The sequence below is a fragment of the Ranitomeya variabilis genome, chromosome 6 (assembly GCF_051348905.1).
Source record: "Ranitomeya variabilis isolate aRanVar5 chromosome 6, aRanVar5.hap1, whole genome shotgun sequence".
Taxonomy (NCBI): Eukaryota; Metazoa; Chordata; class Amphibia; order Anura; family Dendrobatidae; genus Ranitomeya; species Ranitomeya variabilis.
The window spans coordinates 458,878,695-458,950,783 of record NC_135237.1 but is presented as its reverse complement, the minus strand read 5'-3'; the positions used below and the strand labels follow the sequence as shown (position 1 = coordinate 458,950,783).

The following is a 72,089-nucleotide window of genomic DNA, read 5'->3' as shown; positions in this document are numbered from 1 at the left end:
AGGTATTTCTCTGCCGTTTCATAGTTTTAAGGTTGAAGGTAGAGTTAAAGAAGTTGGACAACTTCTTATCATACCCCTCGCTTGGCCTGCATAAAATAATAAATAATATACTCACCTCCCGTGCTGACACCTTTCACGCGGTTTAGGCACTCGCTCTTCCGGTGCTCTCAGGATGTTGTTGTGATACGTGCGCCGGCACCCAGTCAGCGTCATGAAAAGTAAACAGATCACTAGAAAGATCTCTACTGACCCCTCATATATTTGAACATTATAATAAGATTGCCCCTAAGCCTTCATTGTTCCAAAGAAAAAAAAAACAAGTTTGATATATCTTGGTATTGCAGTCCACTCATTCCCTTAATAACCTTGGTCACCGGAGAACAAAATTGTCCACAGTATTCTAAGTGTGACTGCACTAGTGGCTTGTATAGGGGCAAAACTATGTTCATGACATGAGCATCTATGCCCCTTTTAATGCATCCCATGATTTTATGAACCTTGTCAGCAGCTGCCTGGCACTGGTCACTGAAGTTGAGTTTGCAGACCACCCATACACCCACGTATTTTTAAGTGACAGATTTACCCAGTGATTTATCATTTAGTACATAATTAAACATTTTATTTCCTCTGCCCAAGTGCATAACCTTACACCTTACATTTATCTACATTAAACTTCAGTTGAAATTTCTCAGTCAATCATCAAGCTTATATAAATCCCTGTGCAACATTACATTGTCCTCTGTATTGATTACTCAGCAGAGTTTAGTGTCATCTGCAAATATGGAAATTCTACTCTGCATGCCCCCTACAAGATCATTAATAAATGTTAAAAGAGGACCCAATACTGACCCTTGTGGTACCCCACTGTGAAATGTGACCCAATCCGAGTGCATTCCGTTAATAACCATACTTTGTTTTCTATCACTGAGCCAGTTGTTAACCCAGTTAGAGAGATTTTCCCAAGTTCCATTACACTAATTTTATGTACCAACCTTTTGTATGGCACCATATCAAATGCCTTTGACCCCTTTCTGCCATCGGACAGAATAGTACGTCCGATGGAAGAACCCCCGCTTTGATGCAGGCTCCGGCGGTGAGCCCACATCAAAGCCGGGACATGTCAGCTGTTTTGAACTAGTGAACCTGATTGCTAAATGGTGTAGCGAGAAAAAAAGTCAAAACGACAGAATTAAAATGCAATAACTATTAAAAAGAACATATCTGCACCAAAATGGCATCATGAAAAACATCACCTCGACACGCAAAAAATAAGTTCTCACCCAACCCCAGATCACAGAAAATGGAGACACTACGGGTATCGGAAAATGTAGCTTTTTTTCCGCAAAGTTTGGAATTTTTTTTCATTACTTAGATAAAAAAGAACCTAGACATGTTTGGTGTCTATGAACTCGTAATGACCTGGAGAATCATAATGGAGATCAGTTTTACCATTTAGTGAACCTAGCAAAAAAAGCCAAACAAAAAACCAGTGTGGGATTGCACTGTTTTTGCAATTTTATCGCACTTGGAATTTTTTTCCCCATTTTCTAGTACATGACATGGTAAAACCAATGGTGTTGTTCAAAAGTACAACTTGTCCCGCAAAAAATAAGCCATCACATGGCCATATTGACAGAAAAATAAAAGTTATGGCTCTAGGAAGGAGGGGAGTGAAAAACGAAAATGCAAAAAACAAAATAAGCTCCGGGGGATAAAAAGTCCATATAGACAACAGCCACTGTTTCCATGGTCCAGTCTGGAACTTACCTCCTCATGGAAGCTAGATTAGATTATCTTGACTGGACTGATCCCTCATATACCCATGCTGTTACTGGGTCATGAAGCTATTCTTATTGAGATTAGAGATGAGCTAACTTGCTCGGGTCCCTGCTTATTCGGCAAGCTATAGAGCTTACCCAATAAGCTGTAGAGGAAACCCGACATCCTGGATCTCTCCGGCTGATCAGCTGTTCGGCTCCGCAGCTGCATGTGTTGCGGCTGTGTAACATTCACGGAAAGCCCAACAAACAAACATAAGCAGATTGTCTCCTCAGAGAGGACTGGAACTTGAGTGCCGCCTATTGGAAGTAGAAATTCTAAAAGTCAACGTCGACCCTTCAACGAGTCTTGCCACCTGACTTTTGGCATGAGCCTTGTCATGTGACAAGGCTCGTTAAAGGGTCGACGTTGACTTTTAGGTGGCACTACAGCTCTAATTTTCACCCTCTCTAAAGAGACAATTTGTATAGTTTATTCTTTACACAGGCGGAGTGGCTTGTCCATACAAGCCTGGTAATACAGCTGCAATGATTCAGACAATTTTCATATTTAATTTCCCAGAGAAGAATTACAAGGCTTAAAAGTCTCCTCACCTTAGAATGCCAGGCTTGACATGTTACTCTCTGCAAAGAGAAACGTTCGTTACCCCTTAGATCCCAAGAATAAATTAGACAATCTGCATGTAGAATAGCCCAAGTCCTTCATTGTTATACTCAGTCGGGTTCCCACAGATTGGATCTCACAGATTAAATATTGAAGGTTCATCCTATTATAATGCTAAAAATGAAAATAAACTGCAGAATATTTTAAAACAGGGTTATTTTTAAGCAGCATAGTTTGTGAACAAATATATTACTATGTACAGTACAGACCAAAATTTTGGACACACCTTCTCATTTAAAGATTTTTCTGTATTTTCATGACTATGAAAATTGTACATTCACACTGAAGGCATCAAAACTATGAATTAGCACATGTGGAATTATATACTTAACATAATGTGAAACAACTGAAATTATGCCTTATATTCTAGGTTCTTCAAAGTAGCCACCTTTTGCTTTGATGACTGCTTTGCACACTCTTGGCATTCTCTTGATTTACTTCAAGAGGTAGTCACTGGGAATGGTCTTCCAACAATCTTGAAGGAGTTCCCAGAGATGCTTAGCACTTGTTGGCCCTTTTGCCTTCACTCTGCGGTCCAGTTCACCCCAAACCATCTCAAATGGGTTCAGGTCTGGTGACTGTGGAGGCCAGATCATCTGGCGTAGCACCCCATCACTCTCCTTGGTCAAATAGCCCTTACATAGCCTGGAGGTGTGTTTGGGGTCATTGTCCTGTTGAAAAATAAATGATGGTCCAACTAAACGCAAACTGGATGGAATAGCATGCCGCTGCAAGATGCTGTGGTAGCCATGCTGGTTCAGTATGCCTTGAATTTTGAATAAATCCCCAAACAGTGTCACCAGCAAAGCACCTCCACACCTCCTCCTCCATGCTTCACGGTGGCAACCAGGCATGTAGAGTCCATCCGTTCACCTTTTCTGCATCGCACAAAGACACGGTGGTTGGAACCAAAGATCTCAAATTTGTACTTATCAGACCAAAGCACAGATTTCCACTGGTCTAATGTCCATTCCTTGTGTTCTTTAGCCCAAACAAGTCTCTTCTGCTTGTTGCCTGTCCTTAGCAGTGGTTTCCTAGCAGCTATTTTACCATGAAGTCCTGCTGCACAAAGTCTCCTCTTAACAGTTGTTGTAGAGATGTGTCTGCTGCTAGAACTCTTTGTGGCATTGACCTGGTCTCTAATCTGAGCTGCTGTTAACCTGCGATTTCTGAGGCTGGTGACTTAGATAAACTTATCCTCAGAAGCAGAGGTGACTCTTGGTCTTCCTTTCCTGGGGCGGTTCTCATGTGAGAGTTTCTTTGTAGCGCTTGATGGTTTTTGCCACTGCACTTGGGGACACTTTCAAAGTTTTCCCAATTTTTCGGACTGACTGACCTTCATTTCTTACAGTAATGATGGCCACTCGTTTTTCTTACTTCGCTGCTTTTTTCTTGCCATAATACAAATTCTAACAATCTATTCTGTAGGACTATCAGCTGTGTATCCATCAGACTTCTGCACAACACAACTGATGGTCCCAACACCATCTATAAGGCAAGAAATCCCACTTATTAAACTTGACAGGGCCACCTGTGAAGTGAAAACCATTCCCGGTGACTACCTCTTGAAGCTCATTAAGAGAATGCCAAGAGTGTGCAAAGCCGCAAATCAAAGCAAAAGGTGGCTACTTTGAAGAACCTAGAATATAAGACATAATTTCAGTTGTTTCACACTTTTTTGTTAAGTATATAATTCCACATGTGTTAATTCATAGTTTTGATGCCTTCAGTGTGAATGTACAATTTTCATAGTCATGAAAATACAGAAAAATCTTTAAATGAGAAGGTGTGTCCAAACTTTTGGTCTGTACTGTATGTACAATAGGGAATGCCATAATACAATGATGAATATGCAAAAAGACACATGGACTTGTATTTAGTACAATCCAACAAATAACAAATGTAAAAATCAGACTGCACAATCGTGTCCATGCTAAGCAACTTTAATATAAATCTGTGATTAATATCTAATTATTGTATTATCTATTTATTAAGTGCAACAAGTTCATTTCTTTTTGACAGCACATGTGTATTAATAAAAAAATAAACTAAACAAACATATGCATGAAAATGAGCGCAAAGAAAGAGTCTGTATCTAAATCAACTTACACAATGCTTTATTTTAAAAAATGCTAGCTTTACTCTTACTGGTGCTACAAGGGTATCCTCCATGTTTTGGTTGCACATGTTTTTGTCCATGACAGGTGACGACCATCACAAGGAAAATAGTCTTGAGCATATTTCATGAACGTATTTATAACGTGGTGTGTGCCTTTCATTGAAAGTACACAGTATTTAAAGGGAAACTGTCAGCAGGTTTTTGTTCTGTTATCTGAGAATAGTATGGTGTAGGAGCTGAGACCCTGATTCCGGTGATGTGTCACTTACTGGGCTGTGTCTCTGTTTCATTAAATTCAGTGTTTAAATAAGCAGGAGATTATCAGTATCTGACTAGCTGCCTTGTGCCTGCTGGTCCTACCCTGCCCCCAGCACTGATTAGCATCTCTCAGCTGCCAATCAGTGGGGGTCCTCAACATACCAAACTCTGCTAAATCTGCAGCAGTAAACACTGTGATCCTGTTATAACTGCTAAGTGATACACCGCTGGAATCAGGGTCTCTGTCTCTACATTATTCTGCTGTCAGATTACATAGCAAAATCTGCTGACAGATTCCCTTTAATAATAAAGTGCGTCTTAGGCTACGTTCACATTTGCGTTGTTGGGCGCAGCGTCGTCGACGCATACCGACGCATGCGTCATGCGCCCCTATCTTTAACATGGGGGGCGCATGGACATGCGCCGGTATGCGTTGTACTGCGTTTTACGACGCATGCGTCATATAGACGCACAAGACAGGGCGCAGGGGACGCTTCTTGTAGCGTTTTCCCTGCGCCGAAAGTCCCGATCTGTAGGATCTTATGACAACGCATACGTCGCAAAACACTGCGTTGTGTACATGCGTTGTAGGTTGCGTCGCGTCGCCGACGCTGCGCCCAACAACGCAAATGTGAACGTAGCCTTATAATCAAAGATGAAAACATGTTAATAAGGAGTAGGACCAATCTGGAAATGTAGGAATAACCTCATGACTGAAAAATGTCAGTAGGTGCATGATCCTATCACTGCTGACTGACTGGAGACCTACTGTATCTACTACCATGTGTCATGGTTACACCTAGATGCCACTTTATTCATATATTTCCAGGTAGAATAAGACAGGGATGGCACAATGGAGGGCTCTGAGAAAGTATTTGTTGAGCAATTACGTATGTATTTACAAGGAGCTCATAGGCCTCCTTTACTTCATTTACTATAGTACATTAATATCTAAGGTTAAAACTATCCCAATATGTTGTAAAATTATCGCTTTCCAACTACAACTCCTAGTTTAAACAATATGAAAACTATTCATACGGAGAAGTCATTATGAGCTACAATTAAAATGCAAATAAATCCACAGTTAAGAGCATTTATATGTGTGACAACCAATAATGCTATAGGCAAATGCCATCTCATGCCTGGCTTACAGTGGTCTCACCAGTGCATCTCTATCATCAGTGGTATAAATCTAACATCTAAATCTGTAATTTACAGAAAAATCTTTGGCTTCCTGCTAAAGAAATATCATGGGAGTCTTGGAAGAATAACTGCTTATGTTACAGCTCCAAGCATTGCTGGGCACGGCTTACCTGGATGTTCTTCTCTGCTGTGCATTCAGACACACACACACACACACGGACACACACACAGGCAGACAGACACACAAACAGACACACACACGGACACACCTACAGACACACAGACTGACACACCTACAGACACACAGACGGACACACCTACAGACACAGAAGGACACACCTACAGACACACAGAAACACACACACAGGCAGACAGACACACAGACAGACACACACACACACAGAAACACACACACACACACATGGGCACACACAGAAACACAGACACGGACACACCTACAGACACACAGAAACACACGGACACACACACGCAGATACACACACACACGGACACACCTACAAACACACAGAAACACACAGTCATGGACACACACACACGGACACACAGAAACACACACGGACGCACACAAGCAGGCTCGGACTGGCCCATGGGGTAACAGGCCCCACTGTATGGGCAATACTTGGCATAATCCACTTGATTCACTCTGTACAAAACAAGCAGCATCTGATCATTCATTAACCAAACTACCCAGTTTATTATTATATACTGTAGAGATATAGGTAAATTTGTGAACGAGGGTAGTGTAATATTTGTATGCAGGTGAAAAGTGGGCCCTTGGTACCCCAGTCCGACACTGCACACAAGGACACACGGATACACACACACAGACATACAGAGACACACAGAAACACACACACACGGACACTCCTACAGAAACACACACAAAGACACAGACACACACAGAAACACACACACATGGACACAGAAACACACACACACACACACACACACACACACACACACACATGGACACAGACACAGACATGTGGATCGAAACACGTGAGCACTGCTGTGGTGGTGCACAGGTAGATTCCCAAACCGTATATATGTGATTATAAAGAACCTGGCACTCAACTTGGATTTTGAGATTTTTTATTCTGTAGTACGATCAAAAACGTTTCGGCCTGGTATGGCCACCAGGGCATATCGCCGACAGCGGTGGACACCGCATCAAGACCCGCACTACAACAGCACACAGACGTGCTCATTGCCTGCTTCCTAAAGCATATCCAGATAAACCACAGAACCATCATATTTACTGAGTGGATACTCAGTTACTCCACTGTACGTAACTGACGAAGGCCATACCAGGCCGAAACGTTTTTGATCGTACTACAGAATAAAAAATCTCAAAATCCAAGTTGAGTGCCAGGTTCTTTATAATCACAGACACAGACATGGACACACACACAGGGACACACAGAAACACATACATGGACACACACCTACAGACACACAAACACACACGGATACACAGACACACACAGAAACACACACACAAGATGAGTTCACTGTACCCTTTTGTAGGTGTCTATATTAACATGTAGAAACACTAATTTATGAAGAAAGACCCATCTAGACAGGATGGAAATCACTTTAATGAATGAATAACACGTTTAATCAGATCTCATGATTTTTAAGCCAGCTTAAAAATAATCATTTTTGGCAGTAAATCGCCCTGTGTAAACAGGATAAAAGCAGCTAGTAATGCGATATTCTAAGAGCACAGAACAATCGTATTAACAATTGTTCTGTGTGCATAGAGCACTCCTTGGCAGGTGTAAACTGGCCAGTAAACAGCCGCCAATTGGACTGTATATGGCTAATCCGCGGTAATGTAATAATCGCAGATGGCATGTACTGATAATGTAGTGAAATTGTGTAGTGACAAATGAAATAAACACGTAGAAATATAAAGTTGGGCACATCTGTGCACTACTTAGCAGTAAACATTAAAACACCCATTCCTACCACTGTGTATGCTCCCTTGGTGCCACCAAAACAGGTGTGAGCCTATATCTAGACCTTTCGACTCCTGAATGTTGTGAGGCTTGTAGTCAACACAAAGATCCTCCAACCATTCATTGAAACAATTTTACAATGTGAGAAATATTACCATGCTCAAAGGGGCCAATGCCATTGGGGCATACAGTTACCAGGAAGGGATGTACTTGATCTGTGACAATGTTTAGATAATTTGTACATCATCTCAAAATAATATCCATACACAGCAGGTGAAATAAGTAACGTAACCAATTTTCCAAGTAAATATATTTCTAAAGGTGCTATTGACATGAAATTCCCACCAGATGCTGGTAACAACCCATCCTATCCACACAGGCAAAGAAATCAAACCATACAAGTCCATAAATTAAGTTATGTGTAATAATGAGAAATTACACAGGGAAAAAATATTGAACACTTGTCTTTAATACTTCATACAAAAGCCTTTGTTGGTGATGACAGCTTCAAGATGCCTCCTGTATGGAGAAACTAGTCACCTGCATTGCTCAGGTGAGATTTTGGCCCAATTTTTCACACAAACATTTTTTAAATCCTGAAGGTTCAGAGGGCTCCTTCTATGAACTCTGAGCTTTAGTTCCTTCCATAAATTTTCTATTGGATTCAGGTCCGGTGATTGGCTGGGTCACTCTAGCAGCTTTATTTTTGTTCTCTGAAACCAATTGAGAGTTTCCTTGGCTGTGTGTTTGGGATCATTGTCTTTCTGAAATGTCCATCCTCATCTTCATCACCCTGGTAGATGATAGCAGATTTTCATCAAGAGTGTCTTGGTCCATTCATACTTCCTTCAATTATTTGAAGTTTGTCAGTGTCGTATGCTGAAAAACAGCCCAACAACATGATGTTCCCACCTCCAAACTTCACTGTTGGTATGCTTGTTTGGGAGTGATATGCAGTGCCTTTTGGCCTCCAAACCTGGTGTGTATTAGAGCATCCAAAGAGTCCAATTTTGGTCTCATCTGACCAGATATTATTCTCCCAGTACTTCACAGGCTTGTCTAAATGTTGCTGAGCAAACTTTAAACATGCTTTTTGTTCAGCAATGTAGTTTTTCTTGATGAGTGTGCATACAGGTCATGGAGCATGAGTGCATCACTTCCAGATCTTTCTGTAGCTCTCCACAGAGGGTCCTTGGCTCTTGGATAACTCTACTGATAATTATTTTCACTCTTGTCTGAAATCTTGCGGCGAGCACCTGGTCATGGCTGGTTTATGGTGAAATTATGTTCTTTTCACTTTCGGATTAGTGCCCCAGCAGTGCTCACTGGAGCATTCAGTAGTTTGGATATTCTTCTGCAACCAATGCCATCAGCATGTTTTGCAACAATAAGGTTACAAAGGTCTTGAGACTGGTTTTACCCATCATGAGATGTTTCTTTGGTGGCATCTTGGCAATGACACACATTTTTGTAGGCCATCAATTGAAGCAGCTGATATTTTTTACTAAGTGGCAGGATTGCTTTCTAATTACTGATAGATTTCAGCTGGTGTCTTGACTTTCCATGGCGTTTTGCACTTTTCTTTTTTCATGTGTTCAATACGTTTACCCAGTGTCATTTTTCATTATTACACATAACTTAATTTTATGGACATCTGCAGTGAATTGCCAAAGTATGCACCCCCTTGGCTTTTTACCTATTTTGTTACATTACAACCGGTGTTGAAATATTTTCTAATCCGATTTTGGTGTGATGCACCAGCACTAAATAGTCTAGGTTGGTGAAGTGAATTATGAAAAATAAAGGCATAAATTAAATTTATGGGATCAAATACCTAGAAATTGTCATGCGCATATGTTTTCACCCCATTTGCTATGAAGCCTCTAAAAAATTCTGGTTCAAGCAATTACCTTCATAAGTCACTTGCTTAGTGAAAGGAGTCCACCTGTGTGCAATCTAAGTGTCAAATGGGCTGTCAGTATATACACACTTGTTCTGAAAGGCCACAGAGGCTGCAACATCACATTCATGACCAGAGCTTTTTTCGGTTTCGCATTTTCGTTTTTTGCTCCCCTCCTTCCCAGAGCCATAACTTTTTTATTTTTCCGTCATATGGCCATGTGAGGACTTATTTTTTGCGGGACAAGTTGTACTTTTGAACAACACCATTGGTTTGACCATGTTGTGTACTAGAAAATGGGGAAAAAAATTCCAAGTGCGGTGATATTGCAAAAAAAGTGCAATCCCACATTTGTTTTTTGTTTGACTTTTTTGCTAGGTTCACTAAATTATGATTCTCCAGGTCATTACGAGTTCATAGACACCAAACATGTCTAGGTTCTTTTTTATCTAAGTGGTGAAAAAAAATTCCAAACTTTGCTAAAAATAAAACAAAATTGCGCAATATTCCAATACCCGTAGCGTCAGTCTCCATTTTTCGTGATCTCGGACTGGGTGAGGGCCTATTTTTTGCGTGCTGAGCTGACGTTTTTAATTATACCATTTTGGTGCAGATACGTTCTTTTGATTGCCCGTTATTGCATTTTAATGCAATGTCGCGGTGACCAAAAAATGTAATTCTGTAGTTTTTACTTTTTTTTCTCGTTATGCTGTTTAGCGACCACGTTAATCCTTTTCTATTTGATAGATCAGGCGATTCTGAACGCGGCAATACCAAATATGTGTAGGTTTTTTTTTTATTTTGAATGGGGCAAAAGGGGGGTGATTTAAACACCACATTATATATATACCGTATATATATATATATATATATATATATATATATATATATATATATATATATATATATATATATTATAAAAAAAAATATTTTAACTTTTGCCATGCTTCAATAGTTTCCACAGGAGACTAGAAGCTGGCACGACTTGATCGGCTCAGCTACATAGAGGCGATGCTCAGATCGCCTCTATGTAGCTGAATTGCTGAGTTCCTATGAGAGTCGACCACTGAGTGGCGCTCATAGCAATCCGGCACTGACAACCATAGATTCAAGGAGACCTCTGGTTGTCAGGCTGACGAACCGATGACCGCCGATCATGTGGGGGTCACTGCAGCGCGTATTTCCTACCCGATGGCCGGAAGCGCAATTTAAATGATGCTGTCAGAGTTTGACAGTGGCATTTAACTAGTTAATAGGCATGGGTGGACTGCAATACCACCCGCGCCTATAGCGGGCACATGTCAGCTGTTCAAAACAGCTGACATGTCCCGGAAAAGATGTGGGCACTCGGCCGGAGCCCACATAAAGGGGGGGAGGGATATTGACATTGGCGTACTAATACGTTTGATGTCAGTAAGGGATTAGGCAAGAGGCAAACCAAACAACATCATGAAGACCAAGGAGATCTCCAAACAAGTCAGGGATAAAGTTGTTGAGAAGTACAATTCAGGGTTGGGTTCTAAAAACATATCCCAATCTCTAATGATCCCCTGGAGTACACCAGCAAATCCATTATCATCTATTGTAAAATACATGGTATTACATCAAACCTGCCAAGAGAGGTACGCTCACCAAAACTCTCTGTCCATTTAGGAGGGCATTAATCAGGAAGGCAGCACGGAGACCAAAGGTAAACCTGAAGGAGCAGCAGAGTTCCCAAGCAGAGACTGGAGTATCTGTCCATACGACCACAATAAGCCGTACACTCCATAGAGGTGGCCTTTATGGAAGAGTGGGCAGAAGAAAGCCTTTACTTACACACAAAAATTGTAAGGATCGTTTTTAGTTTTCCAAAAGACATTTGGGAGACTTCCCAAATGTATGGAGTAAGGTGCTGTGGGCAGATAAGACCAAAATGTAACCTTTTGGCCACCAAAGTGAAAGCTACAGTGCCTACAAGTAGTATTCAACCCCCTGCAGATTTAGCAGGTTTAATAAGATGCAAATAAGTTAGAGCCTTCAAACTTCAAACAAGAGCAGGATTTATTAACAGATGCATAAATCTTACAAACCAAAACGTTTTGTTGCTCAGTTAAATTTTTATAAATTTTAAACATAAAAGTGTGGGTCAATTATTATTCAACCCTTAGGTTTAATATTTTGTGGAATAACCTTTGTTTGCAATTACAGCTAATAATCGTCTTTTATAAGACCTGATCAGGCCGGCACAGGTCTCTGGAGTTATCTTGGCCCACTCCTCCATGCAGATCTTCTCCAAGTTATCTAGGTTCTTTGGGTGTCTCATGTGGACTTTAATCTTGAGCTCCTTCCACAAGTTTTCAATTGGGTTAAGGTCAGGAGACTGACTAGGCCACTGCAACACCTTGATTTTTTGCCTCTTGAACCAGGCCTTGGTTTTCTTGGCTGTGTGCTTTGGGTCGTTGTCTTGTTGGAAGATGAAATGATGACCCATCTTAAGATCCTTGATGGAGGAGCGGAGGTTCTTGGCCAAAATCTCCAGGTAGGCCGTGCTATCCATCTTCCCATGGATGCAGACCAGATGGCCAGGCCCCTTGGCTGAGAAACAGCCCCACAGCATGATGCTGCCACCACCATGCTTGACTGTAGGGATGGTATTCTTGGGGTCGTGTGCAGTGCCATCCAGTCTCCAAATGTCACGTGTGTGGTTGGCACCAAAGATCTCGATCTTGGTCTCATCAGACCAGAGAACCTTGAACCAGTCAGTCTCAGAGTCCTCCAAGTGATCATGAGCAAACTGTAGACGAGCCTTGACATGACGCTTTGAAAGTAAAGGTACCTTACGGGCTCGTCTGGAACGGAGACCATTGCGGTGGAGTATGTTACTTATGGTATTGACTGAAACCAATGTCCCCACTGCCATGAGATCTTCCCGGAGCTCCTTCCTTTTTGTCGTTGGGTTAGCCTTGCCTTTTCGGACAAGCCTGGCCTCGGCACGAGAGGAAACTTTCAAAGGCTGTCCAGGCCGTGGAAGGCTAACAGTAGTTCCATAAGCCTTCCACTTCCGGATCATGCTCCCAACAGTGGAGACAGGTAGGCCCAACTCCTTGGAAAGGGTTTTGTACCCCTTGCCAGCCTTGTGACCCTCCACGATCTTGTCTCTGATGGCCTTTGAATGCTCCTTTGTCTTTCTCATGTTGACCATTATGAGTGCTGTTCACAAGTTTGGGGAGGGTCTTAAATAGTCAGAAAAGGCTGGAAAAAGAGATAATTAATTCAAACATGTGAAGCTCATTGTTCTTTGTGCCTGAACTACTTCTTAATACTTTAGGGGAACCAAACAGAATTCTGGTGGGTTGAGGGGTTGAATAATAAATGACCCTCTGAAACAACTTTTCACAATTTTTTAAAAAAATAAGCAAAGAAATAACGTTCTTTTTTGCTGCAGTGCATTTCACACTTCTAGGCTGATCTACAGTCCAAATGTCACAATGCCAAGTTAATTCCAAATGTGTAAACCTGCTAAATCTGCAGGGGGTTGAATACTACTTGTAGGCACTGTATGTATGGCGCCAAACAACAAAGCTCATCACAGCAAGAACACCATCCCAACAGAGAAACATGGTGGTGGCTGCATCATGCTGTGGGGATGTTTTTCGGCAGCAGGGACAGGGAAAATGGTCTGAGTCAAGGGGAAGATGGATGGTGAGAAATACAGGGTTATTCATGAACAAAACCTGTCAGTGATTTGAGACTGGGACAGAAGTTCACCTTCCAACAAGAAAATGACCTAAACATACTGCTAAAGCAACACTCGAGTGGTTTAAGGAGAATCGTGTAAATGTTTTGGAGTGGCCTAGTCAAAGACCAAACCTTAATCCAACTGAGAATTTGTGGTCAGACTTGAAGATTGCTGTTCACCAAAGGAAACGCTGGAGCAGTTTTGCATTGAGGAATGGGCAAAAATTCCAGTGGCAAGATGGGGAAAGCTCATAGAGACTTATCCAAAGCGACTTGCAGCTGTAATGACGTAAAAGGAGGCTCTAAAAAGTACCCACTTTAGGGGGGTGAATAGTTATGCACAGTGAAGTTTTCAGCTATTTTGTCCCTTCTGTGGTTTGCTTCACAATAAAAAGAAAACCAAATGTTCACAGTAGTAGACATGTTCTTTTTACATGAACTGCTGCAAAGCCTAAAAGAAATGTGAAATTCCAGGTTGTGAAGTAGCAAAACACAAAAAATGCCAAGGGGGTGGATACTTTCACAACCCATTGCTTGGTTTGATTGGATGGATTGTTATCGACGTCTGATGAGAATTTCATGTCAATAGCACATTTAGAAATATATTTATTTAGAAAATTGGTGACGTTCAATACTTATTTCACCCGCTGTAAATACCCAGATCCAAGGTTTCACAGCAGAACATTACATTACACTGCCTCTGTTGTCTTTCATTCACACACACACGTGACGTGAAATAATACATGATCCAACAGAAGAGACCTACCCCCTTTCATTGCTTCATGGTCCAATTCAGATGTGCACATACCCCACTGAAGGCACTTTCAGCACTTGATAGGGTTAGCATAGGAGCTCTGTGTTCTGACAGCTTATAATCATAGTAGTCCATGAGCCGGGCCAGATATCGGTACCACCCGGAGTGACTAATTTTCTTTGGTATTTTTAGGTAGATGCATGTCTGTAGTTTATTTTTTGATATGATAGCCCTTACATATACGTAGCTTATTAACCCCTTCAGCCCTAGGCCTATTTGTACCCAAGTGCCTAAGCCAATCTGACCTGTGCCACTTCATGGGCTAATAACTTTGGAACGCTTTCACCTATCCAAGCCATTCTGAGATTGTTTTCTCGTGACATATTGTACTTCACGTCAGTGCTAAATGGGAGTCAATATATTTTACCTTTCTATATAAAAAAATGCTAAATATTCGGAAATTTTGGAAAAATCGGCAATTTTTTAACTTTGAAATTCTCTGCTTTTTACAAAAATACTGATACCCCCCATAATAGTTATTAATTTACACTCCCCACATGTTTACTTCATATTGGCATCATTTTGAAAATGAAACCTTATTGTTTTACGACGTAATAGGGCTTATAGTTTTATGCGCAATTTTTCACATTTACAGCAAAACCCACTTTTCAAAGGACCAAGTCACTTCTGAAGTCACTTTAAGGGGCTTACATAACAGAAACCACCCATAAATTACCCCATTTTGCAAACTACACCCCTCAAGCTGTTCAAAACTCATTTTTAAAAACTGTTAACCCTTTAGGTGTTCCACAGGAATTTTAGCAGAATGAAGGCGAAATTTCAAAATTTCATTTTTTTTCCAGATATTACATTGTAATCCAATTTTACCTGCAACCTAGCAAGGGTTAACGGCAAACCCAAACTTGGTTACCCTAATTCTGCAGTTTATAGAAACACCCCACATGTACTCGTAAACTAAAGTATGGGCACACAGCACAGCTCAACACGGAAGGAGCGCTATGTGGTTTTTGGGTGGCGGATTCACTGGAAGAAATCTAGGGGGCCATGTCACATTTGAAGGCTGCCTGAGGTACCCCCACAGTGGAAACCCCAAAAAGTGACCCTATTTTGGAAACTACACCCCCAAGGAATCTTTTAGGGGGTATAGTGACCACTTTGACCCAACCAGTGTTTCACAGTAGTTGGAAACACTTGGTTGAGAAAATGGAAAAAGTGCATTTTTTACATGAAGGTGTCATTTTAGGCTTCCACACAATCTGTAATCTCCTCTCTATCATAGGGAACAGATTTCAGGATGCAGGCCTTAGAGATCTGTGTGTTGAATCCGGTGTAATCGCTGAAGGATCAGTGTCTGGAGTGATGGACGGCCGGAGGTACAACAGAGCAGTGAGACTACACAAGCTGGTCTATGAAGCACTTATGAGGCTTGCATGGAAAAACTTCCTTCCATGGCTAGAAGAAAACCATGCAAGGGACCTTCACCATCTGGATGAAACACTGAAGAACATCACAAACTTTCGCATCAGTGTGTCGCAGGGATCCTTCGAAAAGCTCTTGGATAATGAATCTTGCACACTTACCCTGAAGCTCTTTCAAGTTTATCTTGAGACCCTCAGAAATGAACAACTCTCAGCATTCTGGATGTCATACTTGGACATGGTCGAGACCATGCTGGCCCTGGTTCGAGCTTCAAGAGAAGGCAACTGGATGCTTCACCTAGGAGCAATCCGACAGATGATACCATGGTGTTTTGCCTATGACAAGGTCAACTATGCCCGATACCTAACCTATTACTATGCCACAATGTCTCGGCTGCCCATAGAACACCCAGAGGTCCATGAATACTTCATGCAAGGTGGCTTTTCGGTCCAGATCGGTAGCAAGAATCCTTTTGGACGAATTCCTGTGGACCAGACCATTGAAGAGACAATCAACAAAGACACCCAGACACCAGGGGGCACAAAAGGCTTCAGCCTCAAAGTTGGAGCTGTTTCCAGGTTCTACCTGACATCAGAGTACCGCAGTATGTACTTGAGGCAGCTGAGGGCCCTGGTAGGCCAACAATATACTGACTTCAGCCATTCAGACCTACAGGTGTCTAGGATTAGAAGAGATGAAGCCGATGTCCAATCTTTCGTTCAACTGCTGGAGACAGGTTGGGTGAACCCCTTCAACAAAGAGCATAATGGTGAACTTATCAGTTTGTCAACAGCGACTGTAGCACCACCAGATGTAGCCAAAGACCTTCAAGGGGCATACAGTATAGGAGAGGATGCATATCAAACATTCAAGGATGAGCGTTTGGGTACCGATAAGCCAACTACATTGTTTCATGACAAGATGACGAAGAACAAACTTAAAACGTTCTCTAACATCCAAATGAAGACACGCAGACAAGGTCTTGGCAAGGAGGTAATTTTGAAGGCTGACAGAAACCTATTTGGCCAGATGATACTTGTAGCTGAGAACAGAAAGCTACAAATGAGTGATGTCTTGACTCATCCCCTGGGTCCATTGCCATGGGCACTTGCCAATGGTGATGGGTCTATCCGCAAGACCAACAAGGCTGCCCTCGCAAGGGAGTTGGAGAGGAATGCTCGTCCTGCAGAAGTGATCCCCGAGCCCTCTGCAACCATCATTGATGGGATGAGCCTGGTTCAGAAACTGAAGGGAAACAATGCAACATTTGGCCAGCTAGCAGGCACAGCAATGAGTCGCGCTATCCATGAGGGTGCTAAGAGCAAGCGCATTGATATTGTCTTTGACGTCTACAAGGAGACATCCATCAAAGATACAGAAAGAGTCAACAGATATGAAGGCACAGGGATCCATTTCAAGAACATTCAACATGGGCACAACATCCAGCAGTGGAAAAAGCTTCTAAGTAGTTCCTCCAACAAGGCAAGTCTCATAAAGTTTCTGGTAGAAGAATGGAAGGCGAAACACCACAGGGAGAAGCTTGAGGAGAAGGAGCTGTATGTCACATGTGAGCAGCTCTGCTTTAAGATCACCAAAGAACAGTGGGAAGAGGCTGCTGACCTTAAGTCAAATCAAGAAGAAGCAGACACACGCCTCCTTCTCCATGCTCTTCATGCAGCAGAATCTGGTTACAAGTCGGTCATCATCACTTCGGAGGATACTGATGTCATGGTCCTGTGTCTGGGCATGTGCCACAAAATCCCATCCCACCTGTTCCAGAAATGCGGTACACAGAACCGGACAAGATTCCTGGATATCACCACTCTGAGCCGAACATTGGGAGGCAGCGTATGTGATTCATTGATTGGTATGCATGCATTTACAGGCTGTGACACCGTCAGTGCATTCGCTGGCCGTGGGAAGATGACGACACTCAAGCAGTTGAAGATGAACAAGACATACCAGGATGCCTTTCAGGAAGTTGGTCGTTCATGGGAAGTGTCTACCGAACTTTTTGAGAAGTTACAGGAAATCACCTGCCACATGTACCTGCCAACTACCCAAACAACTGAGGTAAACAGGCTCCGTTATCAGCTGTTCTGTGCCAGACGTGGAGTGGTAGAGTCAAGTCAACTCCCTCCTTGCCAGGACTGCCTTTTCATGCATGCACTGCGTGCAAACTACCAGGCTGCGATCTGGAGGAGAAGTCTGCAGAGCCAGCCATGGGTTGCAAACCCAACAGACTGCGGTTGGATGATAGATAACGACGGAAAGCTTGTTGTCAAGTGGATGCAAGGGGCACCAGCACCAGAAGCTATTATACAGCTACTGTCCTGCAAGTGTGTGCGGTCATGTGAACTTCCTCAGTGTACTTGCCTCAGCAATGGCCTGAAGTGCACAGACATGTGCAGATTACAGACATGCCAGAACAAGGGTACTGAAGACGAGCCAGTAGAACAACAGTCAGATTCAGAGTCCGATGTTGAAGATATTATGGAGTAACATATATATATATATATATATATATATATATATATATATATATATATATATATGCACATGACATGTTCAGTGTGTATTTACATAACTTGGATTAAATTTTGTTACAAATACTACATCTAGTCACTCCGGGTGGTACCGATATCGTCATATTTGGTTCTTGGCTCATGCTAAAATTCCTGTGGAACACCTAAAGGGTTAACAGTTTTTAAAAATGAGTTTTGAACAGCTTGAGGGGTGTAGTTTGCAAAATGGGGTAATTTATGGGTGGTTTCTGTTATGTAAGCCCCTTAAAGTGACTTCAGAAGTGACTTGGTCCTTTGAAAAGTGGGTTTTGCTGTAAATGTGAAAAATTGCGCATAAAACTATAAGCCCTATTACGTCGTAAAACAATAAGGTTTCATTTTCAAAATGATGCCAATATGAAGTAAACATGTGGGGAGTGTAAATTAATAACTATTATGGGGGGTATCAGTATTTTTGTAAAAAGCAGAGAATTTCAAAGTTAAAAAATTGCCGATTTTTCCAAAATTTCCGAATATTTAGCATTTTTTTATATAGAAAGGTAAAATATATTGACTCCCATTTAGCACTGACGTGAAGTACAATATGTCACGAGAAAACAATCTCAGAATGGCTTGGATAGGTGAAAGCGTTCCAAAGTTATTAGCCCATGAAGTGGCACAGGTCAGATTGGCTTAGGCACTTGGGTACAAATAGGCCTAGGGCTGAAGGGGTTAATAAGCTACGTATATGTAAGGGCTATCATATCAAAAAATAAACTACAGACATGCATCTACCTAAAAATACCAAAGAGAATTAGTCACTCCGCTTGGTACCGATATCGTCAAATTTGGTTCTTGGCTCATGGACTATAGCCAGAGTTACATTTTCTAGTAACTTGTGTTACAGTTATCTTGGGCACCCTTGACCCTATCACTTTTTTTAACCCCCTGCCTATGTAGGACGTACATGCATGCCCTATGCAAGATGCAGGTTCCTGAGCATGCTCCATACAGGGCATCCACCGAGGCTATCTCCAATTGCTGCTGTTTAGCCATTTAGATGCATTTGTCAAACTCAGAGGGAGACAGAGGAATTTAAATAGTTTTGATATGCTTGCACACCATTGTGAGGGGCCAACAGGAGGCCATGGTAGCCGGGGCCTACTGAAGACCCTGTTGCTGCCATGTCTGTATTCTCTTGAAACCTGCCTGGGGTTGATCGTCACTTTAACTATGTACTGCAATTCTGAAGTATCAAACAATTTCAGGTGCAACTTCCCTCATCATCTCACATGCTAAAAAAAAAAGTGGAATATAATTGGCGCAACATGTTGGACAAACCACAAAATGGTACTAACAAAAACCACAGGTCGGCTCACAAAAAAAATGCCCTTTTTTCAGCTCTATGGAAAAAATAATAAGTAAACTCTCACAAAATAGGAATACAATCCTATATTTTTTTACAAAGTTCTGACTAAAAGAAGATATTAACGCCACAAAACTAAAACCCCAAAGATATTGGTGGTATTATATATTTTTCTTTACCAATTTTCACCCTTCTTGCATATTATGAAGACCCTTTATAAAATGTACTGCTTTGGAGATTCTGTGACCTGGTTGGCTACCCAATTTAGCCATTGGCAGAGTTACTCATATCCTCTATTTTTCCTTAATATCTCTAACCTTTAACAGATGCTATTGTTACTAGTGGTATTGATAGAGCTGACCAATATAACTATAATACCTAGATATGTATACACACATACATTGTGTACTGAAAACAGAACAGGAATATGCAACCATTTTTCCGAGTGAGGTCTCGAGGAGGCAGGCGAAGTACTGTACATGTTGTCCACACATGTAGTATATAGTAATATCTTGGCTATTGTACTACTAAAGTCCTGATCTGCTGTATGACATCCTACTTTCATTGATTTGAGAACTTTTTCAAACTGAATGTAAATAAGGAATCTCCCATCTATACCCATAATCTATATGATCAGCTCTACATTAAGAAAATATATTATACTAAAATATATTAGGAAATATTGAACATAATGCATCTTCATTATTGTATCTTCATACATTTCCTCTAACTTCACAGTTACCTTTTATCCATATACCATGCTTGGTAATATAAAATAGGACGGTCTGTAAAAACTATATCATTGGCTCCAGGAAAAAAAAATGCATAAAAAACTAATCATCAGCTGACACTGATGGATATATGATAAATGCATAATCACAATAATACAGTATAAAAGCCCTAATGTCTGGAGGCAGAAAATGGCACTTATATATTTGTTCAGCCATAGGAAGTGTGAGGGCAGAATTACTTCATTCTCTGAAGAATCACAGTGTTGAGTATGTCGGCTTCTTCCAGTGTCTGGTCTTCGTCTGTAAGTTCTGTGTTTGGAAATGTGGTCACCAAAACAAAATCAGTCTGTGCAAAGTCTGAGCGAGACTGAATGATAAAGTGTCGTACATCCACAATTCTGAAAGGGAAGAAAAAGAGAATATATATATATACAAGGAAAAGAACTGTGTCCAAACTGTTTACCAATTATATACAGTGCTCAGCATAAATAAGTTCACCCCAACAGATTTGTCAGAAAACCTTTAGTTTGCTTTCAGAATCGAGATTTTCTATGGGATACCATACTACAAAGTGCTCTCATAAATATGGGTCATTGAAAGAAAGAGGGCCCCCCGAGGAAGCAAGTGTGCGAAACGCATGTTGGGGTTCTCTTCCCACGATCAGGAGCAGGTCGGTTCATTTATGTAATATCATTTCACTTTTACTCCACTTGGTCTTACCTCTTTCTTTCAATTATAGGGTCGCCCAGTAATTTTCCCAATTATTGTTATAGCTATTGTGGCTCTATTTAGGTGGGGATTATATCCTATGTATTGTTAGCACTATGCACTTTGCCTTTGCAGTCGCCCAGTAATTTTCTCAATTATTGTTATCGCCATTGTGGCTCTATTTAGGTGGGGACTATATCCTATATACTATTGGCACTTTGCACTTTTCCATTATTTGGCTAATTTACCGTATATACTCGAGTATAAGCCGACCCGAGTATAAGCCAACCCCCCTAATTTTGCCACAAAAAACTGGGAAAACTTATTGACTCGAGTATAAGCCTAGGGGGGAAAATGCAGCAGCTACCGGTAAATGTCAAAAGTAATAATAGATACCAATAAAAGTAAAATTAATTGAGACATCAGTAGGTTAAGTGTCTTTGAATATCCATATTGAATCAGGAGCCCCATATAATGCTCCATACTGTTCATTATGGCCCCATAAGATGCTCCATATTAAAATATGCCCCATATAATCCTGCATAAAGGTTAATAAAGGCCCCATAAGATGCTCCATAGACACATTTGCCCACTATAATGCTGCACAAATGCTGATTATGGCCCCATAAGATGCTCTATAAAGATATTTGCCCCAGATAATGCTGCACAAACGTTATGGCCCTATAAGATGCTCCATACAGACACTTGCCCCATATGCTGTAGTGCCCTACAAACGTTATTTATGGCCCCATACAGACACTTGCCCCATATAGTGCTGCACAAACATTATGCCCCTATATAGTGCTGCAGAAACGTTATGGCCCCATATAGTGCTGCAGAAACGTTATGGCCCCATATAGTGCTGCAGAAACGTTATGGCCCCATATAGTGCTGCAGAAACATTATGGCCCCATATAGTGCTGCAGGAATGTTGTGGCCCCATATAGTGCAGCAGGAATGTTATGGCCCCATATAGTGCCGCAGGAATGTTATGGCCCCATATAGTGCCGCAGGAATGTTATGGCCCCATATAGTGCTGCAGGAACGTTATGGCACCATAGATGCTCCATACAGACACTTGCCCCATTTGCTGCGATAAAAAAAAAAATCACATACTCACCTCTCCGTCGCTCAGGCCCCCGCACTTTCAATAGTCACCTGCTCCTCGTTCCGGGCGCCAATCTGTCTCCAGCACTGACGTTCAGCAGAGGGCGCGCACTGACCACGTCACCGCGCCCTCTGACCTCAGCGTCACTGCTGGAGACAGATCGGCGCCCGGAACGAGGAGCAGGTGACTATCGCGCAGCGAAGCGCTCCCCTCCCCGTATACTCACCTGGTCCTGCCGCTGTGTAGATCCTGCTTCCCCGACGCCGCAGCGCTTCATCCTGTACTCAGCGGTCACATGGTACCGCTGATTACAGTAATGAATATGGGAGGTGGAGCCGCATATTCATTTACTGTAATCAGCGGGACCATGTGACCGCTGAGTACAGGTAGAAGCTGAAGCTGCTGCTGCCGGCGCCGGGGAAGACAGGGACCTGCAGGGACCGCGCCTGGACTAGGTGAGTATTTTTAGACAGCCCCCGCTCCCCCTCCCCTGCCGACCCCCGGGTATGACTCGAGTATAAGCCGAGAGGGGCAATTTCAGCCCAAAAAAGTGGGCTGAAAATCTCGGCTTATACTCGAGTATATACGGTATATGAATTTGATATGACATTTTGAACCGTTGGTCTATATACATAGCTCTGTGAGTTACCACTAAAATCCTATAGAGAGAGATCTAGAGATTGGCTATTATATTGTGTAGTTCATTTAATACAAAGTGGCTATGTTGATTATTCCTGTTATACTCTTTCCCTGTACGTGGTACTAGTGTGTTGCCTTCTCCTTCTCAGTTGTGTTTGCAAATATACTTATAATGATTATGTCTTAACAACAAAAAAACTTTTAAAAATATATTTTCAATAAATCTTCTAGTATTTTAATCAGCTCTAATGTCCATTTTTTCTTAGGTTTTCTAAAAATTTAACAAAGATGGAAATGCAACCGTCTCACAGAGAAGTACAGGTCAACCACCAACCAACCAAGTTTACACCTAAAGAAGAGAGTCCTCTGATAAGCAAGATTCAACAAAAAAGACATGCAAGTTCACTGCACATAGCTAAAGAAGTAGAAATCTAAAGTGGGGTGAGTGTTTCCTGAGACACAATACAGAGTACACTTCAGAGGAATCATCATCTCACGCCTCGACTACTGCAACATCCTTTTTTTGTGGCCTTCCTGCTAACACTCTCGCACCTCTCCAGTCCATCCTTAACTCTGCTGCCCGACTAATTGAACTCTCTCCTCGCTATTCCTCCGCTTCTCCCCTCTGCAAATCTCTTCACTGGCTCCCATTCCCTCAGCATATCCAGTTCAAATTACTAATACTGACCTGCAAAGCCATCCATAACCTGTCTCCTACATAGATCTCTGAACTAATCTCCCGATATCTTCCCTCACGAATTCTCCGGTCCTCCCAAGACCTCCTTCTCTCCTCCACACTTATTCGCTCCTCACCCAACCGCCTCCAAAACTTCTCCTGAATATCTGAATATCCCACATCCTCTGGAAATCTGTGTCCCAACACGTCCGACTATCAACCGCATCCTTCAGACAGAACTTGAAAATCAATCTCTTCAGGAAAGCCTACAGCCTACACTGACCCCGCTGTCTCCTCATCACTACTGGCGCTACCGCCTCAACAACCCCCCAACCTACTGTCTCCTTCCCCACCATCCTGCAGAATGTAAGCCCGCAAGGGCAGGGTCCTCGCCCCTCTGTATCAGTCTGTCATTGTTAGTTTGCTTACTGTAAGAGATATCTGTAATTTATATGTAACCGCTTCTCATGTACAGCACCATGGAATCAATGGTGCTATATAAATAAATAGTAATAATACTATTACTGAAAAAAAGTACTCGGAAAAATGCTTAAAAGACTCCCCCTATTCATTTTGATTGAAAAATGACGTTGCTGTGTTTTTTGAACATCTTTTCCAAAACAGCAGTCAAACAGTTAAAAGAAATAATCGGACAATTCTTTGGATTTTCCGCTGTGAAGACACAACATACTTTACAGTACAAGTCAATGGAAAGGCTAAAAATGCCTTAAAGACACCTTGGCGTCTTTTTGAGAGTTTTGTCAATTTTTTCTCCTAAAAAAAGCCAGCATTTTCTTGATTCCTGAAAAATGCTGAAAAAAGGATAACAGAAAACTCCAAAGAAAAACATCAACAAAAAGTTAACAAAAAGTCAAGCGTTTCCTGAAGCCTAAAAAAACTTGACGTTTTTGCCCATCTGAAAAAGATGTTTAAACATACCCTTATACAGAACCATTGCATAAGCAATGTGGGTTCCATAACTTCCTCTCTGGTATAGATCTATGTCCTAAAATGCATGAGTAAAGTCATTACCTATGACTGAGGTTGAATCTTTGGATGAGGCGACTTCCATCAGCTAGTCTAATCTGAATTTTTGTTGTTGGGACATGCTCATCAAGTTCTACCTCAGCATTTACAAATGGTTTGTGTTCCTCTTCAGGGGACGATGGTGTACTGATTATTTCCGGAGTCAAGCTGTATGACAGAAGGAAAAAAAACGATGCATATATCAATAAATTAACATTGTCAATCAGCATTGGTGCATGCGATTACTTATGTAGAAGGCCCCAGAAAAGTGAGACCATGCAAATAAGCACCGGAAGTGTCATTGAGCTGCAGATCCTCCCCATGTCACCACGTAGCGCCTATGTCTGGCAATATATTCTGCTTTAGAAGTAATAGCTATTTACAAACTTCTGAGGTTCAGGTTGAAAAAAAAAACCTATTTAGCATAAAGGTCTTAGGATAATATCAAACCTACTGATATCACTGACTGGGCTCTCCTCTCACTGCAGCCTTCATAGTGATTCTATCTTTTCCTTCCAGGAAGGTAATAGATGAAAGGAGATGAATTGTATCCTGGAGCAGCAATGACCAGTAAACTAGCTGAAATGAAGAATGAAATATGAATAATATTGAAAAATGAAATATGAACAGAATATTGGATCGCACTCGGACCAATGTTATTCTATGGGGCCGTGCATGTCCGATATTCTCCTCGGACAGAGCAAGTCCAAGGAAAAAAATTGCAGCATATCCGAATAGGATCCGATATCCAACTCGGATACCCATGCAAGTCAATGAGTCTGTGGAAAACATCGGACTTCACACGGATGACATCTGAGTGCAGTCCGCTTTACACGGACTGACAGAATGGAGAATATGGAGAATTGGGTCAGAGTTTGATCAGAGTGTGATTCGCATAAATGACCAGATTCTCTAGGAGGAGAGAATATACGCTCCTGTGACCCTAGCTTTAGGCTCAACTATCTAGGAAGGCTGGCAAGCAAATCTGCTTCCGATTCTCAGAAAAACCTGCTTCCAAATAATGTGCAGCCAAAAAGAGAGCAGAATAGCTTCACTAAGTGATGAACAGAAAATCATACATATAGCACAATCAAAGTGGACAAAGACTCAGATGATGTGTGAAAAAATGTTACAAGCACACGGTATAATACACAATCCCAATGGACTAAGCAGCTACCACTAGCTATGAGCCGGCAGCTAGTAGACGAGACACGGGGAAGACCCCACAAGTTACCTCTGAGTGTCTTTTTCTCCTACCCCCTCCTATTTAAATTCCTAGTATTTTAAGTTCTTTAATTGTATTAATGACTTGTTCTAAAGCCTCCTTCACACCTCCGTTTTTTGTGTGCGTATGTGGTCGTTTTTTTAAGGACCACAAATACGGACACACACCCATTGCATTCAATAGTGATGCACACCATCACAGACCAGGCGACAATGATGAGAGATGTATTCCGCACCCGCTGTGTACATCCTGTGTAAAATTAGGAATTAAAGAAAAAAATGGCGTGGGCTCCCACGTAATTTTTATAACCAGCAGAGGGAAAGCCCAGTAATGTTGTCTGTGTCTATGTGGTCCTGTACAATAAATGACTTTTTTTACTATACAGTGTGCCATTTTACATTTTTTCACACACTGAGGGGGACATTTATCATTGTAGTAACATCTAAATTATTACACATTTTTTTGAATAAGTTAAAACCAAATTTATCAATTTTTTACTCCATTTATTGCCAAATTTTTAGTACCTGTACCAAAACTTAAAAGATGACGAGAAAGGTGTGGATGGCCTTTTAAGCATAAAGTACAACACACTTACAATTACACTGCTATAGAAAAATTGCCAAAAAGTCACATATTTAAGACAATCCACAACTGTCTCATAAAAGGTGGGAAATAAATAAGTTTGTGCTGCATTTTTAAAAGGGAATCTGTCAGTAGGATCAGCACTTCTAATCAGTTTATAAGGACATGCAAGTTCTAAAAAGCTGAATACAATGACACCTTAAAATATGCGATCTGATATTTTATTCTAGAGAAATCCACATTTTTCTTATATGTAAATGAGCTGTTCAGCTCTATGGGCCGGATGCTGATCTAACTGAGAATCTGCCCCCAGAGCTAATTTTCATTAAAGGGGGGCATTCCTAGTGTGAGACACTACATCAGGAGAGCAGACTGTCAGTCATTACATGGCTCACACTGGTAACTCACTCTTTCACTTAAAACAGGCTCTGGAGGCAGATTCTCAGGGAGATCTATGTCCGGCCCATAGATCTTAGCAGCTCATTTGCATACAAGAAAAATGTGCATTTCTCTGGAATAGGACATCAGTTCGCAGATATCACTTTATTCAGCTTCCAATGACCTATATGCCCATATAGGCAGCTTAGAGGGTTGATTCTACCAACAGATACCTTTTACCATGCAAGCCACATTTTTTGCAACATGCTATATTAACAAGCAGCATTTCACATATTGATCTACTGTAATTATGTACAATCATGAAGTCTACCACATAACAAGCTTAAAAAGTTGTGACACATTGGTTTCAGACCCTTATCTAAAATTGGGAAGTAAATTACAATGTTTAAAGGGGTTGTCCAGTACTTTTTTTTATTGAGGGCCTATCCTTAGAATTAGTCATCAACATCAGATCACTGCGGGACACCCAGCATCCTCGCCAATCAGCTATTTCTGGGGCACTATATACAGCTCTGTCAACTGCTTAGTGGCTGTGGCCATGTAGTACGTTCAACGAATATGGGTGGATGTACAGCTCCCAACTGCGGCCACTATACATTGGATGGAGATGTGCTGTTATGCTCCAAAAGTGATCACAGCCGGCCTCTATCAGCACCAGGAACAGTTGATCGTGGGGGTGCCGGGTGTCTGACCCACACCAATCTGTTGATGACATACTCTAAGGATAAGCCCTCAAAAGAAAAGTACTGGACAAACCCTTTAAAAAGTAGTACTTATATAATTGGTATTAAATTTATCATAATGTGCAAAACTTGTTAAATATTGAGGGGCGCAATAACATTGATAAATGTGGGTCAGCGTGTTTCCTTGTGGTTCCACTGCAGATAATGTCTAATGTCTAAATACAGTTTTGTTATGCCTCATAACTAACATTTTCATTAATCCAAGTGAATTGAAGCAATGGAAAAAAAACAACATCTGAAATTAAATAAATTACACTTATACCTTCCAAGTTTTTTGCCCTCACCACTAAAGGCCTTGAATTTTAGCCTTGGTTTAACATATTCTTGGTCTTGATGGTCTTCCATATCTAAGCGGACTTGACCGCCATGTACCATTCGCTGCAGCTCTAAAGGAATTTCCCTAAAATATAATGGATAGATAATACATAGGAACAGGTGAAGAAACTATTTCGTTTAACAGCAGGTACAATATTGTCTACCTATGATACAGTATGTCACATCTAATGTAATAATGCATTGCCTTTGGTGATAGTCACAGGATGATTAAGGGTCTGCGTGCTCCTACGTGTCTACCCTCTATACCTATACCCCCCCCCGGGTACCTATGCTAAGGGAATTTGATATTTTATTTAATTGGTGAATACAAAAATACACTTAAATTTAACAAAACAAATAATACAGAACATCTATAATAAATCGCTCTTGTATCTCTGAGTGTTGCTTAAACATCGTCTGTTGAAAGTCCACCGTTTACCTATTCCTGCATCTGGAATATATTGGACCCTTTGACTAATAGAACCAATTAGAAGTCCACACACATGGTTATGAATCCAGTGCATTAATGAGAAGGGCGCTCCTCACAATATATTTTTCTTTGCCGTTGTCACTAGTTTACCGCGACAGAGAGGAGCCAGAAGACAATAGTGTCTGATTTATCCTACTCCTGCACTGTTCAGAAGCACTTCACCTTCATATTAAACGGTGCAGGTTTCTTTTGGCCGTGCAGGAGTTAACCTGCTCAGTTGAGAGCTCTGGGAAGCTTTTCTGCATTAAGGCTCTCAGCTGTTCACTGTTAGCCACTCCCTTCTCCTTTATATTCTGGGTCCTGGCAAGAAATCATTGCCAGAGTTGGCTCATGCTCAATGGCTAGGAGATGGTGGTTTGCTATTGTTTGAGAAGGCATTTTGTGGAATTATCGGAGACTGCTGCTAAGTTTTGGTGGTGTGCTAATTCCCTTCCTTCTCCTACTTTGATTTTACCCCACCCTCCACTCCCCGGTGTTTATCTCTGTTGTTTGTATGAGTATATTTGTATGATTGATATTTACCTTTATCCCTCTTTGTATTAACTTGTTAGTCTGGTTGGTATATTACGGTACACTACTATTCCCCTCTTCCCTGGGCAGGGGGAAGGGTACAGACTGAGGGCGTATTCAGGAGCTAAGGCAAGGTACGTGGCACCGGAGTCTTCACCATCAGAAGTAATCCGGGAAACAGGGCAAGATAGGGCGCCCCTAGCGTTAGGGACAGGGAAGGAGCACCTGGTCCCAGGTCACCCAACAACAGAATTGTGACAGCCGTTTTGGCTATAATGGTCCTGCCCTCATACTACGCTGTCTGATAGTCTGATGACCAATCTGCTTTGACTTTTATAAAAAGTACATTACATGGTGAAACACTAATTAGCAGTTTACCCATTATAGCCACATCCATGGCAAAAAGTAAATCATCCATCAATAAAGTCTCCCAAATCTAAGATTGGTAAACTCATACTTTTGTGTAAAGATCCTATCTAACCCATATTATTTTCTTTGGGTGAATGTTCAAATAATTGGCAAAGGAAATGACCAAAGTGATGTGTTCTATCTCCTTAAATGTAGTAGCCAATTATTCATAAATTTTCAAAACTTTTACTGGGATCCTCCATATTGTAGACGTCCTTCCCGTATTGTCCATATAGACATTACAGCAGGGTGTCTGGACTTTACAGCAGCAGATATGAATGGGAATCAGTTGACAGAAATATATCAAAGATTATAGTGATCTCTCCTAGAAGTAATGCACACCAGCCCCTTCCAGGGACCAGCAGTAACTGGGGCAATCCATACATGCTATGAATTGTATGCATTGTGTAGCAATCCTGCCTTATTGAGGTCTCTAGCAATATCAATCTTCAAAAAAATGTGGGAAAAGTGTCAGGCACTTGTGAATTATTATAGTAGTGGTAATTATAGTAGTAAAAGTAATTATACTACTGGGATATAGTAGCAGCATAGGCACAAACATGGAGGGACCTGGAGGTATTCTGTTAATTGTGCATGTCTGGATCCCTCGCCCCAGAGTTCCCACATAGAGCTGGATCACTTCCATAAATGTCTGCGTCACAAATAAAGCATTTAATTTATGCCCTGAGTCTCAAAAGAATAGGATCAGTACAGCAGTACTTGGCAGTGGCCACTACACACTGAATGGAGCTACCCATGGCAATTCCATTCAATGTGCTTATAACTGGTCACAACCGGGCCCCAGAACAGCTGATCGCCGGGGATGCGGACCTGTACTGACCTGATATTAATGAACTATCTAAGGGTTAGGTCATTAATATTTTACAAATAGACAACCCCTTTAAACGTAGATTTGTATACAAATTAAAAAGTTACCCTCTTTTAACGGATTCCAGAAACTGAGCATTCACTGGATCTGTGTAAGAACGAAGCTCTCCATCGTCTAAACTAAAGCCATTGCTCCATAGTTTCAGCAATATTTGCACCTGTCAAGAAATGATAATGAACACTCAGGTCGATGTAAAAAATGATAAAACACGTTATAATGGAATATAGAAATACTAGTGCAGTTACTACTTGTACGTGGAAACACCACAATGTGTCTATAACAAAGAAAACTACTGTACAATAACTACAGACACGGCTGTCTTATTTGCTTTAGTAGATTTGTGGACTTTCACTGTTAGTTTCTCTAGATCTAAGTCAAAGTTCATGGACAATTAGGATCACGGGCATGAGAGCAGAGAGGATTACCAACATGTTGGCACAGAGACAGGCTAATGCCCTTGAAATGGTCAATCAGCCTTGACATAACAATCAGTGACGCACTGGAACGATAAGAGCAGTATGTAATAACATGCACAGCAAGGCAGTAATAAAAATGTCTGATACTACATGCCTATATTTATTATTATTATTATTATTATTATTTATTTTTATAGCGCCATTTATTCCATAGCGCTTTACATGTGAGGAGGGGTATACATAATAAAAACTGGTACAATAATCTTAATCAATACAAGTCACGACTGGTACAGGAGGAGAGAGGACCCTGCCCGCAAGGGCTCACAATCTACATTTACAAGTAGCACATCAAAATATATTCTTTGTTTCATCCATTATAAGATGAAAACTATCTCAATAGCATGTTTCTGAATTACATTTTTATTGCAGCATGTTGTGCTAATATTCTTCCAGTCTTATACTGTTGGGCCATGTTGGATGAGGTCTGGCTCTACTGAAGCACGTTGACATGGCTTGTTGGCAGCACACAACCTAAGGTCTGGGGCACTCTCATAGCACGGCTCCTCTTTGCACAGAGCTGGCATAAAGCACATACAAAAAGTACTTGGGTATACCGAGGAATACAAAAGAATTAGGGCTGATTTTATTAGGTCAGCTTACTATTAATTAACTTACTATGTAATTGGTATATGTCCATACTTGGAATATTGATCTCCATTGTACCTCACAAAATGTATCCTCTGCGATCTCCTGCTGTAATGTGAGGGGAGAACACAGCACAAGAAGGAGAGAGATGGGGGGATAGCACATACGGGAGAAGTCAGCACATGGGGTGGGGATTCTCAACGCTGCAAAGCCTGCCCCCATCGCGACAGTACCGCCCTCCCAATGCGATAGCATCGGGCCTCCATCTAGTATGTATATATGTATGTATAATAGTGAGCTCTCACATCACAACTCCAAAAGCAAGGGTGAGAAGATCCCAGAAAAATCCACCTCAAATTCTGAGGTGTCAATTACCATCTCATGAGGAGTTTATATGCGGATTCAACCAGAGCAGTATCAATTGAACGTTTGGGCTATTAAGGACAGATATTTTGACTATTTTTGAAAGACAAAGATTCTTCGAGATCCTCCTCTCAACGTAAGATGTAGGAACGTTTGTTTGAAAAAGAGAAAAATCACTTGTACAATGTGGATACATTTCATAATCCTCCTGGATTATTAAGATATTACAGCTAAGCACGGCTACGTGGAGACGTGTTTCTGGACATCCATTCTCTGACAAACTGAGGGATCAAAAACATCTGTGCAACTTGTTTGTGACTTGACAGTTTTAGAGCTCAAATTTGCCTAAAATAAAGCAGCCAAGTTGCAGTCTAAAGCAAGTGTGTCATTTATAACCAGTAACAGAAAATCTAATACATTTGGAAACATGTGCAACGCTATCCCTTGCAGTGTGTCACGGGTCAAAATGCGACACCATAGGAAATTATTAGATTTTCAGCGATTTCAGTGTTGTGCGGCACATGTCGTCGTGTAGTCCTACCATTAAACATATGTGTTCAAAAATAAATTTGGTACTTAGATTGCCATCTTTTTATTTCAGTGATCCACTAAAAAGAATTAGATGGAAATGGAAATGTTTTGAAGAGGACATACCATGATTAGAAGAAAAGAAATCTTGGGTAGAGATGGGCAAAACCGAACAGTAAAGTTTGGCGTCTGAACCAAACACCTACCGTTCGGGCACGGACACCGAACACAGACTTCACCAGAAAGTCTGTCCGTGTTAGTGTTCAGGTTTGGCCCCCCAGACACCGGGTGTTTGTCGCGCTGTCATGTGTATGATAGTGCGGCAAACACTGCTTCTGATTGGCGGTAAAATCACTGCCGCCGGTCACACAGTCCCGGTTTCCACGCTGTCAAATGGCTGCATAAGCTTGCAGCTGTGATCGCAGATATAAAGTTTACCTCTGGTCACTGGAGTGGGCTGATGGGACTACAGCTTCCATCAGCCTAAGCCCATTGCTGCTAATAACAGTGAGATATAAAGCATATATATTTCTATCATATATCATCACAGGGGACAACGGAACAGAGTGACAGCTGAGCAGATTACACACTATTGACCCAGTGGTGCTAGGTATAGAAATATTACATTGTTAATGCAATATAAACAATGATCACAATCCATAATTCAGTAGAGTGCTGTTGCATATGAACCACAAAATGGTAATGGCAAAAAAAAACGTATAAAGCATATAAAAAAATAAGCAATATATAAAGTGACAGTGCACAGAGTAGCTGAAAAAACTCACTGACCCCCCATTGAAGAAGCGATTGCGAAACGCTGCTCTGACTGAGCAGCTCACACTCAGGTACAGCACACGTGTTTATTTCTAATCGGCTCTTGGCACAATGTTTTCACTTTTTTAGCTTAGGCAAAAAAACTTCTCTCCATGCCAAGATAGTCTTCATTACTATGATCTAATCTTGTAATATCATGTTATAGAATCACTAATGGCACTTTAGTCGTTTTTTCAGCTACTCTGTGCACTGTCACTTTATATATTGCTCATTTTTTTTATATGCTTTATACGTTTTTGGTTTTTTTTGCCATTACCATTTTGTGGTTAATATGCACCAGCACTTTACTGAATTATGGATTTTGATCATTGTTTATATTGCATTAACAATGTAATATTTCTATACCTAGCACCACTGGGTCATTAGTGTGTAATCTGTTCAGCTGTCACTCTGTTCCGTTGTCCCCTGTGATTATATATGATAGGAATACATATGTTTTATATTTTTGTACATCAATAAAAATCGAATATTTTATTGGGATTCTGGCACTTCCCTTATTTTTGGTTCCATAATAACAGTGAGAGCAGGGGCGGCTGATGAGAGTATTCATCAGCCGGCAACTGCACGCAAAATAAATAATTTAAAAAAAGCGGTGTGGATTCCCTGTATTTATGATAACCAGCCAGACAAAACTCACAGCTGGGGTCTGCAACCCTCAACTGTCAGCTTCAGCAAGGTTGGTTATTAAGAACAGAGGGGTTCCCATGCTGTTTTTTAAAATATTTAAATAAATAATTTTTAAAAAAAAACTACGTGGGGTACCCCCCATTTTTAACAAGCAGCCTTGGAGACAGCTGGGGGCTGGTATTCTCAGGCTGGTAAGGGGCTATTAATATTGGCTCCCCCCAGCCTAAAAACAGCAGCCTACAGTCACTCAGAAATGGCATATCTATTAGATGCGCTAATTCTGGTGCTTTGCCCGGCTTTTCCCACTTGCCCTGTAGTGGTGGCAAGTGGGGTTCATATTTGTGGGTTTGACTCCTTTAATGATTTTAAATTGAACTACACTCACGTCTTCGCCCATTTCATTGAAACAATCGTCTCCTGCGCTAGAACAAAAATAAAAAACAACAACAATATCCCTCACTTGTCTGTCGTTCTGTCCCACGCTGTAATCCATGTCTGGGGATTAACAGTTTCAACCTGGACAGTGCAAGATGTGACCGTCCAGGCTGAGAACCACTGGGAGAATAAGCAGTTTGTGTCATTCTTTCAATTAAAGGACTTTATTCTGGCTGTGTGATTATTTACAATATATCTATAGGATGAGTGATGGATAAGTGTCTTATAGATGCCTCTCTATTACTAACCCATGGAATTAATGTCACCGGGCAATACAAAGGTGACATCAACCTCACAAATAAGAACTGCTACAGGGCAAGTGGAAAGAGCCAGAATTAGCGCATCTAATAGATGAGCCTTTTCTGGGCGTCAGCAGGCTGCTGTTTTTAGGCTGGGGAAGGCCAATATCAATGGCCTCTTACCAGCCTGAGAATACCATTCCCCAGCTGTCTGCTTTAGCAAGGCTGGTTGTCAAAAATGGAGGGGACCCCACGTTGTTGTTTTTTAATTATTTATTTAAATAATTAAAAAAGCATTGTGGCGACCCCTCTATTCTTGATAGTCAACCTTGCTAATGCTGAGGGTTGCAGTCCCTAGCTGTCAGTTTTGCCTGGCTGGTTATCAAAAATACAGGGGAACCTACGCCATTTTTTTTTAAATTATTTATTCATAGCACAGGAGCCTGCTAATTAATACTCCCATCAGCCGCTACTGTTCTCGCTGTTATTAGTGGCAGCAGGCATAGACTGATGGGAGCAGTAGTTCCATCAGCCCACGCCAATGACCGGAGGTAAACTTTAAACTGTCATTTGACAGTATGGGTATGTTAATGATTTTACTGCCGATCAGAAGCAGCAAACACTGAATTGGTCCGGGTACTGATCTGGTACCCGAACCTTTTTAGCTGTTTGGTCAAACCCAGGCATCCAGGAGTCCGCCCATCTCAAATCTTTGGATCTTATGTTTGTCCCATCTACAAACACAACAATATGTAGAAAACCCTTTTTGCCTAGAACAGTAACTCCCCCACACTTTTGACCAGAAGGTAAATTTGTATTCTTAACTAATGTGGTAGGAGGAGTATGAGGAAAGCAAAGATAGTACAATTTTGGTAGGCGATTCAAAAGGGTCAGGGAATGGGGACAGTGAAGGAGATAATATAGCAGGTTGGGAGGAATGAATAGACAACAATATTGAAGTCAGGTACTGCTCCTCTCTCCACTGAAACCCAACAAGGGAGTGAGATTATAACTCAATTTGAACTCGGTTGGGCTAGCTGAGCTGCATTATAGTATTTTTCTACAGGGTGGGCCATTTATATGGATACACCTAAATAAAATGGGAATGGTTGGTGATATCAACTTCCTGTTTGTGGAACATTAGTATATGGGAGGGGGAAAACTTTTCAAGATGGGTGGTGACCATGGCGGCCATTTTGAAGTCGGCCATTTTGGATCCAACTTTATTTTTTCCTATGGGAAGAGGGTCATGTGACACATCAAACGTATTGAGAATTTCACAAGACATACAATAGTGTGCTTGGTTTTAACGTAACGTTATTCTTTCATGAGTTATTTACAAGTTTCTCTTTGTTTACAGCCATTGACATGTCGCAGAGGTTAACAAGTGAGGAGCGGATAGAAATTGTGTTGAAGTCTGGTGAACGCAGTACCTGGGTCATTGCAGCAGATTTCAATGCAAGACACCCTACGCAAGAAAACTGTCACCATTCCCATGTTATTTAGGTGTATCCATATAAATGGCCCACCCAAAAAAGTTTGCCTCATCACTGAACATAATGTTCTGTTTAAACTGAGGGTCCTGTTCCAGTTTTTGTTTCGCCCATTCTTCAAATTCAGCGCACCAATGCAGTACTCTTAATGCAACCTAGGGTTTGGGGGAAAACAAGGTAAACGTGGAATCATCTTCACTTTACCCTGACAAATAAATGTAAGAATATGGGACTTCAGTGAAGATAAGTCTCATTGTGGAACTGACAGTGGAAGAGTTCTAAAGAAATACAACTACTTTCGAATTAGTCTTCAAAAACAATCTAACCTTTTGCTGCTGCAAAGTGTTTCTAAGTTTTCTATCGATGTGAATACTTTTCTGCGCAATGATGACAAAAGCTTGCAAACATTATTTTCTGGTTAGCCACTAAAGGTATCACTCTGAGAATACTTTTGTCATCATTGGGCAGAAAAGTATTCACATCGATTTTAACAAGGTACCACAATATAATTTGTTATTGTACATCATAAGTTTTCTATAAAACTGAGAGACGTGGAAAAAAGATACAAATCTACAAGAGCTTTTCACCATTCTGATTTTAATTATTGCTCGCCCCCTACCTTCTCTTAATGTTAGAAATGGATGCAGTGAGGGTTGTACACAGATCTCCATATCTGGAGAAAAGGAAAAGCATTTACAGTCTCAGGGCTCATACTCACATGTGAGAAACTCGGATGAGTCTCGCATGTTAATACCCGGCACTCAGGAGTGGAACGTGCGGCTGCATGTATTGCTACGTGGCCGCACACTCCAATCCGAGTGCCGGGTATTGACGTGCGAGACTCATCCGAGTTTCTCGCATGTGAGAATGAGCCCTCAGGGAGAGCAGAAAAAAAAGGTTATATAAAAGAAAGAAAGCACATGAAGAGGAAATAAGTACAGGACAGAAGCTTTGCAAGTCGTGGAGGCTGAGCTAATGAAGACCGCAGCACCATTGATATACACAGACCTAAAGTGCAGCCTGCAATATGGGGAAGGACACGACCGTAAGAGAAAAATGAAATTATATCTGTGACACATAGTTGAAAGATACCACACATTTTAAAGATTAAGTGGCACATATGTCCTGATTAGGTACAAGGGAGACAATAGATGAAAGCTTTAGAAAACAATACCCCCGATATGTTCCTATGAGAGAACACACCTGAAGGTTTCTAACCCCTTTCTGACCTCGGACGGAATAGTACGTCCGAGGTCAGTACCCCCGCTTTGATGCGGGCTCCAGCGGAGAGCCCGCATCAAAGCCGGGACATGTCAGCTGTTTTGAACAGCTGACATGTGCCCGCAATAGGCGCGTGAGGAATTGCATTCCGCCCGCACCTACTAACTAGTTGAATGCTGCTGTCAAACTCTGACAGCAGGATTTAACAAGCGCTTCCGGCCATCCGTCTGGAAATGCATGCACTGGTGACCCTCATCACATGATCGGGGGTCATCGGTGCGTTGGCATAACACCAGAGGTCTTCTGCAGACCCCTATGGTTGTTGATGCCAGATTACTGTGAGTGCCACCCAGTGGTTGGCGCTCATAGCAATGCTGTAATTTAGCTACATAGGGGAGATCTGAGCATCGCCTCTATGTAGCTGAGCCGATCAGGCTATGCCAGCTTCTAGTCTCCCATGGAGGCTATTGAAGCATGGCAAAAGTAGAAAAAAAAATGTTTTTAAAAATATGAAAAAAATAAAAAAAATATTAAAGTTTAAATCACCCCCCTTTCGCTCCATTCAAAATAAAACATTGAAAACAAATCAAACCTACACATATTTGGTATCGCCGCTTTCAGAATCACCCGATCTATCAATGAAAAAAAAAAAGAATTAACCTGATCGGCATAGCACAAAAAAAAATTCAAAACGCCAGAATGGTTGCCGCGAAATTGCATTAAAATGCAGTAACAGGCGATCAAAAGAAAGTATCTGCACCAAAATGGTATCATTAAAAATGTCAGCTCGGCACGCAAAAAAATAAGCCCTCACCTGACCCCAGATCACGAAAAATAGAGACGCTACAAGTATCGGAAAATTGAGCAATTTTTCTAGCAACGTTTGGAATTTTTTTTACCACTTAGATAAAAAAAGAACGTAGTCATGTTTGGTGTCTATGAACTCGTTAATGACCTGCAGAATCATAATATCAGGTCAGTTTTTGCATTTACTGAACCTAGCAAAAAACCCAAACCAAAAGGAGTGTGGGATTGCACTTTTTTAGCAATTTCACCGCATTTGGAATTTTTTTCCCGTTTTCTAGTACACGACATGGTAAAATCAATGATGTTGTTCAAAAGTACAACTCGCCCCCCAAAAACTAAACCCTCACATGGTCATATTGACGGAAAAATAAAAAAGTTATGCCTCCGGAAAGGAGGGGAGCGAAAAACAAAAGTGCGAAAGCGAAAAAAGCTCCGGGGGTTAAGGAGCAGGATCACAGCTTGACAGTAGGTCTTACTTACAAACCTACCCTTTCCTTTAACACTAAGAGTCTTGGCTTTAAAATGTCACCTAACTCATAGCCCTCCTCTTGATCTTCAATTTACAGTTATTAAAAGGGGAGTTCCCATCTCCAAGATCTTATCCCAATATGTAGTAGGTGTAATAATAATAATATTAGCAAATACCTCCAATTAGAAATGTAGTAGTTTTTCTGATACGCTATGTCTTTTTCTTTATGTGCAGTCATTGCAGGACCTCAGGACCTTAGCCCTACTCTGTATAGCACAAGCGATCAGAAGATCGCAGCTTCTAGTCTCCCATGGAGACTAATGAAGCAAGTTAAAAAAAAAGTTTTTTAAAAAATAAAAAAATACAAAAAGGCTAAAATCACCCCACATTCGCCCCATTCAAAATAAAACAGTAACAAGAAATAAAAAAAAACAAATATTTGGTATTGCCCCATTTATCAATATAGATAAAAAGAATTAATCCGATCGGTAATCGGCGTAATGAGAAAAAAATCAAAACGTCAGCATTACATTTTTTTTTGGTCGCTGCAACATTGCATTAAAATGCAATGTCGAGCAATCAAAACATTGTATCTACCGAAAAATAGCATCAATAAAAATGTCAGCTCACCCTGCAAATAACAAGCCCTTTACCAGCCCCAGACCACAAAAAAATGGAGTCGCTACAGGTCTTGGAAAATGGAAACATTTTTTTTTCTGTTTTTTTTGACAAACTTTTAATTTTTTTCACCAAGAACCTAGATATGTTTGGTATCTACGAACTCGTAATGACCTGGAGAATCATAGTGGAATGTCAGTTTTAGCATTTAGCGAACATGATAAAAATAAACCCAAAAAACAATTGTAGAATGGCATTTTTTTTTTTGCAATTTCACTGCACTTTTTCCCCCCTCCCATTTTCCAGTACACTGTATGGTAAAACCAATGGTGTCGTTCAACAGTACAACTCGTCCTGCAAAAAAAGCCCCTCATATGGCAATTTTGATGGAAAAATAAAAAAGTTATGGGTCTGGGAAGAAGAGTAGCGAAAAACAAAAACGGAAAAACCCAAGGTGGTGAAGGGGTTAAGTATTAGATATTTCTCATTGAATTTAGTAGATTGTCTTTGTAATGCTGGAGAGGTCTTGAGAGGTTAGAAAATGTCTCTGTAATACCTCTACACTCTGGTGAGGGGATCACAATTCTCCTTTATTAGTTGAGAAACACAGTTAGAACATATTCTTTACCTGTTCCAGATTCCACAAGGCAACTCACAGTAAAACCATGTGTGATTCTGCCATGCGGGACACTAATACTACTAAGGGTATGGACACCCTGAAAAGATTATTTACAGTTAATTATAAAACCATAAGATGAAACCGCTCACATCAGGTCCTCCAGGAAAGAGCTCCTCCCCGTGAATGTATTCAGATTGCCTTATTGATGAATCGCCCAGAATGTAACCACCACCGGAAAAAGACTGGAAAAACAGACACCAAGCATTAATACACCTTTGCCTTCCAGTAATAACGTTATGACAGTCTTAATAGCTGCCAGGATGAATTGCAGAAGTCTTGAAAAATAAGGGTGAACACAGTAAATTTTGAGTCTTTGCATAAACTTCACTGTTAAGCAATAGACATACCCTTGGTTTAAACAGTTCCTCTGACATTTTACTGGCTTCTTCCACAGAGATGGCTCCATGCTCCTTTGCTTCCTTAAAAAGCTCATTTACAATCTTACCCGGAGAATGAAATCTAGAATAACTAAAGAAAAAAAACAATGTTAGCTTTCAATTAGTCTACATAATAATGAATTTGAAAATAATGATCTATTCTATTATAACTACACTGCTCAAAAAAATAAAGGGAACACTAAAATCCCACATCCTAGATATCACTGAATGAAATATTCCAGTTGTAAATCTTTATTCATTACATAGTGGAATATGTTGAGAACAATAAAACCTAAAAATGATCAATATAAATCACAACTAATATCCCACGGAGGTCTGGAGTTGGAATGATACTCAAAATCAAAGTGGAAAATGACGTTACAGGCTGATCCAACTTCAGTGGAAATGCCTTAAGACAAGGAAATGATGCTCAGTAGTGTGTGTGCCCTCCTTGTGCCTGTATGACCTCCCTACAATGTCTGGGCATGCTCCTGATGAGGCGGTGGATGGTCTCCTGAGGGATCTCCTCTCAGACCTGGACTAATAATAATAATTTTATTTATATAGCACCAACATATTCCGCAGCGCTTTACAAATTATAGAGGGGACTTGTACAGACAATAGACATTACAGAATAACAGAAATCACAGTTCAAAATAGATACCAAGAGGAGAGAGGGCCCTGCTCGCAAGCTTACAAACTATGAGGAAAAGGGGAGACACGAGAGGTGGATGGTAACAATTGCTTTAGTTATTTGGACCAGCCATTGTGTAAGTCTCGGGTGTTCATGTAAAGCTGCTTGAACCAGTTAACTGCCTAAGTATGTAGCAGTACAGACACAGAGGGCTAGTAACTGTATAAAGTGTATGAGAACATGATGCGAAGAACCTGATTATGGTTTAAGTATTTTTTTTTTTTTTTTAATGGGCCACACAGGGATAGTTAGGTTAATGCGTTGAGGCGGTAGGCCATTCTGAACAAATGAGTTTTTAGGGCACGCTTAAAACTGTGGGGATTAATAGTATTAACCTGGGTAGTGCATTCCAAAGAATTGGTGCAGCACGTGTAAAGTCTTGGAGACGGGAGTGGGAGGTTCTGATTATTGAGGATGCTAACCTGAGGTCATTATCGGAGCGGAGGGCACGCATAGGGTGGTAGACTGAGACCAGAGAGGAGATGTAGGGTGGTGCTGAGCCATGGAGTGCTTTGTGGATGAGGGTAGTAGTTTTGTACTGGATTCTGGAGTGGATGGGTAGCCAGTGTAATGACTGGCACAAGGTAGAGGCATCGGTGTAAAGGTTGGTGAATATGATCCTGGCAGCAGCATTCAGGACAGATTGAAGCAGGGAGAGTCTGTGGTGCAACGTGACGTTGGTGGATGGTACGAGACATGATGTCCCAAAAGTGTTCAATCGGATTAAGGTCTGGGGAACCGGCGGGCCAGTCCACAGCTTCAATGCCTTCACCTTGCAGGAACTTCTGACACACTCCAGCCACATGAGGTCTGGCATTGTCCTGCATTAGGAGGAACCCAGGGCCAAACGCACCAGCATATGTTCTCATAAGGGGTCTGAGGATCTCATTTCGGTACCTAATGGCAGTCAGGCTACCTCTGGCGAGCACATGGATGGCTGTGCAGTCGCCAAAGAAATGCCACCCCACACAATTACTGACCCACTGCCACTGCATGTGCTCAGTGTGAACCAGCTTTCAACTGTGAAGAGCACAGGGCGCCAGTGGCAAATTTGCCAATCCTGGTGTTCTGTGGCAAATGCCAAGCATCCTGCACGGTGTTGGGCTGTGAGCACAACCCCGATCTGTGGACGTTGGGCACTCAGACCATCCTCATGGAGTCGGTTTCTAACTGTTTGGGCAGACACATGCACATTTGTGACCTGCTGGAGGTCATTTTGAAGGGCTCTGGCAATGCTCCTCCTGATCCTCCTTGCACAAAGGCTGAGGTAGCGGTCCTGCTGCTGGGTTGTTGCCCTCCTACAGCCCCCTCCACGTCTCCTGGTGTACTGGCCTATCTCCTGGTAGGACCTCCAGCCTCTGGACACTATGCTGACAGACACAGCAAACCTTCTTTCCACAGGTCACATTGATGTGCTATCCTGGATGAGCTGCACTACCTGAGCCACTTGTGTGGGTTGTAGAGTCCGTCTCATTCCCTGCCTGGTTTTAAAACATGTTTTGCTTCAAATAAATAATTATTTGCGATCCTGTGCTGTACACTCTTTTGCTTCCTCCCCTGTCCAGGAGATGTTATACTGCTGCTGCAACCTAAAAAAAAAATCCTTTTCAGGGCTATATATTTTCTTTTCTCTATTAATACCGTAAAGTTTGCAGGCATATATTATATACCTAATTTAAAATGTGCATGGTGTGCGCTGAGGGATGGGGAAGTGGACATGCTGCTGATGGTGCATGCAGAAGCAGAGGCCAAGTAAAACTGTACCTGCTGCGGGATCACAACAAACAAGCTGGTCCACAAAATGTTGCTTCCTGTCCCACTTTGCAGGGGGGCACGGGACACCTCACTTGAAGCCAGAACAGTGCAAACAGGTGGTCTCTTGGATGGCACATAATGCTTTACAGTATGTTTCCCAGCAGCACCCAGTGTTCCACATGGAACAGTTTCACTAGCCAAGAATCTGGACATTATAATCCTCACCCTGATCTTCCTTCCTACCACCATGGCGAGCCCTAAGAGACAAGTGATTCCGCACTCGAACACTCCGAAGAGCTCTATACATTTCGATTTATTGATTCTGGCCTCTCGCTCTTCACGTTTCGAGAAACATGAGGCGAATGGTGTGTAGTAATGCACTAAAAATGTATAAATATTTGAGCAGCCATGGTCAGAAGACGACAGTCGTTGCACATTTACAAGAACCATTAGCAACCACGTCCAATTCTTTGTCACAGCGCAGCGCTCAGCTGTCCATGGACCTGGATGGCCTCTGTGTTGGAATGTCTTAGGAGTAGGACTGGATTCCTGAAGAGCACGGGGTGAGGCCATGGTCCTGCAGAGCCTGTGACGGCTACTGTGTTGGGGAAGCTACCGTCCTTCTGTGGGTCTGGAAATGTCGGTTGGCATGGTGAGCAAGGCATTGTCCAGGATGGTGATGCTAGTTAGGCAGCTTCTCTGGGAGAGAGGACTGACGAGGAGTCAGCGTGTGAAGGTAACACAGAGTATGGCGGACTGTGTGCATTGACGAGGGTCAGTTACTATAAACTGTGTGGTCTCCCACGGTAACTTGACGAAGTGAGGTCTGGCGTGTTTAGAGACTGCAATCTAATGTCGTGTAATGCTATCTGAGTAGAGACATTGATACGGCGCGCGGACAACCCCGGGAACTGGTCAGAAGAGGACTGGCGGGTGTAGTGTCTGTCAAATGAAGGAAGCCATGTACTATGAACCATGTGTGTGCTGTGTAACATGGTGGTTTATGACATGTAAATTAACCGCATGGACTGTTTAATGGAGAAAATCGTGCCTGTGTGACTGAATCCCGTAGCGAAGCGAGAGTCCCCCAACACATGCAGTAAGTGCTATCTTACAGTACCTACACCCCCTCCTTCGACGACGATGAATTGTCATGTTTGAGCACGTTGTCCATATCAGTCGCAAGCTGGAAGCAGTGCAGCACTACCTCGGTGAAGAGGCAACAGGCTCTGCTGAAACTAAGTTGTGTAAAGGTATAACAGACCAGACAGATCTGTGGTTCTCGTCGATGAACCTACAACCAGGCATGGTTGCGTTTGATAATGGCGGTAATCTGGAAGCTTGGCAAGCTAAGTGTCAAGGCTCGGTTTTCGGGAGTCCTAAGACCAGGGGCTCCTTCCTTGTCCCTAACACTAGGGGCGCCCTAGCTTGCCCTCTTCCCCAGCTTACTTCTGATGGTGAAGATGCCGGGGGCACGGACCTTGCCTTAGCTCCTGAATCCACCCTCAGTCTGTACCCTTACCCTTTTTCCTGGGTGGGGGAAGGGTACAGACTGAGGGCGGATTCAGGAGCTAATGCAAGATACGTGTCTCCGGTATCTTCACCACTAGAGGAATCTGGGGAACAGGGGAGCTGTGGCGTCCTTGGTTTTAGGGACAGGGAAGGAGCCCCTGGTCCCGGGACACCCGACAACAGAGCCATAACATTAGCTCTGGCAAGGAGTGCTTGCCAGGACCCAGGTTATATAGATGATGGGACTGGTAACAGTGCACATCTGAGAGCCTTAAATGCAGAAAAGCTTCCAGGACCTCTCAACAGGGCAGAGTAACTCCTGCACTGCTAAAAAACCTGCACTGTTTAATAGGAAAGAGAATTGCTTCTAATCAGTGCAGCGGTAGGAGACATCAGAAGCTGCGGTCTTCTGGCTCCTCTGTCGCAGTAAACCCGTGACACCTGGTTTCTGTTGTTTGTCTGCAGCGTTCACTTCAAATTGTTGTTTGTTTGCAACCCATAACTGAGCACAGCTGCTCTTCTCATGTAGATGGCACGAGCCACTGAGCTCAGTGATGAGCTACAGCGATGTTCATTTGACAGCAGTGTTGCAACAATAAAGAGCGGGGCAGCGATGGGAGGGTATGTAATACTCAAGTTTGCTTTTTAAAAACTATTGCAGCTTATAGCAGAAAGCTTTCTGCAAGGCGACAAATCCTTTATTTATCTGACTTCTCTGCTTTATATTGCATCATCCGCTGTGGTACAAAGATGTCAATCATCTACTATATAATTGTCTAAGGGTCACTTCCGTCAGTCTGTCTGTCTCGGATATTCATTGGTCGCGGCTTCTGTCTGTCATGGAAATCCAAGTCACTGATTGGTTGCGGCAAAATGGCCGCGACCAATCAGCGATGGGCACAGTCCGGCAGCAAAATGGCCGCTCCTTACTCCCCGCGGTCAGTGCCCGGCGCCCGCTCCATACTCCCCTCCAGTCAGCGCTCACACAGGGTTAATGGCAGCGGTAACAGACCGCAATATGCCGCGGGTAACACACTCCATTACCGCTGCTATTAACCCTGTGTGTCCCCAACTTTTTACTATTGATGCTGCTTATGCAGCATCAATAGTAAAAATATGTAATGTTAAAAATAATAAAAAAAACAAAAAACCTACTATTCTCACCCTCCGTAGTCCGCCGAGCCGCACGCGGCTGCCGCCATCTTCCGTTCCCAGAGATGCATTGCGAAATTACCCAGAAGAATTAGCGGTCTCGTGAGACCACTAAGTCTTCTGGGTAATTTCGCAATGCATCCTGGGAACGGAAGATGGCGGCAGCCGCGCGCCATCGCCAGAGCTTCGGTGGATCCCGGTGGGTGAGTATATAACTATTTTTTATTTTAATTACTTTTTTTTAAACAGGGATATGGTGCCCACACTGCTAAATACTGCGTGGGCTGTGTGATATACTGCGTGGGCTGTGCTATATACTACATGGGCAGTGTAATATACTGCGTGGCTGCTATATACTACGTGGGCTGTGTGATATACTACGTGGCTGTGCTATATACTACATGGGCAGTGTGATATACTGTGTGGGCTGTGTGATATACTGCGGGGGCTGTGCTATATACTACATGGGCAGTGTGATATACGGCATGGGCTGTGTGATATACTGCGGGGGCATATATACTACATGGGCTGTGTGATATACTGCGAGGGCTGTGTAATATACTGCGGGGGCTGTGCTATATACTACATGGGCAGTGTTATATACTGTGTGGGCTGTGTGATATACTGTGGGGGCTGTGCTATATACTACATGGGCAGTGTTATATACTACGTGGGCTGTGTGATATACTGCAGGGGCTGTGCTATATACTACATGGGCAGTGTTATATACTACGTGGGCTGTGTGATATACTGCGGGGGCTGTGCTATATACTACATGGGCAGTGTTATATACTGCGTGGGCTGTGTTATATACTGCGTGGGCTGTGCTATATACTACATCGCCTGTTATATACTGCGTGGCTGCTATATATACTGCGTGGGCTGTTATATAGTACGTGGGCTGTGTTATGTACTGCGTGGCCTGTATTAACGCATCAGGTATTCTACAATATGTATGTATGTATAAGGCAGCCACATAGTATATAGCACAGGCCACGTAGTATTTGTCTGCTATATACTACATGCCTCCTATATACTACGTGGCCTGTGCTATATACTATATTCTAGAATACCCAATGTGTTAAGGTACCTTCACACTAAACGATATCGCTAGCGATCCGTGACGTTGCAGCATCCTGGCTAGCGATATCGTTGTGTTTGACACGCAGCAGCGATCAGGATCCTGCTGTGATATCGCTGGTCGTTGGTTAAAGTTCAGAACTTTATTTGGTCGTCAGATCGGCGTGTATTGTTGTGTTTGACACCAAAAGCAACGATGCCAGCGATGTTTTACACTGGTAACCAGGGTAAACATCGGGTTGCTAAGCGCAGGGCCGCGCTTAGTAACCCGATGTTTACCCTGGTTACCAGTGTAAAATGTAAAATAACAAACAGTACATACTCACCTTCGCGTCCCCCGCCGTCCGCTTCCTGCACTGTCTGAGCGCCGGCCGTAAAGTGAAAGTACAGCACAGCGGTGACGTCACCGCTCTGTTGTTAGGGCCGGCGCTCAGTCAGTGCAGGAAGCGGACGCCGGGGGACGCGAAGGTGAGTATGTACTGTTTGTTATTTTACACTGGTAACCAGGGTAAACATCGGGTTACTAAGCGCGGCCCTGCGCTTAGCAACCCGATGTTTACCCTGGTTACCCGGGGACCTCGGCATCGTTGGTCGCTGGAGAGCGGTCTGTGTGACAGCTCTCCAGCGACCAAACAGCGACGCTGCAGCGATCGGCATCGTTGTCTGTATCGCTGCAGCGTCGCTGAATGTGAAGGTACCTTTAGAATCGGGCCACCATCTAGTTTCTAGATAGCAGGGGATGCCGCGGAGATCACAGGACTTTCCTACTGAAGAACAGGCTAGGAGATACTTCTGTGTTACATACAGCAACTCAATTATTACAACTTTAGTAGGACCACCTGTATGGAAAATGCACCACCGCAGTGTAAAGGAAAAAATATCCACCTATCAATGACTATATTTACAGCACAGTTGTAAAAGGCAACAAACAGGGGTCTTCTGACAACTGACATTTATCACCTATGGACAGGATTTCAGCTACTGACAGGTGATCAATATCTGTTTGCCTGGACCTATCCATTCAAAGTCCGGGGGGCTGATGGAGACGGTCATTATAAGCGCTAGGGAGTTTCCGTCAGCCCCCCAGACCCCTACTGGAGCAGCACCATGCATCTCCTTACTGCGTCTCCGCCTGGCCTCTCTGCGGTTCATCAGTGATGAGCAATGTTGGGTTAGGACCTCAGCTCTCCTTACATGTCTGTTTTAGTAAATACTTGTATTCCCTGTATCATCTGTTCGTAGAGCTCTGCAATGTGTAATTCTTCCTTTTTCTTAAAGAGGGCTGTCCTGACATAGTTGGCACTGGTTCGACAGTGTTGGAGTAAGATGGGACATTCCCCCCAACTGGTAACAGTTTCCAATTTCTTCATACATTTCCAGCAGGGGTAAATGAAGAACTGCACCAGACAGTTAGAAGAAAATATAACCCTTAATTGTTATTTCATGGGAAATGCAAGATCAGACAGATCAAAAGGACCAGCGTGTCCTCTCTAAATGATTTTCTTATTGCCCATACCATTCAAGTGAATCCTCCTGGCTGGTTTCCAAGGAAATACGTCTGTCAGATTCTGACTGCTGCTCTCCATACCCATCCTCACATAAGCGTTCCAATGCCAGCTATACGAAAAGACAGAAGAAGCAAAACATCAAGGATCAGCAACGATAACGGTGCCCTGTTGTGACCCGAATGACATAGAAGGGCACTCAGAAGATGCCGAAGAAGGCTGGTCTCCATCTGCTGAATATACTTGTGGGATACATAAAGTCCACATCCCCAGGACTCCCAAACCGCAACCCTTACTTTATTGAACCCTCTTTGTACTTCGCAGCAAGCCCCTTTTTGTGGTTTATAAAGTTTTCAATCTCTGTATAAATGAAAACATTTTATAACAGGGATTGAATTATGTTAATTAGTGTGGTTTTATCATCAGGACAATGAGAGACGGTTTAAGGAATGACTTTTCGTAGGCATCATGTGGGCACTCAGAGGAGGGTGCACTGCTTACTTGGGTAGCGATACCACGAGGACTCACTGGCAGAAGCAGTGTGATGCTGCGGGAAAGGTTTTCCTTGAGAACCTTTTTGGTGGCCTGGCATTACTGTATGCTGATACTTTGACATAGCCGTCCTATCCTAGAAGCCCCAACTAACAACATACAGGTCTTGTGGCCCAGCCATTGGTGAGAAGAATCAGTATGGATGGATGGATGAGCTCAGGGCCTGATTCTGCATCCATAGGTGCTGCCTGTCTTCCAGATTCGGCATGATAGAGGTCATCTCTCTATAATGAAGTGGAATCGTACATGCATTTTGCATGAAGTAATATTTTTCTCACCCATGTGCTGGCTAATAAATGCATTGATTTGCTGAACGCTGTGGTTTTCTTACATTTATGTCAGGTGGCCCTTGACAGATACAGGCTGTTAGAGAATGTTGAGAGGTGTAGTTTCACCACAAATGCAGTGCTGATCCCTGCTGTACGGGTTATGGAACACAACACACACACTGCGGTATTCATCAATGCCAACCTGGCACATTCCCGCTGCATTTGCAGTGCCCGTTTGGTGTAGAATGCTCCTGGTACAAACGCATCTATAGACGTTTATGTACTCGAACATTGCCATCCTACTGGCCACAATGTGTCAGACTCCTTTTTGTTGTTTTTTTACTGTATTTGACCACACTTTTCAATTCAGAGGCATACTGCTGAGTGGCATACATTGTTTTCAATGGGATAAATTATCACCGGCTGAGAGCACCATCTTGTGGATCTTTGTAAAACTGCTTCACTAATATATACAGGAAAGAAATATATCTTGGTACCGTGTTAGCCAGTAGATAGAAAAATATTTAGAATTGAGAGTCCTCAGTGGTTGATACCTTTTAATGGCTAACTGAAAAGATGGTAACAAATTGCAAGCTTTCGAGACTACATACGTCTCTTCATCAGGCAAAGACTAAAACAAATTCTGAAGAATCACATATTTATGCACAACATAGTATAGAGAAAAAAAAAAAAAAAAAAAAAAGGGGAAAAAAAAAAAACCATGGATAAGCTAGGTGACATGAAGCAGAATTACCATGGGTGATAAACAGTTACGTCCATAAATATTGGGCCAATTCTTAGATAAGGATTGTTTTATTGTCCTGTGATTAGGGTCTCGTTCTGTTGTGATGACCCCACATGGTCTGAGGGGCAAGTTCATTAGTTGATGTAAAAAGACATAAATCCGTGTGACACATTCATTCCTGCATTTAGAGTGTCAAAGGTCGTCATCAGTTTATACTCCCAGACTCTTCTGTCTCTCTGAGTTTTGAAGTTACTTTTCAATACAAGTAATTTCATGTCCATAATGCTATGATTTGGGAGACAGAAATGTATTGCCACAGGTATATCCATTCTTTTTTCTTTTATTGTATGGCGATGAGAGTTCATCCTTGTTCTCAGTTTCTGCCCTGTCTCCCCCACATACAGACCCCCAGTTGGACATTTAGTACAAATAATTAGGTACACCACATTAGAAGTGATGCAGCTGAATGTACCTGGTATCTTGTAGTCCTGGTGTGAATTGGGGATCTTTATCTTGTCCGTGGTCATTATAAATGGACAGGTTTTACATTTTTTCTGATTGCAGGGAAAGGTACCTGCAGCTGCTGGAGAGGACAGGGAGCTTCTGACAATGATGCTTCTTAGATTTGGGGGCTGCCTAAAACACAGTAGTGGGGGGTCTGGAAAAATGGATTGTAAGCGGGCATCTTTTTGCAGTAAAGGTTGTAATTTCCGTGCAGCTCCCCTTAGCGCCTCCAGATTTGGATTGTAGGTGACCACTAGAGGCACCCGGTCATTTTCTTCTTTAGCTTTGTAATGTAGCAGGTGATTCCTTGATATTCTGGTGGCTCTTGTAATCTGATTTTCAATTGTTCTTGGATGGTAGCCCTGATTCAAAAAGGTCTTTCTGAGGCGACCCAGGTGTTCATCTCTATCCATTGGGTTGGAACATATACGATTGTATCTGATGGCTGATGTAGCTTCATTCAGGACACAACTGACCTATTGAATAAACTATCAGCAATTGGTCCTCTACCAGAAGGAACCATCCTGGTCACCATGGATGTGGAATCTTTGTACTCCAATATCCCACATCAGGATGGATTAAATGCCTGCAAATTCTTCCTGGAAAACACAGGGACTGATGCAAATTCTGTGGTGAAACTTATAAAATTCATCCTCACCCACAATTACTTTGAGTTTGACAAGAAGATCTATCTACAGGAGACTGGCACAGCAATGGGAAGTAAAATGGCCCCACAGTATGCAAATCTGTTCATGGCCAAGCTTGAAAGCGACTTTTTGTCCTCATGTCCCATCAGGCCTCTGGCGTACTACCGCTACATTGATGACATTTTAATCATCTGGACGGAGTCTGAGCCACAGCTAAAGTCGTTCCATGAACAGTTTAATCAATTTCATCCTACCATCAACTTGACACTCAACTACTCCTGCACTGAAATTAACTTTTTGGACACCATCATTAAGCTGCAGAACAATAAAATAGAGACATCCCTGTATCAGAAGCCAATCGACCGTCCAACATACCTTAAATGGGACAGTTTCCATCCAAAACACATAAAAAACTCCATTGTCTACAGCCAAGCCATCAGATACAATCGTATATGTTCCAACCCAATGGATAGAGATGAACACCTGGGTCGCCTCAGAAAGACCTTTTTGAATCAGGGCTACCATCCAAGAACAATTGAAAATCAGATTACAAGAGCCACCAGAATATCAAGGAATCACCTGCTACATTACAAAGCTAAAGAAGAAAATGACCGGGTGCCTCTAGTGGTCACCTACAATCCAAATCTGGAGGCGCTAAGGGGAGCTGCACGGAAATTACAACCTTTACTGCAAAAAGATGCCCGCTTACAATCCATTTTTCCAGACCCCCCACTACTGTGTTTTAGGCAGCCCCCAAATCTAAGAAGCATCATTGTCAGAAGCTCCCTGTCCTCTCCAGCAGCTGCAGGTACCTTTCCCTGCAATCAGAAAAAATGTAAAACCTGTCCATTTATAATGACCACGGACAAGATAAAGATCCCCAATTCACACCAGGACTACAAGATACCAGGTACATTCAGCTGCATCACTTCTAATGTGGTGTACCTAATTATTTGTACTAAATGTCCAACTGGGGGTCTGTATGTGGGGGAGACAGGGCAGAAACTGAGAACAAGGATGAACTCTCATCGCCATACAATAAAAGAAAAAAGAATGGATATACCTGTGGCAATACATTTCTGTCTCCCAAATCATAGCATTATGGACATGAAATTACTTGTATTGAAAAGTAACTTCAAAACTCAGAGAGACAGAAGAGTCTGGGAGTATAAACTGATGACGACCTTTGACACTCTAAATGCAGGAATGAATGTGTCACACGGATTTATGTCTTTTTACATCAACTAATGAACTTGCCCCTCAGACCATGTGGGGTCATCACAACAGAACGAGACCCTAATCACAGGACAATAAAACAATCCTTATCTAAGAATTGGCCCAATATTTATGGACGTAACTGTTTATCACCCATGGTAATTCTGCTTCATGTCACCTAGCTTATCCATGGTTTTTTTTTTTTTCCCCTTTTTTTTTTTTTTTTTTTTTTTTTTTCTCTATACTATGTTGTGCATAAATATGTGATTCTTCAGAATTTGTTTTAGTCTTTGCCTGATGAAGAGACGTATGTAGTCTCGAAAGCTTGCAATTTGTTACCATCTTTTCAGTTAGCCATTAAAAGGTATCAACCACTGAGGACTCTCAATTCTAAATATTTTTCACTAATATATTAAATTCTAGGATTCGCCTCCATTAGATATAGCAATGGGGGCTCTACCAGGGGCGTTTCTATAGTGATTGCAGGGGTTAAAGTTGCACCTGGGCGCTGAAGAGGCCTAAAATGCCCCTTTGGCCCATATAAGACGACCAATACTATTAAAGATCCATGGTAATTGGGGACAGTGATGAGAGACTTTTGAGTTAGGGCCCGCCAGATTCTAGCCTAGCTGTCCATCACCATTTCACAGAACAAGGGCGCAGTATAAGTCTGGTTAAACAAATAGCGGCACACCAATGCGAGTCAATGATGTACATCCTCACTTTTAAAATAGATGGGACGCTGTGTAAAACGTAAAGAAAACTAGAATACAATAATTTGGAAATCTCAACAGAATAAGAACAGAAGCTGACATTTGTCCATTTGATTTGAAAAAGTAATTAGTGTGGGATATATCCCATAAATCAAAACCCAAAGGCCCAATATCAAATTGGGTGTCCGTAAGGAGGCTAATGTATAAATTACAAGTACTGTGCAGTAATACTGTCAAGAGATCCAAATATGGTGCAACTGAAGTTTTAAGCAGAGGGGCAAATACAGTTAGGTCCATATATATTTGGACAGAGACAACATTTTTCTAATTTTGGTTATAGACATTACCACAATGAATTTTAAGCAAAACATTTCAGATGCAGTTGAAGCTCAGACTTTTAGCTTTCATTTGAAGGTATCCACATTAAAATTGGATGAAGGGTTTAGGAGTTTCAGCTCTTTAACATGTGCCACCCTGTTTTTAAAGGGACCAAAAGTAATTGGACAATTGACTCCAAGGCTATTTCATGGACAGTTGTGGGCAATCCCTTTGTTATGTAATTCTCAATTAAGCAGATAAAAGGCCTGGAGTTGATTTGAGGTGTGGTGCTTTTGGAAGGTTTTGCTGTGAAGTAAACGTGGTCAAAGGAGCTCTCCGTGCAGGTGAAACAAGCCATCCTTAAGCTGCGAAAACAGAAAAAACCCATCCGAGAAATTGCTACAATATTAGAAGTGGCAAAATCTACAGTTTGGTACATCCTGAGAAAGAAAGAAAGAAAGCACTGGTGAACTCATCAATGCAAAAAGACCTGGGCGCCCACGGAAGACAACAGCGGTGGATGATCGCAGAATAATCTCCATGGTGAAGAGAAACCCCTTCACAACAGCCAACCAAGTGAACAACACTCTCCAGGAGGTAGGCGTATCAATATCCAAATCTACCATAAAGAGAAGACTGCATGAAAGTAAATACAGAGGGTTCACTGCACGGTGCAAGCCACTCATAAGCATCAAGAATAAAAAGGCGAGACTGGACTTTGCTAAAAAATATCTAAAAAAGCCAGCACAGTTCTGGAAGAACATTCTTTGGACAGATGAAACCAAGATCAACCTCTACCAGAATGATGGAAAGAGAAAAGTATGATGAAGGTGTGGTACAGCTCATGATCCAAAGCATACCACATCATCTGTAAGACACGGCGGAGGCAGTATGATGGCTTGGGCATGCATGGCTGCCAGTGGCACTGGGTCACTAGTGTTTATTGATGATGTGACACAGGACAGAAGCAGCCGAATGAATTCTGAGGTATTGAGAGACATACTGTGTGCTCAGATCCAGCCAAATGCAGCCAAACTGATTGGTCGTCGTTTCATACTACAGATGGACAATGACCCAAAACATAAAGCCAAAGCAACCCAGGAGTTTATTAAAGCAAAGAAGTGGAATATTCTTGAATGGGAAAAGTCAGTCACCTGATCTCAACCCAATTGAGCATGCATTTCACTTGTTAAAGACTAAACTTCAGACAGAAAGGCCCACAAACAAACAGCAACTGAAAACCACCGCAGTGAAGGCCTGGCAGAGCATCAAAAAGGAGGAAACACAGCGTCTGGTGATGTCCATGAGTTCAAGACTTCAGGCAGTCATTGCCAACAAAGGGTTTTCAACCAAGTACTAAAAATGAACATTTTATTTTTAATTATTGAATCTGTCCAATTACTTTTGGTCCCCTTAAAAACAGGGTGGCACATGTTAAGGACCTGAAACTCCTAAACTCTTCATCCAATTTTAATGTGGATACCCTCAAATGAAAGCTGAAAGTCTGAACTTCAACTGCATCTGAATTGTTTTGTTTAAAATTCATTGTGGTAATGTCTATAACCAAAATTAGAAAAATGTTGTCTCTGTCCAAATATATATGGACCTAACTGTACATGCTCTCAAGATTAATCTGCACAAAGATCTACACAAGACCTAATAGATGTGCACCGTAATGTTAATAAGCAGTTCTATTGCACATGTAGTATAACAAGTAAAAAAGACACAGTACCTTCACGCCCCCGAAAGAAGCAAAGTTCGAAACGTACGTCGGGTTGAGGGAAGATGCCTAATCCATCCACATTACATGGTCCAGAGGCTCTGTCTTTTACACTCAGGTACTGTGTCTTGTAATTTATACAATAGCCTCCTTACTGACACCAGATTTGATATTGGGCCTTTTGGTTTTGATTTATGGGATACAGTTGTGCTCAAAAGTTTACATACCCCAGCAGAATTTTTGCTTTCTTGACCTTTTTCCAGAGAATATGAATGATAACACCAAAACTTTTTCTCCACTCATTGTTAGTGGTTGGGTGAAGCCATTTATTGTCTAACTACTGTGTTTTCTCTTTTTAAATCATAATGACAGCCCAAAACATCCAAATGACCCTGATCAAAAGTTCACATACCCCATTTCTTAATACAATGTATTGCCCCCTCTAACATCAATGACATCTTGAAGTCTTTTGTGGTAGTTGTGGATGAGGTTCTTTATTTTCTCAGATGGTAAAGCTGCCCACTCTTCTTGGCAAAAGCCTCCAGTTCCTGCAAATTCCTGGGCTGTCTACCATGAACTGTGCGCTTGAGATCTCCCCAGAGTGGCTCAATAATATTGAGTCAGGAGACTGAGATAGCCACTCCAGAACCTTCACTTTGTTCTGCTCTAGCCAATGACAGGTCGATTTGGCCTTGTGTTTTGGATCGTTGTCATGTTGGAACGTCCAAGTACGTCCCATGCACAGCATCCGGGCTGATGAGTGCAAATTTGCCTCCAGTATTTGCTGATTGCATTCATCTTTCATTCAACTTTGACCAAGTTTCCTGTACCTTTGTAGCTCACCCATCCCCAAAACATCAGCGATCCACCTCCGTGCTTTACAGTAGGTATGGTGTTCCTTTCATCATAGGCCTTGTTGACCTTTCTCCAAATGTAACATTTATGGTTGTGGCCAAAAATTACATCTTAGTCTCATCACTCCAAATTACCTTGTTCCAGAAGTTTTAAGGCTTGCGGTCTAATGGCTTTCTTCTGACGACTCGACCATGCAGCCCATTTTTCTTCAAGTGCCTCCTTATTGTGTATCTTGAAGCTTCCACACTGCTAGTTTTCAGAGAGTCCTGTATTTCAGCTGATGTTATTTGTGGATTTTTCTTTGCATCCCCAACAATTTTCCTGGCAGTTGTGGACGACATTTTTGTTGGTCTACCTGACCGTGGTTTTGTTTTTACAGAGCCTCTGATTTTCCATTTGTTAATTACAGTTTGAACGCTGCTGACTGGCATAATCAATTCTTTGGATATCTTTTTGTATCCCTTTCCTGCTTTATACAGTTCAACTACCTTCTCCCGTAGATCCGTTGACAGTTATTTTGCTTTCCCCATGACTCACAATCCAGAAATGTCAGTGGCTGGATGAAAGCTGCAAGAGTCTATGAGGATTCCAGAAACTCACTCAGCTTTTATGCACACATGCTGATTACAAGCAAACAGGTCACAGGTGAGGATGTTACCTTTAGCAGCCATTCAAAGCCCTTTGTGTCAACTTCTGTGCATGTTATCAGGCCAAAATCACCAGGGTATGTGAATTTTTGATCAAATTTTTGGATGTTTTGGGTTGTTATTATGATTTAAAATGAGAAAACACAGTAGTTTGACAATAAATGGCTTCATCCATTCACTAACCATGAGTGGAGAAAAAGTTTTGGTGTTATCTACTATATAGTTGTCTAAGGGTCACTTCCATCTTTCTGTCTGTCTGTCTGTCACGGATATTCATTGGTCGCGGCCTCTGTCTGTCATGGAAATCCAAGTCGCTGATTGGCAAAACGCCCACGACCACTGCCACAACCAATCAGCGACGGCCATAGTCTGGCAGCGAAATAGCCGCTGCTTTACTGCTGTGCAGTCAGCGCTGAGCGCTCACACAGGGTTAATGCCAGCGGTAACGGACCGCAGAGTAACGCACCCTGTTAACGCAGCTACTATCCCTGTGTGACCAACTTTTTACTATTGATGCTGCATATGCAGCATCAATAGTAAAAAGATCTAATGTTACAAATAATAATAATAATAATAATAATAATAAAAAAAGGTTATTCTCACCTTCCGACGTCGCACGCTGTCCTCGGCAGTGCAAGTGGCAGGTTCCGGTGCCAAGTATGCTATGCGAGAAGGACCTGCCATGACGTCACGGTCATGTGACCGCGACGTCATCTCAGATCCTGCGCTCATACCAACCCTGGGACCGGAAGCTGCCGCGTTCACCGCACACAGGCGCCAGGACTTCAAGGGGCCTTCGGAAGGTGAGTATATGTTTATTTTTTATTTTAAGTATTTTTTAACCACGCATATAGTGCCCACATTGCTATATACTACATGGGCTGTGTTACAGACTGCGTGGGCTCTGTTATATACTACATCTCTGTGCTATATACTGTGTAGCTGGGCAATATACGTGACTGTGCAATATACAACGTGACTGTCCAATATACTACGTGGCTGTGCAATATACTACGTGCTCTGTGTTATATACTACGTAGCTGTGCAATATACTATGTGGCTGTGTCGGTTCTGTTATATACTACGTCACTGTGCAATATACTGCGTGCCTCTACAATATACTACGTGGCTCTGCTATATACTACGTCGCTGAACAATATACTACATAGCTGTGCAATACACTACGTAGCTGTGCAATACACTACGTGACTGTGTTATATACTACGTGGCTGTGCAATATACTACGTGCCTGTGCAATATACTACGTGGCTCTACAATATACTACGTGGCTATGTTATATACTACGTGGCTCTGCTATATATACTACGTGGCTGACCCATATACTACATACCTGTGCAATACACTACGTGGCTATGTTATATACTACGTGGCTGTGTTATATACTACGTAGCTCTGCTATATACTACGTAGCTATGTTATATACTACGTCGGTTGTGTTATATACAGTGGGGCAAAAAAGTATTTAGTCAGTCAGCAATAGTGCAAGTTCCACCACTTAAAAAGATGAGAGGCGTCTGTAATTTACATCATAGGTAGACCTCAACTATGGGAGACAGACTGAGAAAAAAAAATCCAGAAAATCACATTGTCTGTTTTTTTTATCATTTTATTTGCATATTATGGTGGAAAATAAGTATTTGGTCAGAAACAAAATTTCATCTCAATACTTTGTAATATATCCTTTGTTGGCAATGACAGAGGTCAAACGTTTTCTGTAAGTCTTCACAAGGTTGCCACACACTGTTGTTGGTATGTTGGCCCATTCCTCCATGCAGATCTCCTCTAGAGCAGTGATGTTTTTGGCTTTTCACTTGGCAACACGGACTTTCAACTCCCTCCAAAGGTTTTCTATAGGGTTGAGATCTGGAGACTGGCTAGGCCACTCCAGGACCTTGAAATGCTTCTTACGAAGCCACTCCTTCATTGCCCTGGCGGTGTGCTTTGGATCATTGTCATGTTGAAAGACCCAGCCACGTTTCATCTTCAATGCCCTTGCTGATGGAAGGAGGTTTGCACTCAAAATCTCACGATACATGGCCCCATTCATTCTTTCATGTACCCGGAGCAGTCGTCCTGGCCCCTTTGCAGAGAAACAGCCCCAAAGCATGATGTTTCCACCATCATGCTTTACAGTAGGTATGGTGTTTGATGGATGCAACTCAGTATTCTTTTTCCTCCAAACACGACAAGTTGTGTTTCTACCAAACAGTTCCAGTTTGGTTTCATCAGACCATAGGACATTCTCCCAAAACTCCTCTGGATCATCCAAATGCTCTCTAGCAAACTTCAGACGGGCCCGGACATGTACTGGCTTAAGCAGTGGGACACGTCTGGCACTGCAGGATCTGAGTCCATGGTGGCGTAGTGTGTTACTTATGGTAGGCCTTGTTACATTGGTCCCAGCTCTCTGCAGTTCATTCACTAGGTCCCCCCGCGTGGTTCTGGGATTTTTGCTCACCGTTCTTGTGATCATTCTGACCCCACGGGTGGGATTTTGCGTGGAGCCCCAGATCGAGGTAGATTATCAGTGGTCTTGAATGTCTTCCATTTTCTAATTATTGCTCCCACTGTTGATTTCTTCACTCCAAGCTGGTTGGCTATTGCAGATTCAGTCTTCCCAGCCTGGTGCAGGGCTACAATTTTGTTTCTGGTGTCCTTTGACAGCTCTTTGGTCTTCACCATAGTGGAGTTTGGAGTCAGACTGTTTGAGGGTGTGCACAGGTGTCTTTTTATACTGATAACAAGTTTAAACAGGTGCCATTACTACAGGTAATGAGTGGAGGAAAGAGGAGACTCTTAAAGAAGAAGTTACAGGTCTGTGAGAGCCAGAAATCTTGATTGTTTGTTTCTGACCAAATACTTATTTTCCACCATAATATGCAAATAAAATGATAAAAAAACAGACAATGTGATTTTCTGGATTTTTATTTCTCAGTTTGTCTCCCATAGTTGAGGTCTACCTATGATGTAAATTACAGACGCCTCTCATCTTTTTAAGTGGTGGAACTTGCACTATTGCTGACTGACTAAATACTTTTTTGCCCCACTGTACTACGTCACTGTGCAATATAGTACATAACCTGTGCTATATACTACCTACATATTCTAGAATACCTGATACGTTAGAATCGGGCCACCATCTAGTCATTTATATTCTCTGAAAAAGGGACAAGAAAGCAAAAATGTTGCTGGGGTATGTAAACTTTTGAGCAAAACTGTAGATCCCACACTAATTACTCTATATACATTTGAATTTTTCCTATTTAAACCAAGGTTACCCATTTATCAATAATAGTGGTATTAAACCATTTTTGGATTGGATTGGGGCTCCCCCTACTGGGTAGTTACAGGGTATTTATTTGCCATGTACAGGGTGTGTATAGGGTTGGTACAGGGTGTATATAGGGTATTTATTGGCCATGTACAGGGTGCAGGGCCGGACTGGCCATCTGGCAAATGCCAGAAGGGCCTGTCTGGTCGTGGGCCACCTTGTCTGCTAAGTTTATTAACAGAATTGGTGTTCTCAAGACACCCATACTTTTAAGAGTTGTGAAGGAGCAAAAAGTTGCTGACTCCATCACTTATCTCAGCAGGCCACGGGAATCATTAGAACTATTGGTCATGTAGTAAATCTTGCTTTCATCCATCCAAGGTAATATATTCCATCTGGTGCTTGGAGGAGGGGGACAGCATGGGCCTGTATGATTTCAAATGCCAGGGCTGAATTTCAGTCCCAGTCCTTACCTGACAGGGTGTATATAGGGAAGTTACAGGATTGGTATAGGGTAGGTACAGGGTATTTATTGGCCATGTACAGGGTGTATATAGGGCAGTTACAGGGTATATATTGGCCATGTACAGGTTGTGTAGAGGGTAGTTACAGGGTGTGTATAGGGTAGGTACAGTGTATTTATTGGCCATGTATAGGGTGTGCATAGGGTAGATACAGGGTGTGTATAGGGTTGTTACAGGGTATATATTAGCCATATACAGGGTGTGTATAGGTTAGGTACAGGGTATTTATTGGCCATGTATATGGTGTGTATAGGGTAGATACAGGGTATTTATTGGCCATGTATATGGTAGATACAGGGTATTTATTGGGTGTGTGTAGGGTGTGTATAGGGTAGTTACAGGGTATTTATTGGGCATGTACAGGGTGTGTATAGGGTATTTACAGGGTGTGTATAGGGTAGGTACAGGGTATTTATTGGCCATGTATAGGGTGTGTATAGGGTAGTTACAGGGAACATGGTGACCACGTATATAGTGTGTATAGGGTAGGTACAGGGTATTGGGCATGTACAGGGTGTGTATAGGATAGCTACAGGGTGTGTGTATAGGGTAGTTACAGGGTATATATTGGCCAAGTGCAGGATGTGTATAGGGTAGATACAGGGTGTGTATAGACAGTATAGGGTAGTTACAGGGTACACAGTGGCCATGTACAGGGTGTGTATAGGGTTGGTACAGGGTATTTATTGGGTGTGTATAGGGTAGATACAGGGTATTTATTGAGTGTGTATAGGGTAGATACAGGGTATTTATTGGCCATGTATAGGGTAGATACAGGGTATTTATTGGGTGTGTGTAGGGTGTGTATAGGGAAGATACAGGGTATTTATTGGGCATGTATAGGGCGTGTATGGGGTAGATACAGGGGGGTATAGGGTAGTTACAGGGTACATGGTGGCCATGTATAGAGTGTGTATAGGGTAGGTACAGGATATTGGGCATGTACAGGGTGTGTATAGGATAGCTACAGGGTGTGTATAGGGTAGTTATAGGGTATATATTGGCCATGTGTAGGATGTGTATAGGGTAGATACAGGGTGTGTATTGGCCATGTACAGGGTGTGTATGGGGTAGATACAGGGTGTGTATAGGGTAGGTACAGGGTATTTATTGGGCATGTATAGGGCGTGTATAGGGTAGATACAGGGGGGGTATAGGGTAGTTACAGGGTACATGGTGGCCATGTATAGAGTGTGTATAGGGTAGGTACAGGGTATTGGGCATGTACAGGGTGTGTATAGGATAGCTACAGGGTGTGTATAGGGTAGTTACAGGGTATATATTGGCCATGTGTAGGATGTGTATAGGGTACAGGGTGTGTATAGACAGTATAGGGTAGTTACAGGGTACACAGTGGCCATGTACAGGGTGTGTATGGGGTAGGTACAGGGTATTTATTGAGCATGTACAGGGTGTGTATAGGATAGCTACAGGGTGTGTATAGGGTAGTTACAGGGTACACATTGGCCATGTACAGGGTGTGTATAGGGTAGTTACAGGGTGTACATTGGCCTTGTACAGGGTGTGTATAGGCTAGGTACAGGGTATTTATTGGCCATCTATAGGGTGTGTATAAGGTAGTTACAGGGTATTTATTGGGTGTGTATAGGGTAGATGCATGGTGTGTATAGGATAGTTACAGGGTATATATTGGCCATGTACAGGGTGTATACAGGGTAGTTATAGGGTGTGTATAGGGTAGGTACAGGGTATTTATTGGGTGTGTATAGGGTAGTTACATTGTATATATTGGCCATGTACAGGGTGTGTATAGGGTAGATACAGGGTGTGTATAGGGTAGGTACAGGGTACTTATTGGCCATGTACAGGGTAGACTCAGGGTGTATATAGAGTAGTTACATTGTATATATTGGCCATGTACTGGGTGTGTATAGACAGTATAGGGTAGTTACAGGGTACACAGTGGCCATGTACAGGATAGTTACAGGGTATATATTGTAAATGTACAGGGTGTGTATAGAGTAGATACAGGATGTGTATAGGGTAGATACAGGGTGTGCATAGGGTAGATACAGGGTGTGCCCGTGGTAAGTGCCTGTCTGCCCCATATGGTGCTTTACTTTTTGACTCCAGTGCCGTATATATAGTGTCTTTGGGGGAGGCAAGCCTACCAGTGTCATACTTCACTGCACATGCACTTTAGAAAAGGATTGATTCCTAGGCACAGATGGGCAGGTGCAATTAGTGGTTCCTGGTATCCCTGGTTTCTTTCTGCACATGTATCACTTTATTTGTGTTCTTTTTGTGATGATTTATGCATCTAATGATGTTTTGTGAACTTTCAATAAAATCTGTTTTTTTACTTATGATACCTAAAAACTCTTGTTTCTCTTTGCATGCATACTTTCTAGAGTGGGTAAATTCTCTATGTATTTGAATGGGCTAACTGTAGCCCTTTTTGTTGACAAGATTATGTCAAGGAGGTTTTTGTGGCTATTAGATACAGGGTGTGTATAGGGTAGATACAGGGTGTGTATAGGGTAGATACAGGGTGTGTATAGGGTAGATACAGGGTGTGTATTGGCCATGTACAGGGTGTATATAGGGTAGTTACAGGGTGTGTATAGGGTAGATACAGGGTGTGTATAGGGTAGATACAGGGTGTGTATAGGGTAGATACAGGGTGTATATAGGGTAGTTACAGGGTGTGTATAGGGTAGATACAGGGTGTGTATTGGCCATGTACAGGGTGTGTATACGGTAGATACTGGGTGCGTATAGGGTAGATACAGGATGTGTATAGGGTAGATACAGGTGTGTATTGGCCATGTACAGGGTGTATATAGGGTAGTTATTATTATTTATTATTGTACATTTTTATAGCGCCATTTATTCCATGGCACTTTACATGTGAATATGGGCCAAATATAGACAAATACATTAAACATGAGCAAACAACAAGGCACGCTGGTACATAAGGAGGGAGGACCCTGCCCGTGAGGGCTCATAGTCTGCAGGGGATGGGTGATGAAACACTAGGAGAGGGTAGGGCAGGTTGTGTGGTAGTTCAGTAAGTTCAGGATCACTGCAGTCACAGGGTGTGTATAGGGTAGATACAGGGTGTGTATAGGCCATGTACAGGGTGTGTATCGGCCATGTACAGGGTGTGTATGGGGTAGATACAGGGTGTGTATCGGCCATGTGCAGGTTGTGTATGGGGTAGATACAGGGTATCGTCCTTGTACAGGGTGTGTATCGGCCATGTACAGGGAGTGTATAGGGTAGATACAGGGTGTGTATTGGCCATGTACAGGGTGTGTATGGGGTAGATACAGGGTGTGTATAGGGTAGATACAGGGTGTATATTGGCCATGTACAGGGTGTGTATTGGGTAGGTACAGGGTGTGTATAGGCCATGTACAGGGTGTGTATCGGCCATGTACAGGGTGTGTATGGGGTAGATACAGGGTGTGTATCGGCCATGTGCAGGTTGTGTATGGGGTAGATACAGGGTATCGTCCATGTACAGGGTGTGTATCGGCCATGTACAGGGAGTGTATAGGGTAGGTACAGGGTGTGTATTGGCCATGTACAGGGTGTGTATGGGGTAGATACAGGGTGTGTATAGGGTAGATACAGGGTGTATATTGGCCATGTACAGGGTGTGTATGGGGTAGATACAGGGTGTGTATTGGCCATGTATAGGGTGTGTATAGGGTAGATACAGGCTGTGTACTGGCCATGTATAGGGTGTGTATAGGGTAGATACAGGGTGTGTATCGGCCATGTACAGGGTGTGTATGGGGTAGATACAGGGTGTGTATCGGCCATGTACAGGGAGTGTATAGGGTAGATACAGGGTGTGGATTTGCCATGTACAGGGTGTATATAGGGTAGATACAGGGTGTGTATTGGGCCATGTACAGGGTGTGTATGGGGTAGATACAGGGTGTGTATGGGGTAGATACAGGGTGTGTATGGGGTAGATACAGGGTGTGTATAGGGTAGATACAGGGTGTGTATTGGGTAGGTACAGGGTGTGTATTGGCCATGTACAGGGTGTGTATGGGGTAGATACAGGGTGTGTATAGGGTAGATACAGGGTGTGTATTGGCCATGTACAGGGTGTGTATTGGGTAGATACAGGATGTGTATAGGGTAGATACAGGGTGTGTATAGGGTAGATACAGGGTGTGTATAGGGTAGATACAGGGTGTGTATAGGGTAGATACAGGGTGTGTATCGGCCATGTACAGGGTGTGTATAGGGTAGATACAGGGTGTGTATCGGCCATGTACAGGGTGTGTATAGGGTAGATACAGGGTGTGTATAGGGTAGATACAGGGTGTGTATAGGGTAGATACAGGCTGTGTATTGGCCATGTACAGGGTGTGTATGGGGTAGATACAGGGTGTGTATAGGGTAGATACAGGGTGTATATTGGCCATGTACAGGGTGTGTATGGGGTAGATACAGGGTGTGTATTGGCCATGTACAGGGTGTGTATAGGGTAGATACAGGGTGTGTATAGGGTAGATACAGGGTGTGTATTGGCCATGTACAGGGTGTGTATAGGGTAGATACAGGGTGTTTATTGGCCATGTATAGGGTGTGTATAGGGTAGATACAGGGTGTGTATCGGCCATGTACAGGGCGTGTATGGGGTAGATACAGGGTGTGTATCGGCCATGTACAGGGAGTGTATAGGGTAGATACAGGGTGTGTATCGGCCATGTACAGGGAGTGTATAGGGTAGATACAGGGTGTGGATTTGCCATGTACAGGGTGTATATAGGGTAGATACAGGGTGTGTATTGGGCCATGTATAGGGTGTGTATGGGGTAGATACAGGGTGTGTATGGGGTAGATACAGGGTGTGTATAGGGTAGATACAGGGTGTGTATTGGGTAGGTACAGGGTGTGTATTGGCCATGTACAGGGTGTGTATGGGGTAGATACAGGGTGTGTATAGGGTAGATACAGGGTGTGTATTGGCCATGTACAGGGTGTGTATTGGGTAGATACAGGATGTGTATAGGGTAGATACAGGGTGTGTATAGGGTAGATACAGGGTGTGTATAGGGTAGATACAGGGTGTGTATAGGGTAGATACAGGGTGTGTATAGGGTAGATACAGGGTGTGTATCGGCCATGTACAGGGTGTGTATAGGGTAGATACAGGGTGTGTATCGGCCATGTACAGGGTGTGTATAGGGTAGATACAGGGTGTGTATAGGGTAGATACAGGGTGTGTATAGGGTAGATACAGGGTGTGTATAGGGTAGATACAGGCTGTGTATTGGCCATGTACAGGGTGTGTATGGGGTAGATACAGGGTGTGTATAGGGTAGATACAGGGTGTATATTGGCCATGTACAGGGTGTGTATGGGGTAGATACAGGGTGTGTATTGGCCATGTACAGGGTGTGTATATGGTAGATACAGGGTGTGTATCGGCCATGTACAGGGTGTGTATAGGGTAGATACAGGGTGTTTATTGGCCATGTATAGGGTGTGTATAGGGTAGATACAGGGTGTGTATCGGCCATGTACAAGGTGTGTATGGGGTAGATACAGGGTGTGTATCGGCCATGTACAGGGAGTGTATAGGGTAGATACAGGGTGTGTATCGGCCATGTACAGGGTGTGTATAGGGTAGATACAGGGTGTGCATCGGCCATGTATAGGGTGTGTATAGGGTAGATACAGGGTGTGTATTGGGTAGGTACAGGGTGTGTATTGGCCAGGGCCGGACTGGGACTAAAATTCAGCCCTGGCATTTGAAGTCACACAGGCCCACTTGTCGCATGGTGACTGTATAATATCTTTGTACACTTGTACGCTACAAGAAGTGAGGGGAGTGTAACACGACTATATAACATATAATTACAGCTGTATCCAGCATTACAGCTCAGCCCCCATAGAATGTAATACAGCACAGCCCCCATAGACTATAATACAGCACAGCCCCCATAGACTATAATACAGCACAGCCCCCATAGAATGTAATACAGCACAGCCCCCATAGAATATAATACAGCACAGCCCCCATAGAATATAATACAGCACAGCCCCCATAGACTATAATACAGCACAGCCCCCATAGACTATAATACAGCACAGCCCCCATAGAATGTAATACAGCACAGCCCCCATAGAATGTAATACAGCACAGCCCCCATAGACTATAATACAGCACAGCCCCCATAGACTATAATACAGCACAGCCCCCATAGACTATAATACAGCACAGCCCCCATAGAATGTAATACAGCAAAGCCCCCATAGAATGTAATACAGCAAAGCCCCCATAGAATGTAATACAGAACAGCCCCATAGAATTTAATGCAGCACAGTCCCCATAGAATGTAATGCAGCCAGCCCCATAGAATTAAATGCAGCACAGCCCCATAGAATGTAATACAGCACAGCCCCATACAATATAATGCAGCACAGCCACCATACAATGTAATGCAGCCAGCCCCATAGAATATAATGCAGCACAGGCCCATAGAATGGAATGCAGCCAGCCCCATAGAATATAATGCAGCACAGGCCCATGGAATGGAATGCAGCCAGCCCCCATAGAATGTAATGCAGGCAGCCACCATACAATATAATGCAGCACAGCCCCCATGGAATGTAATGCAGGCAGCCCCCATAGAGGGTAATGCAGGCAGCCCCCATAGAATGTAATGCAGCACAGCCCCATAGAATGTAATGCAGCACAGCCCCATAGAATATAATGCAGCACAGCCCCATAGAATATAATGCAGCACAGCCCCATAGAATATAATGCAGCACAGGCCCATAGAATGGAATGCAGGCAGGCAGGCCCCATAGAATGTAATGCAGGCAGGCAGCCCCCATAGAATTTAATGCAGGCAGGCAGCCCCCCATAGAATGTAATGCAGGCAGGCAGCCCCCATAGAATGTAATGCAGGCAGGCAGCCCCCATAGAAAGTAATGCAGGCAGGCAGCCCCCCATAGAATGTAATGCAGGCAGGCAGCCCCCCATAGAATGTAATGCTGGCAGGCAGCCCCCCATAGAATGTAATGCAGGCAGGCAGCCCCCATAGAATGTAATGCAGGCAGGCAGCCCCCATAGAATGTAATGCAGGCAGGCAGCCCCCATAGAATGTAATGCAGGCAGGCAGCCCCCATAGAATGTAATGCAGGCAGGCAGCCCCCATAGAAAGTAATGCAGGCAGGCAGCCCCCCATAGAATGTAATGCAGGCAGCCCCCATAGAATGTAATGCAGGCAGGCAGCCCCCATAGAATGTAATGCAGGCAGGCAGCCCCCATAGAATGTAATGCAGGCAGGCAGCCCCCATAGAATGTAATGCAGGCAGGCAGCCCCCATAGAAAGTAATGCAGGCAGGCAGCCCCCATAGAAAGTAATGCAGGCAGGCAGGCAGGCAGGCCCCCCCCCCATAGCTCCACAATCCAGTCATCACTCATTGATAAAAAAAAAACAAACACACTACTCACCTCTCTCCTCGTGTCTCGCGCTGCTCTGGCTCTGGTCTCAGTCTCAGCAGTCGCAGTCTGCCCGCCCGGTCACACAGCAGGTGCGCGATGATATGACGTCATCACGCACCCGCAGTGTCAGCGGCAGGCAGAGCGGGGAATGATGAGAGAGGGGGCGTCAGCAGACGCTCTCTCCTCCATCATTGCATTCAACTGTACCGGCGTCTATGACGCAGGTATAGTTGAATGCGGGGCTGGTAGTGTGCCGCGACAGCGTGGGGAGTGTGCCGACAGCGGCACATTCGAGCGGCCCACTACTGCCATCGGCCCTTCTGGCATTTGCCAGAACTGCCCTATGGCCAGTCCGGCCCTGGTATTGGCCATGTATAGGGTGTGTATAGGGTAGATACAGGCTTTGTACTGGCCATGTACAGGGTGTGTATAGGGTAGATACAGGGTGTGTATCGGCCATGTACAGGGTGTGTATCGGCCATGTACAGGGTGTGTATAGGGTACATACAGGGTGTGTATGGGGTAGATACAGGGTGTGTATTGGCCATGTATAGGGTGTGTATAGGGTAGATACAGGCTGTGTACTGGCCATGTATAGGGTGTGTATAGGGTAGATACAGGGTGTGTATTGGGTAGGTACAGGGTGTGTATAGGGTAGATACAGGGTGTGTATAGGGTAGATACAGGCTGTGTATTGGCCATGTACAGGGTGTGTATAGGGTACATACAGGGTGTGTATGGGGTAGATACAGGGTGTGTATTGGCCATGTATAGGGTGTGTATAAGGTAGATACAGGCTGTGTACTGGCCATGTATAGGGTGTGTATAGGGTAGATACAGGGTGTGTATAGGGTAGGTACAGGGTGTGTATAGGGTAGATACAGGGTGTGTATTGGCCATGTACAGGGTGTGTATGGGGTAGATATAGGGTCGGTACAGGGTGTGTATAGGGTAGGTACAGGGTGTGTATTGGCCATGTACAGGGTGTGTATGGGGTAGATACAGGGTGTGTATAGGGTAGATACAGGGTGTGTATAGGGTAGGTACAGGGTGTGTATAGGGTAGGTACAGGGTGTGTATAGGGTAGGTACAGGGTGTGTATAGGGTAGGTACAGGGTGTGTATAGGGTAGGTACAGGGTGTGTATAGGGTAGGTACAGGGTGTGTATAGGGTAGGTACAGGGTGTGTATAGGGTAGATACTGGGTGTGTATAGGGTAGATACAGGCTGTGTATTGGCCATGTACAGGGTGTGTATGGGGTAGATACAGGGTGTGTATAGGGTAGATACAGGGTGTGTATTGGGTAGATACAGGGTGTGTATTGGCCATGTACAGGGTGTGTATTGGGTAGATACAGGATGTGTATAGGGTAGATACAGGGTGTGTATAGGGTAGATACAGGGTGTGTATAGGGTAGATACAGAGTGTGTATAGGGTAGATACAGGGTGTGTATAGGGTAGATACAGGGTGTGTATCGGCCATGTACAGGGTGTGTATAGGGTAGATACAGGGTGTGTATCGGCCATGTACAAGGTGTGTATAGGGTAGATACAGGGTGTGTATCGGCCATGTACAGGGTGTGTATAGGGTAGATACAGGGTGTGTATAGGGTAGATACAGGGTGTGTATTGGCCATGTACAGGGTGTGTATAGGGTAGATACAGGGTGTGTATAGGGTAGATACAGGGTGTGTATAGGGTAGATACAGGGTGTGTATAGGGTAGATACAGGGTGTGTATAGGGTAGATACAGGGTGTGTATTGGCCATGTACAGGGTGTGTATAGGGTAGATACAGGCTGTGTACTGGCCATGTATAGGGTGTGTATAGGGTAGATACAGGGTGTGTATAGGGTAGATACAGGGTGTGTATAGGGTAGATACAGGGTGTGTATTGGCCATGTACAGGGTGTGTATAGGGTAGATACAGGCTGTGTACTGGCCATGTATAGGGTGTGTATAGGGTAGATACAGGGTGTGTATAGGGTAGATACAGGGTGTGTATAGGGTAGATACAGGGTGTGTATAGGGTAGATACAGGGTGTGTATTGGCCATGTACAGGGTGTGTATTGGGTAGGTACATGTCCCCTTATGAACTGTGCACTGAGAATAACATCCCCGCAGACCAGCACCAGCTGCAGACAGGGCCGCAGCGGCAGAATCCCCCCGGAGAGGAGAGGACACCGCCGGGGGAACACACACCTGAATGTCCAGCACGGAGGGTCTGAGAGGTGCTGACCCCGCCTCATGCGCCGCCTCCTCCCTGTGACTTTCATCTTCCCCGCAGCCTCCTCCTTCCTCCTCCTCCTCCTCTCCATCCTGTCCCTCGGCCTCCTCCTGTCCGGCCTCCTCTGCTCGGGATTCCTCCATGTTCAGTGAGCTGCAGGTGACCGCATCCCCGCCGCCTACGTCACGGCCCTGTGCTCCCTGACATGCCTGTCACCAGTCGGCGCGGCGCTCGTCACTATGGTAACCGTCGGCGCAGGCTCCGTTCTGTGCGGGGTGATGGCAGTGTGAGCCGGTGAGGGCTGCGGGGCGTCACTGCGGGGCACATGGATGGATGGGCAGTCCAGCTCTTTTCGGTGATCCGGTTCATTCGGTTCCGCTCACCATAAACAGCCGGCTCTTTTTTTAAATAGAAACACGTTTGTAAAGACTTTCTTTTAGCATTGCTGTTTTCCTCAGATTGTTCGCTCTTGTGAACAGGGCCCTGCTGCTCGGTTAATGTATTACTTTCTAAGACTAGTTTTACATTTGCGTTTCAATCCGCAGCGTTTAAAACGCATCCGCAAGTGGTGGAAAAAACGCATATAAACACGTACAAACGTGGCGTTTTTTAGACGCATGCGGTGTCGCATGCGGTTAAAACAACACGGCGTTTGTACGTGTTTATATGCGTTTTTTCCTGCGTTTGCGTTTTTGGTACGCATGATGAGAAATTTCACAAGAGAAAAATCAAGATAACCAGACACCGCCAATGAGACTACAGAGGGCGTGTATTATGACGAAACGCAAAACGGTATAAATGGCCCCCCAAAAGAAATTCATGAATAGCTGGTTTTTGTTCATTCTGCTTCACAAAAATCGGAATAAAAAGCGATAAAAAATGTTACCAATAAAAATGTCAACTCGTCTCGCAAAAAACGAGACCTCACATGACTCTGTGGACCAAAATATGGAAAAGTGGTAGCACTCAAAATGTGGTAACGCAAAAAATATTTTTGGGAATAAAAAGCGTCTTTTAGTGTGTGACAGCTGCCAATCATAAAAATCCAGTAGAAAACCCCCTATAAATCGAAATCAAACCCCCTTTATCAACTCCTTAGTTAGGGAAAAATAAAAAATGTTATTTATTTCCATTTTCCCGTTAGGGTTAGGGTTTGGATCCCTTTATCACCTTGATGGTGGGGGGAGGCTTATCAGTGTCTAAACTTGTTTTTCTCTATTGAAACACATGCGTTCAAAAACGCAACCAAACGCATGTGCTTAAAAACGCATGCGTTTACATAGACAGCAATGCGTTGTTTTGTCGCAATCCTTGCGCAATCGACCGCATGCGTTTCCTGGCAGCAAATAGACGCCTCTAGAAATTACTACATGTTGCATTTCCGCGCCAAGAAGCAAACGACGAAAAAACGCATGCGTCGTCAAACGCGGCAAAACGAGAGAAAACAAAAATGCATGCGTTTTTAAGTTAAATATAGGAAAACAAAACGCATGCGTTTATATGCGGTACAAACGCTGCGGCAACAACCGCAAATGTGAAACCAGCCTAATATGTGGCATTTTTTGTACATTGCTGTAGTCTATGAGCACACGTAGATGGAACCTCTGCGGATTTTTCCACGCCTGTTTTGAGAAATCCGCAGGTAAAAAGCACTGTGTTTTACCTGCGGATTTTGTGCGGATTCCACCTTCGGTTTTACACCTGTGGATCCCTATAATGGAGCAGGTGTAAACCGCTGCGGAATCCGCACAAAGAACTGACAACGCTACGTTTCCACGTGTTATTTTCCGCAATGTGTGCACATACCCTTAGGGCTCATACTTGCGCAAAACTCAGATGAGTCTCGCATGTTAATACCTGGCACTCAGATCGGAGCGTGTGGCCACATAGGAATACATGCAGCCGCACAGGAATACATGCAGCCGCACAGGAATACATGCAGCCGCACGCTCCGCTCCTCTGTGCCAGGTGCAGCGCCGGGTATTGCCGTGTGAGACTCATCCGAGTTTCGCACAAGTGAGTTTGAGCCCTACGGGTATGTGCACACGTTACAGATTTTGCTGCAGATCCAAAGCTGTTTTCCCTGAGTTTACAGTACCATGTAAACCTATGGAAAACAAAATCCGCAGTGTACATGGTGGGGAAAATACCACGCGGAAACGCTGCATTGTATTTTCCACAGCGTGCCAATTATTTGTGCGGATTCCGCAGCGGTTTACACCTGCTCCATAATAGGAATCCGCAGGTGTAAAACCGCTGGTGGAATCCTCACAGTAAACGCATAAAATCCGCAGGTAAAACACAGTGCTTTTTACCTGCGGATTTCTCAAAACAGGTGCGGAAAAATCAGCAGAGGTTCCATCTACGTGTGCACATACCCTAAGCCTGTATATGGCATGTAGGTTATAGGAAGCTGAATTACATGTTACCCTAACATCAGATCGCTGAGATGAGGATATGTGCACACGTTGCAGATTTGGCTGTGGAATTTTCTGCATCTTTTGGCAGAAAACGCAGGTAAAAATTTGTGCAGATTTGATGCGTTTTTTTGTGCGGATTTTCATGCAGATTTGTCTGCGTTTTTGTAACCTAAATAAAGATCTATTATTTAACAAAAAAAAATTGTGGCGTCATTTCTTTGTCCAACCTCTTATTTTACATACTCCATTGAAGAATAATGTTATACACAGACAGATCGATGATAGATAGATAATACCGATGTTTAGTAATGAACCTAATAAAATGGTACACAGTTAAAGACACACACACAAAATCTGCACACAATATGTTTAATTTAAAAAAAAAAAAAAAGGGAAAAAAATGGCGTGGGCTCCCTCACAATTTTCTGTGCCAGAGAGGGAAAGCCGGCGACTGGGGGCTGATATTTCTAG

General features: G+C 42.9%; 1 protein-coding gene across 1 annotated transcript; it reads right to left on the bottom strand.

Moving 5' to 3' along the window:
* Positions 1-19,824: 19,824 nt before the first annotated feature.
* On the bottom strand, positions 19,825-69,454 carry UBXN2B (UBX domain protein 2B). The gene is made up of 8 exons (XM_077267770.1): positions 69,174-69,454; positions 47,538-47,638; positions 39,799-39,919; positions 39,541-39,633; positions 30,125-30,234; positions 27,728-27,865; positions 24,523-24,684; positions 19,825-20,757 (listed from the first exon to the last, which is right to left on the bottom strand). The coding sequence occupies exons 1-8, from the start codon at positions 69,339-69,341 to the stop codon at positions 20,595-20,597; spliced, it is 1,056 nt and encodes a 351-aa protein (XP_077123885.1). The 5' UTR covers positions 69,342-69,454; the 3' UTR covers positions 19,825-20,594.
* Positions 69,455-72,089: the final 2,635 nt, after the last annotated feature.

What these genes read in the sequence shown, in the direction of transcription:
- UBXN2B (XM_077267770.1), bottom strand. Translation starts at nt 69,341, where the DNA reads ATGGAGGAATCCCGAGCAGAGGAGGCCGGACAGGAGGAGGCCGAGGGA. An exon ending in CAGGAGGATTCACTTGAATG is followed by an intron (nt 39,920 to 47,537) that starts GTATGGGCAATA and finishes TTTTTTCTTTAG; the next exon opens with TTATTCTAGATTTCATTCTC. An exon ending in AGATTCAACCTCAGTCATAG is followed by an intron (nt 20,758 to 24,522) that starts GTAATGACTTTA and finishes CTTCCCTTTCAG; the next exon opens with AATTGTGGATGTACGACACT.